The sequence below is a fragment of the Phyllostomus hastatus genome, unplaced genomic scaffold, assembly GCF_019186645.2.
Source record: "Phyllostomus hastatus isolate PE091 unplaced genomic scaffold, TTU_PhHast_1.1 phas_scaffold_60, whole genome shotgun sequence".
In the NCBI taxonomy this organism is placed as follows: domain Eukaryota; kingdom Metazoa; phylum Chordata; class Mammalia; order Chiroptera; family Phyllostomidae; genus Phyllostomus; species Phyllostomus hastatus.
The window spans coordinates 17,003,618-17,072,796 of NW_025334038.1; the positions used below are offsets into that span (position 1 = coordinate 17,003,618).

Sequence of the window (69,179 nt, forward strand, 5' to 3'; positions counted from 1 at the left end):
TCAATTTCTTTCAACAGTGCCTGACAGTTTTCAGTGCACAGTCCTTTACCACTCTTGGTAAGTTTTTTCCAGGTATTTTATTCTATTCGTTATGCTTGTAAATAGGCCTGTTTTCTTCATTTCTCTTTCTAATATTTTTTGTTAGTACATAGGAACAGAATGAATTTTTATATATTGATTTTGTATCCCACAACTTTACTGTATTTGTTTACTGTTTCTAATTTTTTCTGGAGTCTTTAGGGTCTATATGTATGGAATCATGTCATCTGCAAATAGTTACAGTTTAACTTCTTCATTCCCAATTTGAATGACTTTTATTTCTTTTTCTTGCCTAATTGCTCTGTCTAGGACTTCTAGTACTATGTTGAATAACAGTGGTGATAGTGAATATTCCTGTCCTGTTTCTCATCTTAGAGGAAAAGCTTCTAGTTTTTTACATTGGTATGATGTTGGTTGAGGGTTTGTCATATATGACCTTCATTATGTTGAAGTACTTACCTTCTATACCCATATTATTGAGAGTTTTATTCATAAATGAATGTATCTTGTCAAATTCTTTTTCTGTATTAATTGATATGATCACATAATGTTTATCTTTTATTTGTATAATGTGATATATCACATTGATTGATTTTTGTATATTGAATCATCTTTGTATCCCTGCAATGAACCCCACTTGATTGTGATGTATGAGCCTTTAAATGTATTCTTGTATTTGACTGGGTAGTAAAAGTTTGATTAGGATTTTTTCATCTATGTTCATTAGAGACATTGGCCTGTAATTTTCTTCTTTGTGTGTTGTTTTTGCCTGGTTTTGGTATCAAGGCAATGTTGGCCTCATAAAATAAGTTAAGAAATATTTCCTCTTCCTCAGTTTTTGGAAGAGTTTGGGAACAAATGTATTAAATCTTCTTTGAATGTTTGGGAGAATTCACCAGTGAAGTCATTGGGTGTGGGACTTTTGTGGTTTTTTTAGAAGTTTTTGATTATTCTTTCAATTTTCTTACTAATAATTGCTGTATTTAGGTTGTCCATTTCTTCTTGGTTCAGTCTAGGAAGGCTATATATGTCTACGAATTTGTTCATTTCTCTTATGTTATTGAGTTTTGTGACATATAGGCTTTCATAGTATTCTTGTATAGTCCTTTGTATTTCTGTGGTGTTCATTTTAACTTCTCTCCTTTCATCTGATTTTATTTATTTGAGTCTTCTCTCTTTTCTCCTTAGTGAGTCTAGCCAGAGATTTGTCAACTTTGTTTATCTTTTTAAGGACCAGCTCTGTTTTATTTTTTAATTGTCTTTTTGTTCTCTAATTCACTGACTTCTCATCTGGATTTTATTTCCCTCTTTCTACACACTTTGGGTTTCATTTGTTCTTCCTTTTCTATTTTTTTAAGGTGTAATGTTAGATTGCATATTTGGGATTTCATTAATTTTTTGTTTATTGAGGTAGGCCTTAAAGGTATAAACTTTCTTTTAGTACCACTTTTGCTGCATCCCAAATATTTTGTTAAGTCATGTTTTCATTTCATTTTTTTCTATGTATCTTCTGATCCTTTCTTTATTTCTTCTTTAGCTTCAATAGCTGCTCAGTAGCATGCTGTTGTTTAATCTCCTCATATTTGTATTTTTCCCCCAGCTTTCTTTTTGCAGCTAATTTTCAGCTTTATACCATTGTGGTCCAAAATATAGTTGTATGATTTCCATCTTTTAAAATTTATTATGGCAAGTTTTGTGCCCCAGCATATGGTCAAACCTTGAGAATGTTCTGTGTGCACTTTTGAAAAATGTGTATTCTGTCATTTTGAGATAGAGAGTTATAAAAATGTCAATTAAGTTCATTTGGTCTAGTGTGTCATTTGAGGTGATATTTCCTTGTTGACTTGCTGTCTGGATGATCTATCCATTGCTGTCAATGGAGTATTCAGGTCCCCTACTATAATTACTTCATTGTCAGTTTTCTCCTTTAGGTTTGCTAGTAATTACTTAATATATTTGGGTGCTCTCAGGTTAGGTGCATATATATTAATGCATATTATGTCTTCCTAATGAACTGTCTCTTTTTAAAAAATATATTTCTATTGATTATGCTATTACAGTTGTCCCAATTTTTACCTTTTTGCTCCCCTTTGTCTGGTACCCCCATTCCCTCCAGTAATCCCCACTTAGTTCGTGTCCATGGGTCATGCACATAAGTTCTTTGGCTTCTCCATTTCCTATACTGTTCTTAACATCCTCTTGTCTATTTTGTACCCAATTTATGCTTCTTAATCCCTGAGACTTTCCCTCTGTTCTCCCCCTTCACCCTCCCAGCTGATAAACTTCCAAATGATCTCCATATCTATGATTATGTTTCTGTTCTGCTTGTTTGCTTAGTTTGCTTTTTAGATCCAGTTGTTGATAGTTGTTAATTTGTCTCCATTTTAATGTCCATAGTTTTGATATTCTTCTTTTTCTTAGATAAATGCCTTTAACATTTCATATATTAAGGGTTTGGTGATGATGAACTTCTTTAGCTTTACCTTGTCTGGGAAGTACTTTACCTGCCCTTCCATTCTAAATAATAGCTTTGCTGGACAGAGTAATCTAGGTTGTAGGTCCTTGCTTTTCATCACTTTGAATACTTCTTGCCAGTTCTTTCTAGCCTGCAAAGTTTCTTTTGAGAAATCAGCTAAGAGTCTTATGGGAACTCCTTTGTAGGTAAACTATCTGCTTTTCTCTTGCTGATTTTAAGATTCTCTCTTTATCTTTAAACTTTGGTGTTTTAATTATGATGTGTCTTGGTGTGGTCCTCTTTGTGTCTAAGTTCTTTGGGACTCTCTGTGCTCCTGGACTTATATGTCTTTTCCTTCACCAAATTAGGGAAGTTTTCTTTCATTATTTTTAAAATAAGTTTTCAATTATTTGCTGTTCTTCTCCTTCTGGGATCCCTATGATTTGGGTGTTGGTATGTTTGGAGATGTCCAGAGGATCCCTAGACAATCCTCATTTTTTAAAAAATTCTTTGTTCTTCTTGCTGTACTGATTGGATGCTTTTTTCTTTATGTTCCAAATTGCTTATTTGATTCTCAGCTTCATCCTTTCCACCGTTGGTTCCATGTACATTTTTGTTTATTTCTTTTAATATTATCTTCATTTCTGCCTTGGTCTTTTTTAGGTTTTTGCTGTACTCAGTGAGTTGTTTGAGCATTCTGATAACCAGTGTTTTGAACTGTGGTTGGTTATCTCTATTTCAGTTAGTTCTTTTCCTGGGGTTTTGTTCTGTTCTTTCATTTGGGCCCTATTTCTTTGTCTCCTCTATTTGATCACCTCCCTGTGTTTGTTTCTGTGTATTAGGTGAAGCTGCTTGACTTCCTGTGTTAGGCAAGTGGCCTATTGTAGAACAGGCACCTGTAAATTGTGTGGGGCCGAGTGTTAGGTAATCACCAGGGTGAGGCAACTCACTTCAACACTTTTTAGATTTCTGTGTGGGAAGGACTTGAAGATGGGACAATGACACTGCCTGGCTTCTGGAGGTTTGCCCAGGAAGAAGCTATCTCCCGTCACTCACCCTGTTTCCAGGCGCTTCACTTGTTCCCCAAATGTGACTGTTACCCTTCCAGCTGTTTTCCTGGTGCTGAATCCCCGAGAGGGTGGGTCTGCATAAGTCCTAAGTCCATGCAGGTCCTTTAGGAGTAGTCTTCTGAAAATCTGGCAGTTTCTCCACCCCAACTGCCACTAGTCCTTTTCTTCCTTCCTTCCTTCCTTCCTTCCTTCCTTCCTTCCTTCCTTCCTTCCTTTTTCTTTCTTTCTCTCTCTCCCTTCCTTCCTTCCTTCCTTCCTTCCTTCCTTCCTTCCTTCCTTCCTTCCTTCCTTCCTTCCTTCCTTCCTTCCTTCCTTCTTTCTTTCTTTCTTTCTTTCTTTCTTTCTTTCTTTCTTTCTTTCTCTTTCCTGTGGCAGGAATCCTATATATTTTTATTATTTTTAAAGTACATTTTATTGATTATGCCATTACAATTGTCTCATATTTTTCTCCCCTACTCCCCTCCACACTACACCCCCCTTCCACCAGCATCCCCCCTTAGTTCATGTCCATGAGTCATACAAGTAAGTTCTTTGGTTTCTCCATTTCCTATATTATTCTTAATCTCTCCCTGTCTATTTTGTACTGACCATTTATGCTTCTTAATCCCTGTACCTTTTCACCTCTTCTACCCCCTCACCTCCCTGCTGATAACCCTCCATGTGATCTCCATTTCTCTATTCCTGTTCTAGTTTGCTTAGATTGTTTTTGTTTTCGTTTTTAGGTTCAGTTGTTGATAGTTGTGAATTTGTTGTCATTTTACTGTTCATAGTTTTGATATTTTTCTTTTTCTTAAATAAGTCCCTTTAACATTTCATACAATAAGAGCTTGGTGATGATGAACCCCTTTAACTTGACCTTATCTAGGAAGCATTTTATCTGCCCTTCCATTCTAAATGATAGCTTTGCTGGATAGAGCAATCTTGGATGTAGGTCCTTGCCTTTCGTGACTTGGAATACTTCTTTCCAGCCCCTTCTTGCTTGCAAGGTTTTCTTTTGAGAAATCAGCTGATAGTCTTACGGAAACTCTTTTGTAGGTAACTGTCTGCTTTTTCTTGATGCTTTTAAGATTCTCTCCTTTTATCTTGGGTAATGTAATTATGATGTGCCTTGGTGTGTGCTTCCTTGGGTCCAACTTCTTTAGGACTCTCAGAGCTTCCTGGACTTCCTGGTAGTCTATTTCCTTTGCCAGATTAGGGAAGTTCTCCTTCATTATTTTTTCAAATAAATTGTCCATTTCTTAGCCCTGGCTGGCGTAGCTCAGTTGATTGAGTGCAGGCTGCGAACCAAAGTGTCGCAGGTTCAATTCCCAGCCAGGGTACATGTCTGGGTAGCAGGCCATAACCCCCAACAACCGCACATTGATGTTTCTCTCTCTCTCTCTATCTCCCTCCCTTCCCTCTCTAAAAATAAATAAATAAAATCTTTTTAAAATTTTCCATTTCTTGCTCTTCCTCTTCTCCTTCTGGCACCCCTATGATTCAGATGTTGGAATGTTTAAAGTTGTCCTGGAGGTTCCTAATCCTCTCCTCATTTTTTGTTTTTTGAATTCTTGTTTCTTCATTCTGTTCTGGTCGATTGTTTATTTCTTCCTTCTGCTCCAAACCACTAATTTGAGTCCCAGTTTCCTTCCCTGTTGGTTCCCTGTATACTTTTCTTTATTTCACTTTGCACAGCCTTCACTTTATCCTCTATTTTGTGACAATACTCAACTATTTATGTGAGCATCCTGATTATCAATGTTTTGAACTCTGCATCTGATAGGTTGGCTATCTCTTCATCACTTAGTAGTATTTTTTTTTCTGGAGCTTCGATTTGCTCTATCATTTGGGCCATATCTCTTTGTCTTGGTGCTCCTGTTATGTTGTAAGGGGAGGAACCTTAGGTATTCACCAGGGCAAAGCAACCCACATTGTTGCATTGTGGCACTGTATATTGGGGAGGTTTCAGAGAGGGAGCAATGCTACTTGCTCGGCTCTTGCCTCACTTTCACTCACTTCCCCCCTCTACACACAAGCAAATTGGGCCCTTCTGGTGCTGATTCCCAGGCAGACAGGTTTGTGTACATTCTATGACCTAGTGGGTCTCTCCAACAAACTCTCCTCTCCTGTGAGGCTGGGAGTTTCTCCTGCCACTGCAACCCCCACAGGTTTTTAACGCCAGAGGTTTTGAGGGTTTCTTTTCCCACAATGGAACCTTGGGTTGCACACTCAGTCTCACTCCTCAGTTGATCCTCCTTGTTTATCTGCACACAAATGTGGGAACGCCCAGTCCACCAGCTGCTGCCTTACCTGTCCAGTGCGCCAGCCACCACCTTGCCTCGAATCCTCTCTGCCCCAGCTGCCTGTCTCCTCCCTCTTACTAATCTGGATGAATGTTTCTTCTTTAACTACTTGGTTGTCAGACTTCCATGCAGTTCAATTTTATACCAGTTCTGGGGTTTTTGTTTTTAAATTTGTTGTTGTCCTTCTTTCAGTTGTGCAAGGAGGCAAAGTGTATCTACCTATGCTTCCATCTTGGCTGGAATTCCCCCCACTTGTTCCTACAGACAGAAATTATGGGGATTTATCTTCCTAGGTCTGGAACTATGGATTGTGCTGTCTGGCCTGGGGCTGTGGTCACTTGCTCCCAAGGTATCCCTCCTGAGTTGTAGTGGATACAGCAATCACAAGTGGATACAACCACTTATGAATGTGGGACCACCTGTTCTGCCGCCTCACCATGCCACACTGCTTCTCTGTCCTTCTTACCCATCTGGGTGGATGTGGCTTCTTTACATCTTTGGTTGTTGAACTTGCATACAGCTTGATTTTCTGGTGGTTCTGGGTGATATTTGTTTTGTGGTCTAGTTGTAATTTTTCTGTATTTGTGCAAGGAGGTGAAGTTGTTTACCTGTACCTGCATCTTGATAGAAAGTCAGTTCTCTCTTTATCACTCAAAATCTTCTTGTCTCTTGAAACCATTTCTCTTGAAATTTATTTTGTCTGACATAAGTACTGCCACACCAGCTTTTCTTTAGATGCTATTTGCTTGAAGAATCATTATCTTTCTCTTCATTTTGAGCCTGTGTTTGACTTTGGAGCTGAGATGAGTCTTCTGCAGGTAACATATGGTTGGGTCTAATTTTTAAATTCATGAGCTGCTCTGTGCCTTTTGGTTGATGACAGTCCATTTACATTTAGGGTGTTTATTAATATATGAGGACTTACTACAGCCACTTTATTCTCTGTTTTCTGGTTGCTTTATATCTCCATTGTTACTTCCCCCTTGTGATTTTTTTCTATTTTAATTTGGTAGGTTTTCTTCTTTTTTTCTTTGTGTTTTTGTCAGCTCTAAATTATTCTTTTTTGGTTACCATTAGGTTTGTGTAAAATGTCTCATTCTTACAATAGCCTTTTTTCTTCTGATTTCCTCTTATCTTCATTCACCTATGCCTGTTCAATCCTTTTTCTCCTCCCCTTTTATTGTTTTGTTGTAACAAATTATCCCTTTTTATATTTTTATTCATTACCATATTGAAGTATTATAGTTAATTTCAATGACCTTTCCCCTTTAATATTTTTAATACATTTTATTTATGTATGTATTTATTTTTAGAGTGAGGGAAAGGGAGGGAGAAAGAGAGGGAGAGAAACATTAATGGTTGCATCTTGTGCACCCCCTACTGAGGAACTGGCCCAAAAACCAGGCATGTGCCCTGACTGGGAATCAAACTGGCGACCCTTTGGTTTGCTGGCTAGCACTTAATCCACTGAGACACACTAGCCAGGGCTATCATCAATTTTTGACACTGAGTAAAATGCGTCCTGGAGTACGCATTTTTTTGTCTTGATATAATTAGAAATTTTGTTAACCTCTATTTTAATGTGCAGCTCATTCCATTGGCTTGGGAAATTCTCATCAATAATTTCTTTGAGTAAGCTCTGTTTCCCTCTCCCTCTCTTCTCCTCTGGTATATTTATTATCCTTAGGTTGTGCTTTCTAATGGAATCCTTCCACCCTCCAACTTTTTAAAAATTAACTCTTAGTTCTCTCTCTTCTTACTCCTGGGTCATTCTAGGTTGCTATATTCAAGCTAATTCTCTTCCACTTGGTCTGCTCTGTTTCCCATGCTCTCTGATGCATTCCTCATCTCATTTGTTGGGTTTGCAGCTCCTGAATTTCCACTTGGTTCTTTTTTACAGTGTCAACACTTTGTTAAAGTACTCTTTTTGTTCATTAATATTCTTTCTGAGATCACTGACCCACCTTTCTGAGTTCTCTTGCATCTCAATGAGCTTCTTTATAACTGCTATCTTAAATTCTCTGCCATTTACATCACAGTCTTCATAGTTTTTAGTTTGGTTTCTGGAGACCTTTTGCTTTCTTTCTGTGCTCATTTATTACCTCGGTTGTTCATGGTATTTAATGGTTCATGGTATTTAATGGATCTGCTAGCACATTTGAGGCAGTGGGCTCTTTTCTCATTTAGGTACTCTTTCACCATCAACGATTAAGCAGATTGGTAGGTAGGGTACTTTCTTTTGGGTGGTGTTGTAGTGCAAGTTTTTTTTTTCTCTTAGCTGCACTATTTACACCTCCAGATTGGGGTGAAGTGGTGTCCCTTTGGTTACAGAAAATGCTGTGCACCCCTGGGGTGATGGTTGTTCTCTCTGTGACCAGCTCGCTTTGTTTATAGGGCTCTGCCGCTGTGGTGGGAGAATGTGGCAGGTGATGGAGAACAAGTTGCAAATCCCGACCACTACCTCATTTTTACTAATGGTTGTGGGCTCTGCTGTGTTTTGGAGGCATCTACACTGCCTCTACTTGACTCTACTAGGATGGGTGGGGTAAGAGAGACAATTCACTGTCCCACAGTTCTGCCCCCTCTCATAAAGGCTGTGGGCAGTGCTGTGTTGTGTTAAACATCCTAGCCATCTCTATGGGATCTCCATGATGGAAGTAGAGAAAGGAGAAGCCTTTGATCCAGGACCTCTGCTGCTGTTCCTCTTACAATCCAGGGTGTAGTGTGAGGACTGCAACCTGATTTCTCCATTGCTACCATGCTTGCAGGAGTTGTGGTGGGCACAGGAATTGCTACATCTGTAGTAACCCTGTTCTTCCCCTCTCCTACCTCCTTCCTCTTTCCAGTCTGCCCACCTTGAAAAGTTCCAATGCATGGATCTTTCAGTCATGTTTGTACATTGAGCAGGGGATTCTTTGTTGAGTTATAGTTGTCTAACTTATAAATTTAAGGGGAGAAACTATGGGGTATTCTCTGCCATGGTACCAGGACTTTTTTTCTATGTTTGCATTTCTAAACAGAAGTTTTGGTATACGCAGGGATCTTTACGAAAAAACTACAAATAGCTCTAGGAATGCTAGAACTCACACTAGGTGGACAACTGACCCATCCATCTGCCACCCACAGGTGAAGGAAGAGGCTAGGTTCTGACCTTGACCTGTTGTCTGCATCCCACTCAATGTGGACCATCTGTAAGTGGAAACAACCCTGGGGTCTGGCCCAACATGGCTCTCTCTCCAGTTGCAGAGTCTCTGTTGTTGGGCTTCCCAGGAGATAAAGCGTTCTTCAAGGCCAACATTTTTGGGAAATTTAGCCCCAGCATTTTTGGAAACTTTAGCCCCAGAATCTCAGGGACTCATATTCTCAACCTGTGAAAATGAAAGACTCCATCTTTCTCTCTGTGGTGGGATTGAAATTACATGACAACCCATAGTCTATACATTGATGGTACTCTTAGTGTTGCCTTTATTGCTCAGCTGAAGGGCCTCTGGGGCTGTGCTTGGCCACCTCCCGGAGTTCCACCAGGTGTTTTCTGTGTACCTGCATGTTTATACAGGACTGAGAAGTTGTAGTCACACATTATGAATTACTTTGAATCTTGCTTTTGAAAACTTTGTTATTATCAATAAGCCTTTCATATGATATTCAAACTCTTCTTAAACACTGCTTTTACCAGCTTTATACTACTTCCAAAAAGGATATAACTACTCTTATTCTGTCTCTTTATCAGTATAAATAATATTTCATTAATATCCTTATACCTAAATGTCTTTCTATATTTAGTTTGAAAATTATAGACTTCTTGAATAGAAATCACTAGGTTAAAGGGTATAAACTTTTTTAAAAATATATTTTATTGACAATGCTATTCTAATTGTCCCATTTCCCCCTTCATTCCCCTCCACCCTGCACATCCCACCCACCCACCTTCCCCTTCTTTAGTTCACATCCATGTGTCATAAGTTCTTTAGCTTCTATATTTCCCATACTATCCTTGCCCTCCCCCTGTCTATTTTCTACCTACCATCTATGCTACTTATTCTCTGTACTTTTTCCCCCTCTCTCCTCCTCCCACTCCACTGTTGCTAACCCTCCATGTGATCTCCATTTCTGTGGTTCTGTTCCTGTTCTAGTTGTTTGCTTAGTTTCTTTTGGTTTTACTTTAGGTGTGGTTGTTAATAGTTATGAGTTTGCTGTCTTTTTACTGTTCATATTTTTTATCTTCTTTTTCTTAGATAAGTCCCTTTAACACTTCATATAATGAGGGCTTAGTGATGATGAACTCCTTTAACTTGACCTTATCTGAGAAGCGCTTTATCTGCCCTTCCATTCTAAATGAAAGCTTTGCTGGATAGAGCAATCTTGGATGTAGGTCCTTGCCTCTCATGACTTCAAATACTTCTTTCCAGCCCCTTCTTGCCTGCAAGGTCTCTATTGAGATATCAGCTGACAGTCTGATGGGAACTCCTTTGTAGGTGACTGTCCACTTATCTCTTGCTGCTTCTAGAATTTTCTCCTTCATTTTAATCTTGGGTAATGTAATTATGATGTGCCTTGGTGTGTTCCTCCTCAGGTCCAACTTCTTTGGGACTCTCTGAGCTCCCTGGACTTCCTGGAAGTCTATTTCCTTTGCCAGATTGAGGAAGTTCTCGTTTACTATTTGTCCAAATAACTTTTCCACTTGTTGCTCTTCCTCTTCCCCTTCTGATACCCCTATAATTCAGATGTTGGAATGTTTAAAGTTGTCCTGGAGGTTCCTAAGCCTCTCCTCATTTTTTTGAATACTTGTTTCTTCATTCTTTTCTGGTTGGTTGTTTCTTTCTTCCTTCTGGTCCACTCCATTGATTTGTGTCCCAGTTTCCTTCCCATCACTACTGGTTCCCTGTGCATTTTCCTTCATTTCACTTAGCGTTGCCTTCATTTTTTCATCTAATTTGCGACCAAAATCAACCAATCTGTGAGCATCCTGATCACCAGTGCTTTGAACTGTGCATCTGATAGTCTGGCTATCTCTTGGTCACTTAGATGTATTGGCTCTGGAGCTCTGATCTGTTCATCCGTTTGAGGCTTTTGTTTTGGGGGTTGCGTGGGGGCGGTCTGGTCGCTCCTGGTACGTAGTGAGGGGCGGAGCCTTAGGTGTTCACCAGGGGGGCAACCCAGTTGCTGGGTTGTGACGCTGTATGTGGGGGTGGGGTCTGAGAGAGAACAATGGCACTTGCTCTGCTCTCGTATTTCAGTCCCTTCCACTGCTTCCCACAAGCAAATTGGGCCTTTCTGGTGCTGGTTCCCGGGTGCGTGGGTTTGTGTATGTTCTAGGACCCTGTGGATCTCTCCAACAAACTCTCTTGTGAGGCTTGGAATCTCTTTTGGCACCTCTACCACCACAAGTGTTTTCAGTTGGTGCTTTTAGGCTTTATTTCCTGGTGCTGGGGCCCTGGGTTGCATGGTCTGTCTTGCTCCCTGTTTTTGCCTGGTTTATCTGCACACGGATGTGTGTCTGTGGTCAGCCAGTGGCCTTGCACGTATCACTGGGTCTTCCTGTTGCCACCCCACTTCTGGGGTCTTCCAGGTGCTGCCTGCACGTCCTGGACCACCAACCACCGATTTTTCCTGCTACAACCCCTCTCCGAAGGCCACCAACTCTGCCCCTCTTACCAGTCTGGATGAATAGTTGTAGGACTTCAGTACAGTTCAATTTTCTGTCAGATCTGGTTGGTTTTTTTTGTTTCTAAATTTTTGCTGTCCTTAGTTTTGGTTGTGCGAGGAGGCACAGTGTGCCTACCTATGCCTCCATCTTGGCTGGAAGTCCAGTATGAACATTTTTAAGGCTTTTCTTATAGGTAATCAAATTTCTTCTCAAAAGCACTGTACTGAGATGTATCTTATTCATTCAGCCCATATTTATTGAGTCCCTACTCTGGGACTGTTTAGATGCTGGGAATACAAGTGGTGACAACTGGACAAGGTCCCTGCTTTAAAGAACATATATTTCAATGAGACAGACAACAAATAAAAACAATTATTCTGATGTCAGTGATAATTGCTGTGGAGAAAAATGTGCCTGGACTAGAAGACTGGTGGTGGTGGGGAATGGCAGAGCATGTTCTCAGCTTGTTGGACAGGACGTCTCTGGGGACTTGACCCTGAACACTTGAGCAAGGACCTGAGTGGTGTGAGGAGCAGCCATGTGGGTCCCTGGAGAGGAGGGGCCCACAGGGGTCACAGCAGGGCAGGCGCCTGAGTGAGGATGGGGACGTGTCCAGAGGCCGGGTGAGTAGAGACCAGTGAGCTGGGCTGAGAGTGGTGGGAAGAGGCCGGGACGGTCAGGGGCCCCTGTCCTGAGGGGCTGGTGGGCAGTGGTGAGGGCAGGGAGCTCACTCTGCCCAAGGAGGTAGACACTGGAGTGTTCTGTGGGAGGTGGCGGTGAGGACAGGCCCTGATTGAGAACAGGAAGGTCACTGTGTCTGTCATGTGGGTAACGGGCATGAAGGGCAGCAGGAGCCCAGCTGGAAGGCCACCTGTTTCCTGTTGTAGAGAGACAGTTCTGGATGGTGAGTGAGAAGTGACTGGACTCAGGGTTGGTACAACTGAAGGTGATGGTAGCAGTAATTCAAGGGAGAACCACACCTGTACTTAACTGACCTTAATTCCACAGTTGATTCCAGGTGGCTTACTCAAAAGCAAGATACATTTTAAAAGGTTATACTGGGGTAAAGCTAGGACATTGCTAGGCAAGCTGGAATATCTAAAACATGTGCAGAAATGGAGAATTTACTGTTTACCTGGCCATAAATTCCAATTACCTGGAATTTTCTTGGCTCAAAATCTCTTAGAATTATTGCCTGAACCATGAGGTAGGCAAAAGCTCAGGGTCAGTCCTTGTCTACTACTTCAGAAACACTTCCCAGTTCCACAGTTAGAATGAAAGCAAATTAATCCCAACATGTTCAAAAATGAACTCGACATCTGCAAAGTCATCAAGTAAGTATAAAACATCAGGAACCCAAGTCAATTCTATATTTCTCCCCAGAAATGTCCTCACTGTGCCCTGAAGAAGAGAAAGGGTCCTTCCTGGGGCCCTAAGGCAGAGGGGCTGGTGGGCTGCAGCCCTAAATAGAGTTGTCCTTTCTACCTGCAGGTCTCCCAGAGCCTCTCAGACAACTTCAGTGATCTCACCTGAGCTGGTATTTTGGTTTTCTGATGTTCTATTAGAGCATTTGTGGATTTACAAGTGTGACACAGAGGTTTTCAGGTAATGGCATTTCTTTGATTGAATTGGACACACATCCTTCATGGCTCTGACTTCCCTGCCTGGTCCCTGGAGGAAATGGACTGTCCTGCACCACTTTTCAGTATCTCTTTGTGTAGGAGTGATCAGTAGACCCGGAGTCCCTGGCTCCTCCAGTGTCAGCCTCCTCCCTAATACAGAGTCCTTTAAGTTCCAGGGGGCAGAGTCTTTGCAGTGGGCTGATCTGATGATTTCATGTCCCATCTCTTGAAACAAAGGCATAGGTACAGATAACACCAATATATGTAGTGTCAAGGTGGGAGGTTCCTAGATGTCAGGTTAGGACATCTAGGAACATTGACTTTCCATTTGCACACTGACATGCAAACTGTCCTTGGTCCAATGCTTCTTTGGCCTCCCCTCCCTTCTCACCAGTTGGTTCCTTGACCCAGTGGCCCAGTGGCCTCTTACTTCCTACACCAAGTATTCAAATCCTTGTTTATGCTACTTGATCAGCTCTGGCCTTTCCCTACAGCGGGCCTGCTCCCAGCACCACTCCTGTGCTGGTGTCCAATCCTAATCCTCTCTGGGGGTATGACCTGCCTCCACCCCACCCTGAACCACTCTCACCTATGTAGGTCTTTCCCCAGGCCATGCATCTTGCCCGCCTGCTGTGGGCATTTAAGTTCTATTTTTTCTTAACAACCCCTCTCCTTTCTAACTCTAAACTGCCCCTGGGTACACTGCACTGACTCCTTGAGACCCCTGTCACCTGCTTTTCCCCAGGGACACCGGCAGGTTCATCTACATCCTCAACTGGGGCCTCACCATGCCTCTTCCACTCTGGGCCCAGGTTCACACCTCCACCTTCCCAGGGGTACCTGCCTACCCTAAACTCCCTTGGGGCCACAACCCAGCCCCTCACAACCCTCACATCACTGCCACACCCTCCCTTTCCGCACCTCATCCATGATGAGCCTTTGCCACAGGCAGCAGCCCATCACATCCCTCTCCCCTTAACCCTCCTTTACCCCACAGCCACTCTGACCATGGATCCCTCCCATCTTGGACCCTTCACATCCCCTCCACCCTCTGGGGCAAGACTCCCTTCACTATGACCTTCTTGCCCCTGCTGGCCAGCCTCTCCCTTGACCTCCTACCTGTGCCCTCAGGGAGCCAGGGCTCCCTCTAATGGCACCTCTTCTGCACGTGACCATCTCCCCCATCTCCAGTTCCTCAGTCCCCACATCCCTTTCCCTCTTCTACTGTCCTGCATTGGAAATCCTCATCCTTGACCCTCATACATGTGCATTTTCTGCATCTGCAAGAGGACCAGGACAGCAGACCTTGCATGTTAAACTGTGGTGTGCGGTTATTTTCAGGAAGCAGTTTTATCTGTGCTTTCCTCCTTGGCCAGGATCCCATCTTCACTAAAACCTCAGGGGGTCCCAAGATGGATCTGTGCAATTGAGAGTTTGAGCTGAGAGACACGTGGATGGCTGTCCCTTCCTGCACTGTGGCTGTGAGAAAAGCTGGGCAGAGCCCTTGGGGTAGTGGGCAGACGCAGTCCTGGGAGCTGAGACCTGGGACACAGGAACCAAGGACTAGACAGAGAACAGGGGGACCTCAGGATGACTCAGGCAGGAATCAAGGCCCTGCAGCACCAGAAAGGATATGAGAATGGGGATGGGGCAAGAGTGATGTGAGGTGGTTCCAGGACAGTTTGGAGCAGAGAGCAGGGTCCGTCTCTTTCCATAGGATATGCCTGGAGTGGGGTGAGTGGTGGGAGTCTGTGGATTTCAGCACAGAGGTGACTCTCACACAGCCAGCACAGGAAGACAAGGAGAGAGCAGAGCGTGCCCTCTGGCTGCAGTTCTTCACTTGGCCAGGAATGGCAGGGGAGCATAGGGAGTGGAGAAGTCACTGCTGGGGCTGGGTCAGGCTTACATTCCGTCCAGGAGATTTGAGGCTGGGACATCAAGCAAGACAACAGTGCAGGGGTTGCAGGTATTTCTGCTGCAATGTCAGCCCTTCCTCTCCTGTCACCACGTGGATGGACAGTGCCTGGTCCTTGGCTCAGACCTTGGCTATGGAATCCAAGATGTCCTGGGACACAGATGGCTCTCACAGCAGGGGTGCCTGGGCCATGTGAAGGGAGGGCGTTATGGAAGAGTGCACAGATATCTGGAATCCAGGGTGGGCTTCACAGAGAACAGGTGTAACCCTGGGCAGGGGCCTTTCTCTTCTGCAGATCCCTGAGGTCCCCCCACTCTGCCCCAGCAAACCCTTCCTGTGTTGGGGGATGCATATGTGTTCTTTTGGCATGCTGTATTGTAATTGGCCTGTCCTGTTAATGCCACTGGATAGACAGGTGGGTGGGGAGGGAACTGAACTGTCCCAGTGACAATAATCCAGGGATACAGTGCGCCCTCTGACAGACAGAACACTGACCCAGGGAAGAAGGGTGTCAGGCAGCAGAGGAAGCCCTTCACCTGGGGACTAGCCCCCCGGGCTCCCAGCCTGTCACAGAAGGCCACCCCCAGATTCTACCTTTCACACCCCCTCCTCAGCATCAACAAGGATCCAGGAGAGTGTGGCCCTATCCCTGCCCACCCTCTTTCCAGTCTACAAGAACTGGGCTCCAGGGGACAGAACAGACTCAGGGAAGGTGGAGGCCAGTGAGGGGTCAGCCAGAGCTGGGACGATGGAAGGAGCACTCTGTTTTCCCATCTCCTTAGAAGGAGAAAGGTTTGGCCCCAAGCCTCACTGGCTCTGCCATGTCCTCCCCAGAACCCCCAGCTGTGAATGTGGCTTCAGTCAGGCCTTGGAAGGCACAGTTACCCTGACATGCTGGGCTTTCAGCTTCTCTCCCCAGAACATGTCACTGGCCTGAAGAACCCCAGAGCCAGGGCCCCAGCATTCTAGGAGGAATCCTGCCTGATGGGACTGGGACCTACCAGATCTGGGTGTCCATAGGTTTCTCTAAGGAGAGGAGCAGAGGGTCCCGTGCTACATGGACCACAGTGTGAATCACAATGCACACCCTGTGCCCCCGGGTGAACCCGGATGAGCCTGGAGGGGTTTTGGACCCTGGTAGGGCAAAGGGCCAGGGCAGGGGAGGGGAGAGCAGGCCTGTGGCTCTGGGGTGCCCCGGTCATTCTCAGGAAAGGCCCCTGTGCATTCAGTGGATGCCAACCATTCTGGGTGTTGCTGCTGTTGTATTATTATTGTTTGTGCCCATTGTTGTGCAAGAAGAGCCCAGGTGAGATTCTTTGGCAGTGGGAAGTGTTGGGAGGGGCTGTGCTGAGGTGTGGAGATGCCTCTCTCCTCCTTCTGCACAGGTATAAGCTTCCCCCTGCTCCCTTAGTGTAACAGGACATGCAATTTGGAGCACATATGAGAGGAACTGGCGGCAATAGCTCTACAAATGTCACTCAACTGTGCACATGGCCAAAGCCTGAGCCAAGGATCCTGGATTTCCATTCTGAGCCTCCATGCTACGGGGACAAAGAGTGCTCAGTTGACAGTGGGGAGGGCTAGTGGCTCCCAACTGTGCTCTAATCTCAATGCTTTCTTCCCAGGCTCAACAGGGCTTATCTTGATGGACTGTGTTGCAGAGGATGCATTTATTGGCAAAGCCTGAAGTGAACTTGGGGTCCAGGGAATCAAATGATGGGAGTCTGGGATCTCCTGGGAGTAATTAAGACATAGGAGATAGGAATGTGGAGTGTGATGAAATGTACCTGGGCTACTCCTGTCTGCCTCCCTTTCTCCTTGTTTCCCCTCATTTCTCCTGCCACCGTATGTACACATGACAGTGCCCCATGATGTCCAAGTACAGTGTCACACCCAGTGAATAGCCTCCTGTCCATGAAGTACACATGGGGGCAGAGATACTGGATTTCTCTCCATTACGTGGACTCCAGATTCTCCCTGGGAGAACCAGATTCTGGGACCTGCTGAGTTACTCCTTTTAGGTTGCCCATAGTGGATTCTCATGCTTCCCTTCAGAGAACCTGGGACAGCAGATATGCCCTGACCATTTTAGGGACCCTATCCATTCTCTGTGGACCTTCAATCCTGCTGTCGTCCCTCACCTCATGGGGCAATGTCCCAGGAGCATTCACAGAGGCACCTGGTCAGCATTCTGTGCCCTTGTACAGCCTTTCCTGTTAATTCCCATTTTCAACAGTGGTTAGTGTGGGGGACTTTGCAGTGAGAGGCGACAAAAAAATTATTTTTGCCCCCACAACTTGATTGCTTGAAAGAAGAGGAAAAAGGGAGATAGAAGATTTATTCTTCAGTAACTAATAGAGCAATGCTGTACCTCATGGGGTTAGGGGGAGGGTGAACCTGGCACAGGGACCAAGTGAGGAATCAGGACATCCAGGCCTTTCTGTGTCTGTACCACCTGAGTGTGACCTTAGAGAGGTAAGTCCCCTTTCACCACCTGTTAACCAGGACAAATGCACCTCCCCTGTGTGTTTTACAGGGGAGTGGACATCATAAAAGTCACAGTGCTCAGTGAAGCTGAAGCCCACTTGGCACTGGTTGACTTGTTCTCAAGGGCCCAGGGTCACTCTCCTATTGTCCTTTTTATTTAAAAAAAATATTTTATTTATTTATTTTTAGAGAAGGAAGGGAGGAAGAGAAATATCAATGTATGGTTGCCTCTCATGTGCCCCCAACCGGGGACCTGGCCTACAGCCCAGGCATGTGCTCTGACTGGGAAACGAACAGGCAATCTTTTGATTCACAGACTGGCATTCAATTCGCTGAGCCACACCAGCCAGGGCTCCTTTTGTTCTTAATTTATTTGTTCTGTTGTCTGTCTTCCTGAGACCTTCCTTTGGCCATCACTTCTCCCCTGCATCTTCTCTTTCCTTTTGTTAGCAGCTTTGTGGAGGTATGACTTACGCACCACAAAATTCTCCCAGTGTAATTTTTAGTGCCTCACAGATCATCTCCACAATCCAGTTTGAGAACCTTCCAGCACCTCACAGAGTTCCTCAGCCTCTGCCCACTCCAGCCCCACACAAACACTAATTTGCTATGTGTCTCCCTAGATTTGCCTTTTGTGAACACTTCATGTGAATGGAACTATGCAATAGGTACTCTTATTTTGCTTCTGGTTTAATGTTTCCGAGGTTCCTTCACATTGTAAAGTGCATACATAGTTCCTCTCCATTCATTGGCAAATGATGTCTCTATGCACAGAGATGCCATGTTCGGTTTGCTCCCCGCCTTAGTTCATGTACTTTTGGATTTTTTCCTGTATTTTTGCCTATAAACAATAATGCCACTATGAAGCTCCATGCACAGGATTTTGCGTGGACGTATGCTTTCATTTCTCTTGGGTAGATAACAAGGTGGAGTTGCTGTGTTCTCTGATATGCTTATGTTAAATCTTTAGGAGTCTGACAGAGCTTTCCCAAAATGACTGTTTTATTTTATGTGTTCACCAGCAAGGTGTGAGGGTCCCAACTTCTCCATGTACTCAGCAACACTTGTTTCTGTCTCTTTCTTGTTTCAGCCATTCTGGTGGGTGTAAATGGGATTTCATGGTTTTAATTCACATTTCCCTAATGACTGTGATGTGATCATCTTTTTGGATGCTTATTATGTGTATATCTCCTTGAGTAAAGTGTCTATTCAAATCTTATGGCCACTTTAAATTTTGAGATAAAGAATTTTTTGAAACAATTATAGATTCACAGGTACTTTTTAGAAATAACACAGAAATTCTGTACATACTTTACCTCATTTACCCTAATAGTAACAATTTGCCTAACTTTAGTACAGCATCACAGACCCAGGTATAATTCATCCTACTCGCTGGCTTTATTGGCACATGTGTGTGTTTTGTTCTGTGCAATCTTATTTCATGTGTTGATGATGGGACCACCAACACAGTCAAGACACAGAACAGCTTCATGATGAGGATGCACATGCTGCCCATTTATAGGCATAGCCACCCCCAACCCTGGCAAACTATAATTTGTCCTTCAGCTTTATAATTTTGTCATTCAGAAAATGTTAAATAAATGGAATCATGCAATATGTATGGAACCTTTGAAGACTGGCTTTTTCACACAGCGTAAGTTCCTTAAGATCCATCCTTGAGTGTAATTTCCTAACTGGGAAGCCCATCAGGAAGCTCTGATAACCAGCAGGTGTAGGAAAACCTGGCCGCCACAGGGTCTTCAGGAGGAGGTCAGGGCCTATAGCTGAGCAGGGTCTGTAAAGCAGACAGTGGTTCTGGTGAGTGGTGCTTGTGCAGGTGAGCAGGGCTGAGAACTGAGGAGAGAAGGAAATGTGTGTGAGATCACTCCCAGGCCTGGGGGAGCAAGGGGGCAAGGGGCCCTTACCCCTCAGGGAGGCCTCCCACCCTATCAGGAGAGGGGTCAGGGCCCAGTGAGAAGGACATTGGGTGTCCACTCCTGGATCTTGTCCTTCAGTTCTGGGATATTTTCACTCCCTTGCATGATGGGGGTTGGAAGCAGGGGCAGGTGATGATGGTGGAGTTGTGTGGGGAGACCAGCAAGGGTTGGAAAAGTGGGGTAAGAGTGAGAACCTAGGTGGGACATTATTTTTCCTGAGCTTAAGTCAAGGCCTGAAATCTGGGAGTCTGACAAGGGAGTATGTCTGATTAATTCATATCTGTTGATTTCTTTCTTCCTTTTTCTTTTGTGAAAGGCTGCTAATCTTTACTAGCCATTAGACAAATGTACATGAAAACCACATGGGTGGCTAGTAAGTTATATGTCTTCAGTTTTACTAGATAATGCTGTATTACTTCATAAAGTGGTTGTGCTAATTTATACTTCTCCCACCAACAGCAGATGGCTTCCCATCACTCCTTGTCTTCACCAGTACTTGGTATTGTAAGCCTTTCTAATTTTTGTTGGTCATTTTTTTTTTAACCTTCTTCCCCAGAACTTGCAAAGCTACAAGCCCAGTGCCAGCACCAGGTGGTACCACGAGCTGAGCTCCAGGCTTCTTGGTGGGCTTCCCAGTCCACTGATTTGGGGGGAAAGGGCACCAAATCCGCAGCCAGGAGGCCTGGACTGAACTCACCCCTCTGGTCTTACTAGAACTTTACCTCCTGCTGCCTCAGTTGCTTCATCTGTGAAACGCAAGAACATTGCAGCACTTACCGATAGACAGGGGTCTCAACATCAGCACCATCAGCATTCTGGGCCAGCAGTCCTTGCTGTGGGAGCTGCTCCCTGTGGGGTGTCAAACGGTGTTCCTGGCCTCTGCCGGCTAGATGCCAGGAGCTCCCTGCTTACCTCCCTCCCCAAGTATGACATCCAAAATGACCTGGACATCTCAAATATCTCCTAGGGCCAACAATCTCCCTGGGTTGAGACCCACGGAGGTGTGGCCAGGCCAGGATCTCAGCTCACTTGGGGCGAGTCTGGAGCTCAGGTAGAATGAGGTCTGGCATTCTCACACCTGGACTTGTGAGCTCACCTTTTATTTTGTTCCAAATAAGGTCTCTTTCCCTCAATTCTTTTGTCCTTAAAACTTGTATCATCTTTAAAACAAATCAGTTTTCCCACATCTCTGTATTCACTTACTCCTTCCTCACCTTTCATGTGGTGTATTCTGGAACGTGTCAGATTCACTTCTGGTAATTAGCATATCTGACGTGTATCATGAGTGGTATTATCTGAGTAGAGTTCTGATCCTCTTAGGGCAGGGCATGTGTTCCTGAGTCTGAAGTCCAGGTGCCTAACTGAACATATGTTCCCTTACTTGTCCAAGATGCTGCTCCTTATCTTTAAAATAGGAATGTGAACAATACTTCAATTACTGGGCAGTTTATTCCTTCATTCAACACATACTTACTGCTCACCACTATGTCAAATATGTGGGATTATGTTGTCTCAAGGATCACATCAGAGCAAACTAACTATATTAAAGATGTTATAACCTGTCTAAATCTGTTCTATGTCTAAGAAGATTCTTCAGTTTCCATACAGGGTTCTCCATGTGGTTTTTCATCAATGTTTATATAGTATTTTTTCTTTAACTTTCATCCTTTCTGCAACCTACTCCTGAAAGATTTTTGTTAAGTGTTTTATTTCTTGATATGGTCATATCAAGATTTTTATTCTTCATTTTGTTTATGGGGTATATCATGTTAATTAATTTGTGTATGTTGAACCAAACTTGCATCTCAGGAATAAATCACACTTGATCATGGTGTATGATCTTTTTAATGTATTATTGAATTTGGCTTCCTAGTATTTTTTTTATAATTGTTTTTATTTTTTGTTTATTTATTTTTTAGAGAGGGAAGGGAGGAAGAAAGAGAGAGAAAGAGAAACATCAATGTGTGGTTGCTGGGGGCCATGGCCTGCAACCCAGGCATGTGCCCTGACTGGGAATCGAACCTGCAATGCTTTGGTTCTCAGCCCGCACTCAATCCACTGGGCTACTCCAGCCAGGGTGGCCTCCTAATATTTTATTGAGGACTTTTACATTAATGTTGACCAGGAATATTGGCTCAAAATTTTCTTTCTTTTTAGTATCTTTATCTGATTTTGGAATCAGGATAATTGTGGTCCCACAAAATCTTGGGAGTCTACCCTCCTCTTGATATTTTTGGAGTAGTTGAGAAGGATAAGTGTAAATTCTTTGAATGTTAGGTAAAATTCACTTGAGAAGCCAGATGGTCCAGGACTTCTGTTTGTTGGGTTTTTTTGATTACTGTGTCAATTTTATTGGCAGTAATCAATCTGGTTAGATTTTCTGTTTCATAATGATTTAGTCTTGGATGATTGTATCTTTCTAGGAATCTATCAACTTTTCAGATTATCTAAATTGTTGACATATAATTGTTTGTAGTATTTTCTTATGATTCTTTGTATTTCTGTGGTGTTGTCACTTATGCTCTTTCATTTCTGATTTTATTTATTTGGGTTGTCGCTCTTTCTTTCTTGATGAGTCTGGTAAAGGTTTAGCAATGTTGTGTATCTTTTCAGAGGATGAGCTCTTGGTTTTATTGATCATTTATAGTGTTTTTTAGACTTTATTTAGGCTTTTTTCCACTCTGATGTTTATTAGTTTCTTCTATCTACTCATTTTGGGTTTTGTTTATTGTTGTTTTAGTTCCTTTAGATGTAAAGTTAGATTGTTTATTTAAGATTTTTCTCATTTTTTTGAGATAGGCCTGTACAGCTATAAATTTCTCTTTTAGGATTGCTTTTGCTGTGTCCCATAGATTTTGAGTCATTGTGTTTTCATTATCAGTTGTTTCAAGGTATCTTCTGATTTCTTCTTTGATCTCACTGTTAACTCATTCATTGTTTAGTAGCATGTATTTAGCCTCCATGTGTTTGTGGTCAGAAAATATAGTTAATATGATTTCAATCTTCTTATATACATGGAGACTTGTTTCTTGCCCTAACATATGGTCTATCCTAGAAAATGTTCCACATGCACTTGAAAGGAATGTATATTCTTCTGCTTTGGGGTAAAATGCTCTGAAAATATCAATTAAATTAATGTGGGTGAAGGTGTCATTTAAGGTCGGTGTTTCATTGTTGATATTTTTTATGGAAGATCTATCCGTTGATGACAGTGACATGTTAAAATACCTTACTAACACTGTATTACTGTCAATGTCTCTCTTTTTGTCTGTCAATATTTGCTTTATATGTTTAGGTGCTCCTGTGTTGGGTGCATAAATGTTTACAATGGTTATAGCCTCTTGTTGGGTTGATCCCTTTGTCATTAGGAAATGTCCTTTTGTTTCTTATTATAGCCTTTGTTTTAAAGTCTATTTTGTCTGATAGAAGTATTGCTACCTCAGCTTTTTGTTTATTTGTTTCCATTTGCACAAAATATCTTTTTCCATACCTTTACTTTCAGTTTGTGTGTGTCTTTCAATCTGAAGTGTTCTTTTGTAGGCATCATATGCATGGGTCTTGTTTTCTTATCCATTTAGCTATATTATGTCTTTTCCTTAAGACTTTGTTTATTTATTTATCTATTTAGAGAGAAAGATAAACAGAAAGAGAGGAAGAAAAACATCAATCAGTTGCCTCCTACACCAGGCTTGCTACCCAGGCCTGTGCCCTGGTCGGCAATCAAACCAGTGACCTTTTGCTTCATGGGGTGACACCCAGTTGAGCCATGCCAGCTACCCTATGTCTTTTGATTAGAGTATTTTATCCACTTGTCTTTTTCTTCTGGCTAATATTTAAACTGTAATCTTTATTATATTTTTTCCATTACCAATCCATTTATATTTAAATTATTATCTATAGATATGTAGTCATTGCCATTTTATTATTCATATTTATGTCCCCCCTTTCTTCTTAAAGAAGACCATTTAACATTTCTTGTAATACTGGTTTGGTGATGAACTCCTTTAGCTTTTTCTTGTCTGGGAAGCTCTTTATCTGTCCTTTATTTTTATTTTTTAAAGATTTTATTTATTTATTTTTAGAAAGAGGGGAAAGGAGGGAGAAAGAGAGAGAGAAACATCAATGTGTGGTTGTCTCTCGCACACCGCCTACTGGGGACCTGGCCTGCAACCCAGACATGTGCACCAACCAGGGATTAAACCAGCAACCCTTTGGTTTGCAGGTTGGCACTCAATCCATTGATTCACACCAGCCAGAGCTATCTGTCCTTTATTTTCAAATAATTGCCTTATTTTTTGTAGAGTAGTCTTGGTTGTAGGTCCTTGTTTTTCATCACTGAATATTTTGTGACAATCCCTTCTAGTCTGTAAAGTTTTTATTGAGGAATCAGTTGACAGTCTTGTGGAAACTCCCTGTAGGAAACTAACTGCCTTTTTCTTACTGCTTTTAAGATTCTCTCTTTGTCTTTAATCTTTTCCATTTTAAGTATAATGTGTCATGGTGTGGGCCTCTTTGGGTTCACCTTGTTTGGGCCTCTCTGTGCTTTTTGTGCTTATATGTCTATTTTATTTTCCATAGTAAAATTTTTCAGTCATTATTTCTTCTCATAGATTCACAGCCCCTTGCTCTCTCTCTTCTTCTTCTGGTATCCCTGTGGTACAAATGTTGTTACACTTGATGCTGTTCCAGAGGTCCCTTAAACAATCCTCATTTTTAAGATTCTTTTCTTCTTCTTCTTTCTTTCTTTCTGTTTCAATCAAGTGTCTTTTGCTACCTTGTCTTACAAATTACTGATTCAGTATTTTGCTTTATCTAATCAAGTTCTTCCAGTGTATTCTTCATTTCAGTTTTTATATTCTTTAATCTGACTGATTCTTTTCTATGGTTTTTATGTCCTATTTCAAACTTACTTTCTCTTTGTTGATATTCTCACTAAGTGCTTTGGGCATCCTTATAACCAGTGAGGCAGGAGATGGAACAGGAATAAGGAAGTCCTGAGACACCACAGCTGTCATCAGTCAGCATCCTAATTTCTGAGAATTGCCTTGTGACACCTGACAAGGAACCATGCTTGCACACCAGAGCTTCAGTTGCACCTTTGCCTCATTAATAAATTAGCAGTGCAGTTTCCTCCCTGAATGAACAATCAAGGAGGATGGTAGGAAGTAGCATGAGCAGAAGCTTAAGTATAAACTCTATATAAAGCCTCTAACTTTTCAATAGAAGGGATCCATTCTCTGGTCAGAAATAGCCCGCTCCCATATCTTGGGCTTAATAAATCTCTCTTGCTTCATTTCTTCACTTATCTTTGCTTGTGTAGTCCATTCAACTCTTTCTTCATGACCACAAAGAGCCTGGATCCTGTCTCCATCTGCCACACCAGTATTTTGAACTCTGTATCTGGTAAATTGTTTGCTTCCATTTTGTTTAGTTCTTTTTCTGGAGATTTCTTTTGTTCTTTAACTTGGGACGTTTGTTTTGTTTTGTTTTTTCCCATTTTGGCTGACTCTGTGTATCTGTTTCTGTATGTTAGGTGGGTCTGCTACATCTCCCTGTCTTGGTAGGATCTCCTTATGTTGTAGGTGTTTGGTGGGGCCCAGTGACTCAGTCTTTTTGATTACCTGAGCTGGCTGCTCTAGAAGTATCCCTTGTATGAGTTGTGTGTACCCTCCTGCTGTAGTTGAGCCTTGATTGCTATTGGCACATCAGTGGGTGGAGCTGAACCCTGGTTTGACTGCTGAGTGAAAATTGGCCACAACCATAGCACACAAGCTACTTTGTGAGAGTTGACCCCATGGAGTTGGATTTTCCCCGTGAGTTCTAGTGGTTGCCAAGACCACCCTTTTGGTGTGCCACTTGTGGAACTAGTCAGGTGGTTCTCTAATGTGGTCTGAAGCTGGGCCACTTGGTAGAAGCTGCATAGAAATCCATGGTTGGTAGCTGTCTGTGCTGGCCCACATGTGGGAGAGGCCACACTGTAATTGAGGCTGGCTATCACCAGTACCGGGCCTAGAGCAGCTCAAAAAAGGCACTGGGCACTCCAAAGCCTACTGCCACCTGCCAGCTGCCTATAAGGCACAGGCAGCATGTGTGAGTTGTGTGAGGTTCTGTACCTAGGAACCACCAAGGTGGGATGAGTGGTATTCACCTGGTTAATGCAGATGCAGATTTGGTACCAGTGCTGAGTTTGGGGCCATTCAGCAAAAGGCATGGGGCACAGTGAGGCCAGCCACTACCTGCCTGGGGCCTGCAGACCTTGAGAGCTTTTTTAAAAAGGCTGTAGCATGGGCCAAGACCAACTGCCTGTCACCAAAAGAGCCCCTAGCAGTGTGCTTGTTGGTGTGGGAGGGCCTCAGGGAGTCATCAGGGTGCAGCCAGTGGAGTTGACCACACAAACGCAGATTCAGATGTAGCTGTATGAGGGTGGAGTTCTACACAGGCAAGATGGCCCCACCTGCTGGCTTTGTGGTGGGAAAAGCTCAACACCGGGACAATGTTGGCCATTCTTTCAGCCCTAGCCCTGAAGCCACATAACTCAGTTTCTCCCTGTATGTCTCTGATGCCTCCTGAGCTGCTGTCCCTCCATTGGAGTACAGGTGAGTTCCTATGAGTGAAACTGTGTAACCTCTTTAAGAGGATGCCTGGGTTTCTAGCAGCCTTTTGTCTCATCTAGATAGATAAAATCCTTACTGATTTTTACAGCCAGATGTTGTGGGGTGTCCTCTTCCTGGTACTGGTGCTCTGGGCCGGGGAGTCTGGTGCAGGGCTCAGATCCCTTGCTCTTCTTGGGTAACCTCTACTGCTAAGATATCCTTCTCAATAATCAACCACCACACCTGGGTGTGGGGCCAGCCCATTTCACATCTTTGCTTCTGGTACTAGCTTCAATGTGGCTTCTTTATATCTTTAATTATAGAGATTTTGTTCAGCTAGTCTTCAGGTAGATTTTCAGGTTGATTGTTCTCTAATTTAGTTGTAATTTCTGAAGAGAAATCAGTTGTAATTTTGATGTGGTCATGGGAGGAGGAAAGCACAGTGTCTACCTGTTGGGAACCACCCTGCCTGGTTTCAGAAGCTGTAACCCCCGCCAAGGCTAAGGCTGAGGGAGCGACCTTGGACATAAGCCACTAAGGAGACAAAAGTTTATCTCCCTGGCAGGAGCATCGCTTCTGCTCCTTTTACTTCATCCATAACTGGTCCCCAGTGCTTGGTCAGTTAGCCAATGACGGGTAAGATTCCCCAAGGAGAGAACAACCTAAGACAGGCACGATCATGTGGGAGACCCCCAAGGAAGAACTTTGGGAGCTACAGCAAAAGAGGGTGATGGACCCTCACCCCTCACCTTTAACAGAACCTGAGTCCTCATTGTCTGCAAGAAATCTCCTAATCTCATGGCTGCCTTACTTCCCTTGCTCCACCTAAGCCTGAAACAATGACAGAGGGTGGCACAGCCCTGTGCTGGAAAGGGTGGGTTCCCTGGGTGATCAGGCCTAAGAAAGAATATGTAAAATGCTGTGAAACCTGCTTTGTTTAGAATGCTCTCAATTAAATGATAAGGGTCCAAACAAGAAGTAAGTTTGTTCCTCAAAGTTTTACAGCTCTTTAGCTATCTGACCCTGACTCAAAATAGGCCCTCAGAGTTCTTTGTTATCTATTGTTTGATCCTTACTGCCTGGCAATGATTAATGAGCTATTCTTGTGCAAACGAACTCAGTAAAAGCCCATTGAGGAAAAGGCTCTTGGTCCTTCTCCTTTGAGAGATTGGCCACCTTTCCTCCCCAAGCAGATCATGTCTTGATAGACTTATTCTCATCCATGGCAGACAGGGGGCTCTGCAGACAAAGCTCCCCCACATCTACCTACTCTGCCATCTTGGCTGTTAACCTTAACAATTTATATCTTTTAAATTGCATGTCATTCTCTTTCTAGAACTAGTTTTATTTTGCAAATCTGGAGCTATATGTGTTTTTCCTTTTTGATGGATAATTTTTTCCAGAAATAGAAGTTTTGGTTGACAGTTTTATTCTTTTGGCAATTTAAAGACACTATCTCAGATACCACCCAAGATAGAGACAAAGGTAGATACACTTTATTTCCTCACACAACCAAAAGAAAGATAACAACCAATGTTAAAACAAACAAACAAACAAACAAACAAACAAAAACAGAACTGCCAGGAAATCAAACTGTATGGAAGTCCAACAACCAAGGAGTTAAAGAAGAAACATTCATCCAGACTGGTTGGAGGGGCAGAGACTAGCAGCTGGGACAGAGAAGACACATGACAAGGCAGTGACTGGCAGACTGGGCAGTGCCACATTCATGTGAGGATAAGCTGGGAGGAACAATTGGGGAGTGAAACAAACCATGAAACCCAGGGTTCCAGCATGGTGAAATAAAGTCTCAAAACCTCTGGCTATAAAATCTTTGGGGATTGTGGTGGCAGAAGAAACTCCCAGTCTCACAGGAGAGTCCATTGGAGAAGCTCACGGGATCCTACAATGTACACAAGCCCACCTACCTGGGAATCAGCACATGAAAGGGCACAATCCACTTGTAGGAGGTGAGAGAAAGTGGTGCAAGGCCTGCTCTGACCATTCCCCCACATACAGAACCACAAAGCAGCAAAATAGGTTGCCCGGCCCAAGTGAATACCCATGTCTCTGCCCCTTAAAATGTAACAGATGTACCAAGACAAAGAAATATGGCCCAAATAAAAGAACAGATCAACTCTAGAAAAAGAATTAAGTGATGAGGAGACAGACAACCTATCAGATACAGAGTTCAAAACACTGGTAATCAGGATGCTCACAGAAATAATTCAGCATGGTCACAAAATAAAGAAAGAAATGAGGGCTATACAAAGGGAAATATAAAGGGAACAAACAGTGAAGGGAAGGAAACCTGGACTCAAATCAACAATTTGGAACAGAAAGAAGAAATAAATATTCAACTGGAACAGAATGAAGAAGCAAAACTTCAAAAATATGAGGAAAGGCTGAGGGACCTCTGGGACAACTTTAAATGTTCCAACAACTGAATCATAGGGGTGCCAGAAGGAGAAGAGGAAGAGCAAGAAATGGAAAATTTATTTGAACAAATAATGAAAGAGAACTTCCCCGATCTGGCAAAGGAACTAGATATGCAAGTCCAGGACACTCAGAGTTCTGAAGAAGTTGGACTCAAGGAAGCACACACCAAGGCACATCATAATTACATTACCCAAGATTAAAGATAAAGAGAGAATCTTAAAAGCAGCAACAGAAAAGATGACAGTTTCCTACAAAAGAGTTCCCATAAGACTATCAGCTGATTTCTCAAAAGAAATTTTACAGGTAAGAAGGGGCTGGAAAGAAGTATTTGAATTCATTAAAGGCAAGGACCTATATCCAAGATTACTCTATCCAGCAAAGCTATCATGTAGAATGGAAGGACAGATAAAGTGCTTCTCAGATAAGGTCAAGTTAAAGGAATTCATCATCACCAAGCCCTTATTATATGAAATGTTCAATGGACTTATCTAAGAAAAAGAGGATGATCAAAACTATGAACAGCAAAATGACAACAAACTCACAACTATCAAAACTAAACCTAAAAAACAAAAATAAAAACAAATTAAGCAAACAACTAGAACAGGAACAGAATCACAGAAATGGAGATCACATGGAGGGTTATCAGTGGGGAGGGAGAGGAGGAGAATGGAAGAAAAGGTACAGAGAATAAGAAGCATAAATGGTAGGTACAAAATAGACAGGGGGAGGTTAAGAATAGTATAGGAAATGGAGAAGCCAAATAACTTATATGTGTGACCCATGGACATGAACTAGTGGGGGTGATCCTGGAGGGAGGGAGAGTGCAGTGTGGAGGGGCATAAAGGGGAGAAAATAATGAGACAACTGTAATAGCATAATCAATAAAATATACTTTAAAAATGGTACTATCTCCTTTCTTGTCAGTTGTTCCTTTTTTGAGACATAATTTGCATATAACATCATCAGTTTAAGATGTACAACACAATGATTTGATATTTGTACATACAGCAAAATGATCACCACAATAAGGCTAATTATCATTATCACATAGTTACAATTTTTTTCTTGTGATGAGAACTTTTAAGATCTACTCTCTTAGTAATTTTCAAATATATATAGTACAGTATTATTAACTATAGTCACTGTGCTGTACATTATATCCCCAGGATTTATTTATTTTATAACTGGAAGTTTGTGCCCATTGACCACTTTACCAATTTTGTTCACCACCCCAGTGGTTTCTGAAAAGAAATCAGCTGCTAATATTAAGAAAAATCTCATGTAGATGATGAGTTATTTCTTACTTGTTGCTATCAAAATTGTTTCTTTGAACAGTGTGATTATTATGTATCTTAGTATGGATTTCTTTAGGTGTATCCTTCTTAAAGTTTATTGAGCTTCTTCAATGTGTAGATTCATGTCTTTTATCAAATTTTGGAAGTTTGCACTCTTATTTCTTCAAATATTATTACTTTTTCTATTTCTTCTCTACTTTTGGGACTCCTATTATGCATATATTATATCTGATGGTATCCCAAGGTTTTATAGGATTTGTTTATTTGTCCCTATTTTTTTATTTTGTATTCTCATTCAACCATTTTAATTGACCTATCTTTGATTTACTGATTCTTCTCCCTGATGAATCCTGCCTAGATTGGCCTGTTTGATCATGTTCTATAAGTGCCTGTGATTCTGTTTACATCTTAAAAAATTTTTCTTCTTTTCTCCTCAGACTTGAAAACGTAAATGACCTATCTTCTGGTTCAACTGATTCTTTCTTCTGACTTTGAATATGATGTTAAACACTTCTAGTAAATTATAAACTTTATTTATTGTGCTTTTCAGATCTAAAGTTTCTAACAGGTTACTTATTGTAATTTCTATCCATTTATTGATAGTCTATTTGGTAAGAAATTTTTCTCTTGGTTTTCTTTAGGTTTTTGAAATATTTAATTTATCAGTGTAAAGTCTTTGTCTAATGCAGGTAATGACTTTGTCAGGAACAGTGTCTATTTATTTATTTATTTTCCTTTGAATGGGATGCTTTCTTGTTTCTTTGTAAACCTCATAATTTTTCACTGTAAACTGGACATTTGGAATATTATAAGGGGTAACTTTGGGAATCATATTCCTTCCTCTCCTAGAGTCTCTTCTTGCTGCTCATTGTGAGTCAGTGTTTCTTTGCTGAGTGACTTTCCTTAGCTATTTTTTTGTTTGTTTTCTATATTTTGTCTATTTATTTTTAGAGAGAGGGGAAGGGAAGGAGAGAGGGAGAGAAACATAAATGTGTGGTTGCTTCTTGCATGCCCCCTACTGGGGGCACGACTTGTCTCACAACCCAAGCATGTGCCCTGACTGGGAATCAAACTGGCAACCCTTTGGTTTGTGCAGGCTGGTGTTCAATCCATTGAGCCACAACAGCCAGGGGTCCTTAGCTATTTCTTTTAAAGACTGTACTTTTTCATCCTTAGTAACTAAAATCTCTATTCCATTAACTCAGTGGTCATTTAGAAATTTTACAGAGGTTTCCTTTAACATAAAGAGTTAAAAAAATAAATACAAAATTCTTCCAGATGTGGCAGATTGGCTTTGAATTAGGGAACTCCTTCGGTGCTTAATTGGGTTGTTTTTTACTCCACCTTAGCTTTCCTTTCCTGCTTACACAGGACCTAAACATCAGCCAGAGTGGAAAGCTAGCCATCTCAGGTCTGTTTTCAGCATGTTTAGCCTTGGGCATTCCTGTGATCATTTAAATTCCTGTTTATGTGGGAGATTGGAGCCTTTATTCCTTCTCCAGCCTCTACCTTCCTAAACTTTGACAAGTCTGACTGCTGCTTGCCAAATTTGTTATCCTTTGCCCCAGGCAGTCATGCCTAGTACATGACTTCAAAAAACAAAGCACTGCAATGGAACCACTCCAGCCCTGGTGAAGTTCCCAGGGGTGGGATGCGAAACAAAGGCAAAGCTCTGAGCTGATCCCTGAGGAGCCATCTGACATGACAAAGCACACAACCACAATTCTAAAAGAATATGGTCATGTTGTCTTCTCTTGTATCAGGAAGCGGGACCAGAAATGTGGGCCACCATCCCCTTTGTTGCCTCAGAGCTGATGGAAGGCGGTGGTGTTCATAGGTGGGTGACCAAAACTGCCAAAGTGCTTTCTTACAAAACTGATATTTTTTTCTTTGTTAAGAACTCCTCTTGTTTTTATTTTATTAGATTCTAGAATTCACAAAAAATTGATCCTGACAGTTTTGTTCAAGTTAATAGTTACTTTGCTGGAGGGGTAGGTTTTGGCAGTTCTCAACTCCACCATTTCTGGTGAAGTCCATACAATTGTCCTGTAAAGAGATTTGAATACTAAGAAAAACATCTTTCATATCTGTCCATGTAGTTACCATTGCTGTTACTTGATGATATATTTTCATACATTATCATTTTCTTTTCACATGAAGGACTTAAACATTCATTCATTAAACATTCAAACTTATAATGCAGCTCTAAATTCTTTCATCCTTTGAATGTCAGAAATGCTTTAATTAGAAAAATATTTTGGGGGGGAAGACAATTCTACTTTGACAGCATTTTCCTTTCAGTGTATTAAAGACACTGTTCATTGGTCATCTAATTTGCATTGTTTCCAGTGTAAAAACTGATCTCATTCTTATTATTTCTATAAGGTGTCTTCTTTTTCCTCTTGCTGCTTTCTATATTATTTTCTTCTCTTTTTAATCCTTAACAAAATATTAGCAAACCAAATTTAACAATATGATTGAGTGGGATGCAGGGATGATCTAACATCTGCAAACCAATCACATGATACAAAATGAAGGATAAAAATCATAATCACAATAGAAGCAGAAAAATCATCAGGTAATTTTCGTTTTTTTAAGTTTGCATTCAGAGGACCAAATCAGTCTTCTCCTGCCTCAGACCAGAGATACACAGGGCTTTCACCAGGATATGCCATTTACTCTTTAGCTTTGTGGAGTTGCAGCTGTGGACAAAAAAAGGGAGGTGTGGGATTCTATGGAATTTAACCTCACAAGGTGATCTCATAAATTCCTAACTGGGCAGGTCATGGTAGGCAGTCACACCACAGGCATACAAATACTTCAGTAAAAGGATTATATTTGCCTTAAGCAAGCCCTGTCCATTGTTTCTGTGCACCTAGATTAACACACCTTTGAAATAAGAGTACCACCCTCAAGAAAGCACATAATATTAACTATCTTGTAATCCAGTCCCCTCCTTGCTCTCTCCCACCTCCATGCAATGTTCCATACATCCCCTAATTTCAAACGCATAAAAGAAACTGCAAATCTATTATTCTCCAGACCTTTAGAGGTCTTGCTTCCCTGCAATTGTCATTAGCTTGGGTTAAATAAATTCTTAAATAAAAATTCTTAAATAGAAATTCTTAATGGGTGTTTTGTCAACACAACTATTAGTTCAAGTCATTGTGGGATTGTTACCAAACACCGATTGGGATCTACGACAGCAATCGGGGTCCTGCTGCCCACCGCTATCCTCTAGGCAAAATTCCAGAGGCAGAAGTTTCGTAATAAAGGAAAGGAGTCTTTATTTAAAAGCTTCACAATTTTGGAATAATAGCTTTCCACATGCATTTGTCACTTAGGCCTATCAATTAAGGCTAAACTCTTTAACACCTGAATTCTCCTATCATTCCTTGTTAGTTTTCAGTTATCTTATTTTTACAGGGTTAGTTTACAAACTAAAACAAAATGAGATACAAAAGGCACATGGTGTTGGAAGAATGGCAGGCTTCTGTCTCAGAGCTCATCCCCTCTAGAACACCCAAAGAATAACCCTGCCACCCTCTGCCAGGCCAGTCCTGTCCTACGCTGTGCTGGGAGTTCCTTCCCATCCAAAATACAGTCTATTGGGAAATGCAGGCAGCTGCAGCACAATCACCCAGGCTTCCTTGAGGGAGGGAGCCTGAGAGCCACAGAGAGCCAGCACCCACCCCCTCACCAAAAGCCCAAGAGCTCTTCTTTTATTTCAAACCTTCTCACCCATAATTGTATGCACTCTGGAGGCATTCAGCTTCTCAGCCAATCCTGTTCTAGACTGTTTAGCATTGCCTCAACAAACTCCTCCTATGGCCCCTTCTTAGTTCTTCCTAGTGATCTGATCAGATCTCTCTGTATCAGGGTGGTAGGCAATGTTCTGTTCTTTTTGGAAACACCAGCATCAAGTGAATCTGCATCATGACTCCCTTGTCCCCTCTTCTTCTGATAGCAAAACCCATCAAACCCACAATAATTTTCTGTTTGCCATAATGATTTTCTAAGATGGCTCAGTGTATGTGCCTTCTCACAAAACCAATGACTTCTATCCTATCACTGTCACCTCTGGCCATTTCTGTGGTTTAAACCAGTCTGATTAGCTGAAGCTCATTTTTGTTTTCTACCTTTCTTTGTTAGTTTTGGTTGGTTTTGGGGGGTTTTGTTTGTTTGTTTGTTTGTTTGTTTTTGTCTATGTCTTCTTCTTCCTCTTGGTAATTGCAGGTCCCATTTTAAACCAGCTTGGAAACCACCAGATCTTCTGATCACCGTTGTCACCAACTTCTGGGTTTTTTGAGTGATCTATTCACAAGAAGGAGCCTTCTGGGCTGTTGATATATTCCCAAAATACAACAATTACAGTTGAGACATTCAGCATTGAGAGAATCATTTTTCTTTTGATATTCTTTATTTTATTCTCATTTCCACTGATGTCTGCTTCTCTCCCCCCATAGTAGAAGGCAAAACAACAAAGTTCTACTGAGCTCGATTCTGCAGAAGGAGGTGGGGCTGCTGGAAAAAGGGACGGTGCTGTGCAACTCCTGATTTGCAGTCGCAGGGTGTGCTGCCTGCACTCCTGGCTGTAGGTGCTCCTCTGGTAGTGGGCCAAGTGCAGGGGCACCAAGTAACATATTTCCAAGGAAGTAATACAGATTATCAATAGATACATAAAAAGATGCTCAACATCACTAATCATCAAGGAAATGCAAAGCAAAACTACAAGATTTCACTTCATACCTGTTAGAATGGTTACCATTTTTTAAAAAAAGAGCAACAAAGTTGGCAAGGATGTAGAGAAAAAGGAACCCTGGTGCACTGTTGGGTGGAATGTAAATTCGTGCAGCCATAGTGGGAAACAGTATGGTGGTTCCTGAACGAATTAAAAATAGAACTGCCGTATGATCCAGCAATTCCACGTTTGGGTATTTATCTGAAGGAAACAAAAACACTAACTCAAAAAAATATATGAACCTTCAGCCTTGGGCAGTGTTGCTCAGTTGGTTGGTGTGCAGTCCTGTAACAAAGGTTGCAGGTCTGATCTCCACTTCAGGGCACATGCCTGAGTTGCAAGTTCAGTCCCTGATTGAGGCACACAGGTTGGGGCATGTACAGGAAGCAACCGATCCACGTTTCTCTCTCATGTGGCAGACTCTGGCCAGCAGAGTCTGCCTGTTATGACTGAAGATGAGAATAAATGCACAGGCTACAGCAATCCTGTGGAGAAAAAGGGGACGGCACAGCTACTCTCTCAAGGGGAGAGTGCCTATGAATGCCTTGGCCACTCCCTCAAGAGGAGAACGCCCTGACCCTTGCCTAGACAGGCTTTTATTGTTTTTCTTGGGTCTTATATCAAAGAAAGATTTATAATCTATTACATAGAATACCATTGTCTACATTTTAGGCACAGTCAAGGAAATTAAAATAACATGCAGAGGGGAATGGCAGCGAGCTGATTAACTCTGTCCTTGGGAGAATTCACACAGGCTTTGGAAATTACCTTGAAGATAGACAATACTCATTTGTTGTTTGAGACCAGGGTGATGGAGTTTTAGCAAGAGCAAGCCATAACAGTCTGTACATATTTTCTAGGTCTGATTCCCATGGGAAAACTCGGTTTGAAGCTCTGGCTCCTGCCCACCACTTCGCTTCTGTAGGTTTTCCATACAGAGCTGAGTCACATTTGCCAGACTAAAACAAACCAGTCCCCCAAACTCTCACATCAATGTTGCTCTCCTTTCTTAATCCCTCCCTTCCCCTCTTTCTAAAATCAATGAGCATGTGCTTGGGTAAGGATTAAAAAAAAAGATATATGCACCTTCGAGTTTATTGCAGCATTATTTATAATAGCTATCAAAACAACCTAATTGTCCATTAGTGGATAAATTGACATAGATATGCTGCACACACACACACACACACACACACACACACACACACACTGGAATGTTATTCAGCCATAAAAAAGGAATCCTGCCATTTGCATCAACATCGATGAACCTTGAGGGCATTATGCTAAGTGAAATAAGTTACACAGTCCAACCAAGATGGAGGCTAGGTAGAAATCCTTCACTTCCTCGCACAACCAAAAGGAGGATAACAACTAATCTAAAATCAAGAAACAACCAGGAGTGCCAGAAAATCAAACTGCATGGAACTCTGACAATCAAGGAATAAAAGAAATAGTCAAACAGAAGAACCAGACTGGTCAGGTGGAAGACAGAGAGAACCTGTGGCGAGGTGGCAGACCATGTGTGGGGCTGACTGAACAGGAAACTGAGACTCGGAGCTGACTGTGGACTATGGCAGTTGCTGCAGTGGGAGAAACTCCCAGTCTCACATGAGAGTACATTGGAAAGTGGGGCTAGAGACAAGCAGGAGAGCTGCTTTGTTCCCTCTCTGGCCCCTCCCCCAAAGCCAACACGAGAGGGAATCAAGGAGGGCTGCAGTACAAGGGCGAATACCTGAGGCCCTGCCCCTTATAACTTAACAGGTATGCCAAGACAAAGAAATAGGGTCCAAATGAAAGAACAGAGCAAAACTTCAGAAAGAGAGCTAAGTGATGAGGAGATAGCCAACTTATCCGATGGAGAATTTAAAGCCTTGGTAATCAAAATGCTCACATAACTGACTGAGCTTGGTCGAAAAATGAAAGAACAAATAAAAGATACCCAAAATAAAATAAAGCAAAATATTCAGGGAACCAACAGTGACAGGAAGGAAACCAGGAGTCAAAGCAATGATTTGGAACAAAAGGAAGAAATAAACATCCAACTGGAACATAATGAAGAAACAAGATTTCAAAAAAATGAAGAGAGATTTAGGAACCTCTGGGACAACTTTAAATGTTCCAATATCCAAATTATAGGGGTGCCAGAAGGAGAAGAAAACAGCAAGAAATTGAAAACTTATTTAAACAAGTAATGAAGGAAAACTTCCCCAAGCTGGTGAAGTACATATACTTCCAGGAAGTCTAGAAAGCTCAGAGAGTCCCAAAGATGTTGGACCCAAGGAGGAACACACCAAGGCACATCATCATTAAGTTACCCAAGATTAAAGACAAAGAGAGAATCTTAAAAGCAGCAAGAAAAAAGGAGACAGTTACCTACAAAGGAGTTCCCATAAGACTATCAGTTGATTTCTCAAAAGAAACCTTGCAGGCAAGAAGGGGCTGGAAAGAAGTACTTGAAGTCATGAAAGGCAAGGACCTACATCCAAGATTTCTCTATACACCAAAGCTAGCATTTAGAATGGAAGGGCAGATAAAGCGCTTCTCAGATAAGGTCAAGTTAAAGGAGTTCATCAACACCAAGCCCTTATTATATGAAATGTTAAAGGCACTTATCTGAGAAAAAGAAGATAAAAAATATGAACAGTAAAATGACAACAAACTCATAATAACTATCAACAACTGAACCTAAAAAAAAGAAAAACAATGAAAACAAGAACTAAGCAAACAACTGGAACAGGAACTGAATCAGAGAAATGGAGATCACATGGAGGGTTTTCAGTGGGGAGGGGGAAGGGAGAAATAGGAGGGAAAGGTACAGGGAGGAAGAAGCATAATTGGTAGGCATAAAATAGATGGGGAGAGGTCAAAAATTGTACAGGAAACAGAGAACTCAAACAACTTATATGTACAACCCATGGACATGAACTAAGTGGGGCAGGGGGAAATGCTGGAGGGTTGGGGGGTCAGGGCAGAAAGGGGATAAAGGGGGAAAAATGGGAAAACTGTAATAGCATAATCAATAAAATATATTTATAAAAGAAGAAAGAAAGAAGTCAGGCAGTGAAAGGCAACATTGTATAATCTCATTTGTATGTAGAATCTTTAAAAAAAACACAGATACAGAGAAGAGGCTGGTGGTTGCCACAGGTGGGGTGTCAGTGTCAGGGGAATGAATGGAGATAGTCAAAAAGTACAAACTTCTAGTAACAAGATAAGTCCTAGAGATGTGATGTACAGCAGGGTGACTATAATTAATAATACTGTATTGCATATTTGAAAATTACTAAGAAAATAGATATTAAAAGTTCTCATCACATGAAAAAAATTCCGGCTATGTGTGGTGGTAGACATTAACTAAACTTACTCTGGTTATTTGATATAATGATATATCAGATCATTATGTCTTACATGTAAAATGAATACAATGTTACATGTCCATTGTAAATAAATTTTAAAAAGGCAAAAAGCCCATATCTCCCAGAACCAAATACTCCTAGAAGGGTTAGGGATACAGCGTACAGCAGATTAGAAGCTTCTGAAAACTTGCAATTCCTGCTTTCCACTCAACATAAAAGTAAATTAGAATCTCTGGGTGGCACTGATGTCAGTCTCTTTAAAAAGCTTTCTGGATTCTTCTAATGTGAGGAGACTTGAGACCACTGGTGGAGAATATCAAACCTTGGTTTGCTGTCTGTTCCCTATGTGAGCCCACATTGCTCTTTGACCATCAAAACAAATGGAGCAGAACAAGATGTCCAGCCCAAATCCTTGGACCCTGTGAAGAGGATGCCTTACATGGCAAAAGGGTCTTTGGTGATGAATTAGGGTTTAGGGTCTTAAAATAGGGAGGTCATCCTGGATTATCTGAGTGATCCCAAACAAATCACAGGAAGTTGTTTTTGTTGTTTCCTTTCAAGAAAACATATAATTGACCCTGACTGGTGTAGCTCAGTTGGTTGGGCATCATCCTACAAAGCCAAAGGTCACAGGTTCAATTCTTGGTCAGGGCAGGCCTGGTCCCCAGTCAGCGTTCATGTGAGAGGCAACCAATCGACACTTTTCTCCTTTCCTTCCCCTCTATCTAAGAATAAATAAGTAAAATCTTTTAAAAAATTATACTGAAAAGATACTAGCTTTTTATCCACCCTGTTTGCACTGCTGTGGAAGATTTAACATACTTAAACATAGTCCAATTATGTCGTGCTTATAAAATGCACATCCTTTTGTCCCCAGTGTCCAGCAATCTTTTATTTTTTAATTTTAAAGTTTTTAAAAAATCATTCTTATTTTAGGGTGTAAGACAAACCATTAAACTTCCTTGGAATTCCTGGTAAAACATATTGCAAATCAGAAACAGCCAACAATTCCTGAGACAAGACAGTAAGAAGCTGGGGAAACTCCTTGGCAAGTGGAATAGGGAAACTGAGATAGACGGCTGAGCACAATGGCCATGCACCTGACAGTCACACAGGTCACCTCCCCAGAGACAACATCTATGCCTCAAGCGTTTCAGTTCCAGTCCCAGAAAAGCAGCAAAACCAGGTGGGCGACACCAGAACCAACTGCTATGACTAAAGTCCCTCTGCCCTGGCGCTGACCAATTAGAAGAGACCACGACCCTGAAAGGGCACAGCTGGAGAACTGATGAATATACTGCTGAAACCCTCCCCTGAGACTTCTCCTAAGATTTCCACCTGCAAGAAAGAGATAAAAGTCTCAAAACTTGCCATGGCTGGGGTGACTCAGTGGATTGAGTGCCAGCCTGCAAACAGACAGGTCACCAGTTCGATTTCCAGTCAGGGCACATGCCTGGGTTGCAGGCCAGGTCCCCAGTTACAAGCATGCATGAGGTAACCAATCAATGTTACCTCTTGCGCATTGATGTTTCTCCCTCTCTTCCCCTCTCTAAAAATAAATAAATAAAATCTTGTTTTATTTATTTTTTTAATAAATTTATTTATTTATTTTTAGAGAGGGAAGGGAGAGAGAGAGAGAGAGAGAGAGAGAGAAACATCAATGTGCAGTTGCTGGGGGTTATGGCCTGCAACCCAGGCATGTACCCTGACTGGGAATCGAACCTGTGACACTTTGGTTTGCAGCCCGTGCTCAATCCACTGAGCTATACCAACCAGGGCTAAATTTTTTTTTTTTTTTAGAGATAGGGGAAGGGAGGGAGAAAGAGAGGGAGAGAAACATCAAAGTGTGGTTACCTCTCATGTGGCCCCCACTGGGGAACCTGGCCTGGAACCCAGGCATGTGCCCTGACTGGGAATCAAACTGGCAACCCTTTGGTTCGTAGCCCACACTCGATCCACTGTAGCCCTACACTAGTCAGGGCTAAATAAAATCTTTTTTTAAAAGCCTCAAGATAAAGGACCCAGCACTCTAGCTCTCCCTCCAGGGAGCAGCCGGCACCATCTCTCTTTTCCTTTTCCTCCCTCCCCCACTTCTTTCTTCATAGGCACATGTCTCCTAAACTTTAGGGCAATAGGCAGTTGGCAGCTCATCCCAGGCGAATACCCTGAACCTGTCCCTGAGGCCCCTTTTCTCTGACTTCCCAGTGAGGTAAGGCAGCCCAGCCTAGGCTCTGCTGTGGCTTCTTCTAGGCTAAGCCTTTCTTGACGGGCCCATTTGAGAACATATTAATAAAACTCTTACTTATCCACTTTCATCCTGCTGATCTGTAATTCTTTATGCATCAGCAAGAAGAACTGAGCTTCCAGTAACACTACTTCCAAAGCTGATGGACCCAGGGAAAACCCACCACTGCTCCACATTGTTGGCAGTTCAGCCCAGCCCCAGAGGAGTCCTCACAAAACCAGAAAAGTTGGCATTTGTGCTGCCTGTCACCACCAGAACCAATAAGCAGAGACAGGGATTGAATCTTTATCAGTGCTTTATTCAGATGGCCGGCGATCTGAGAGGATGGAGGGTTTGTACCCTCACAGACCATCTTACATTCCATTTCAAACTGATCATTTTTATAAGAGAAGAAAAGTGTAAGTAAGGGGTCTGTAATTCAGGGAAAAGGTTAGATAAAAAGCTGCACCATTCTTTCATCTGTTGACTGGTGATTCTTTACCTGTGTCCTGGGTGATAGACATCTCACCTTGGAGGAAGATGGCTCAGATAGCATCTTGATTGTTTGCAGTCCTGGGGCACAAAGGTGGAACTGCTTGTGGTCTGGAGTCAGAGTGGGGAACACTTTCAGTTCCTGGAACAATAGTTTTTACATGCATTGATTACTAAGCTTATTAGTTATTATCTAAAACCAAAATTTTCCTACTCTTGAGTCCCCCCATCAAAACCAGGCATGTTGGTTACCACTGAGTACACCAAAGAATAAGCTTAACACAAAACACTACAGCACTCTCAAGAGTCCATGTGGAGTGTCAGCATAAGAAACATACAAACCTGTAAGTAATTTTATGAGTTGATTTGAGCCAAACTGACAATTGCCAGGAAAAAAAGTGAAAGGGACAGTCCAGTTTCCCAACCTGCCAGGCTGCTCATGACTCAGTGAGGCCAGTTTTCCAACCCCCTGGACTGCTCATGACTCAGCTATCCCGACTCTCTCGATACCTGTGGCTTAAGCAAAACTCTCTCCCACCTCCCAGAATAGACATCTGAGCCAGCCATAATGGCTGTTGGTCAGACTGACCTTCCTGTACCTGGGAACAACCCAGCCCTCTACCTAACTCATTGTCCCAACACACATCCTGAAACCCTGAGGCAACCGCCTAAAACAACAGGACTAACCCCTCCTTCATGACCCCACAATTCCCGACTTTTTCATTTAAAAAACTCATTCTTGCCCTGACTGGTGTGACTCAGTGGACTGAGCACTGGCCTGTGAACCAAGGGGTCACCAGCTCAATTCCCAGTCAGAGCACATGCCTGGGTTGCAAGCCAGGTCCCCAATAAGGGGCATGCAAGAGGCAACCACACATTAATGTTTCCCTCTCTTTCTCCCTCCCTTTTCCTCTCTCTAAAAATAAATAAAATCTTAAAAAAATAAAAAACATTGTGGCCTCCCCCTAGGGCTGCAGTCTGTGCAGACTTAGCCTGCCTATAAGCACAGCATCAAATAAATGCACTTGGATCAGATCATCCAGCTCCTCCTGTCTCTATCTCTCATGCATTTCTAACAAAAATTTCAACATGTTGAGAAAATTCTCCAGAAAATGGCAGTTTTGTGCCTTATTTTATACATTACAATCAAAATGTTAAAGGAGAAACTCCCAGAAACTCGATTTTTCTCACTGATAAAGAATTACAAAGTAGCAAGTCTATTATCATGCAAACAGGGTTTATTGGTGATATGTTCTCACGGAAGAGAACAGGCAAGGGCCTTGCTGAGGTAGGGAAGAAAGGCAAGGACAGGGGTGGCAAGAGCAAGAGCCTTTGTTCTAAGGACTTACATAGTTGGTGGGATGGGGGAGGGTGAAGAAGTTACATATTGATTGACTGGTAAAGGTGGTGCTAGCTTTCCAGGATGGGGGTGTGTTTACCCAAAGGTATTTGGGCCTTTTGGGCCTTGGGATGAAAGCACAGTTTCAAAGACTTTCTTTCCCAGGTAATAGAAAAGATACATAGAATTCCAAGGATTGCTGAGTCAGTGTGTGGAACGTGTATCCCTCCCCGTCCCCACCTTTTTTTCCTATCTATTCTACCTAACAAAAAGAGGAGGCATAAGGGAGTTACATGAAATTCATTGGTGATAGACTAGGGAAGCAGGAGAAAGCAAGGTGGGGGTGGGGGCAGGGAAGGGAAACCTTTGGGAATGGATAAAAAGTAAAATGATAGGCACATATTTCTTTTACATTGGTAAGTACAGGATAGTTAACAGTCAACAATTAACACAATACCAATAACAATGAGGGAACTTGTGGTCTCTGCTCTGGTATAGTGGTTGTGTGAGGGGTTTGGAAAAAGGGAAGTTACCTTGACATTCCAAAGTGTGTTATTATAGATGCAAAAAGATAATAGACAGGCTCAATTAAGGTAAAGATTGACTTTTGTTAGGAAGATTCTAGCATAGGACATGGCTACCTGCCATGAACTGCTTTTAGTTAGAAAGTTTTAATTTCAGGCCATTGTATTGAAACTGGAAAAGCCAGCATTCGTGCTGCCTATCATGTACCGGACCCAATAAGCAGAGACAGGGATTGAATCTTTATGGGTGCTTTATTCAGATGGCCAGTGATCTAAGAAGACAGTGCATTTGTACCCTAACAGACCATCTTACATTTCCTTCCAAGCCAGCCTTTTAATAACAGAGAGCAAAATGTGGTGAGGGGTTTTGAATTTGGGGAAAATTAGATTAAGAAACTGCAGCATTCAGTTAGCTGTCCCCAGGCAGGCAGTTGTCTGTCTGCCCCTGGAACACAATGGCTCGGATGTATCCAGCTGTGCCCCAGGAGGTCGGCTGTCTCTTGTAGTGGTAAGCCATACCTGCAGTTCCTGAAACAGCAGCTTTAACATATGTATTACCTACTACACTTATTAACTATTTACCTAAAATTTTCCAACTCTTGAGTCCTCTATCAGTATGTGGCTTCTTTAGGTCTCTGAGTTTGTAAGGCCATCACAAAGGCCTCTCCTGAGCTTGTCAGGTTTAGTATGTGACTCCTGTTTGTCCACAGGGGACATTCCCAGTGTCCCAATGTATTCTCAAGGCCTAGCCTAGAGAAATAAAGATAACAATCTGAATCACTCCTGATTTGCCTTGGGTGTGTAGGTCAGGTTAGCCTTAATCATCCGTAAAATATGCACTTTCTGCAGCAAGAAAGGCTGAGGCATCACTATTTCTTTCCGGAAGGTTACTGTTTGTATTCTTAATGCAAGAGCTTTTTGTTTGTTTGAAAAAAAAAACAACACAGAATAAAATAAACATTAAATAAAAATAAATTAAAGCAAAGTTCTTATACATAGCACCAGTGAAGGTTGGGGGGAGTAAAGGGACCCCCAAAATTAAAGGGCCCCAAAGAAGATGGGTATATTTAGCCCAGTTTGAAAGAATTTAAAAAGCAGAAAGGCAAAGATCTCAGTAGGAAATCTGAGCTGCAATCACTTGGGGAAATCAATAGTTTGACAGATTAATCAAGGTAAAGATTGACTAACAGCCAGAGTTGACTCAATCTCCAGCTGGGGACCCAGTGCCTTGTATACACAAGAGTGGGTGAGTGGTCTAGGGCTGGAGAGGAGTGGGCACATGGCCTAGACTGGCTCCTTTGCACAGGAACCCAGTGCCTGTGCTACCAAAACCTGTTGGTGAAGCTCGAATGTGGGCTGCAGTTAGATTGAGAGAATATTCAAAAGATTTGAAAGGATGAAGGTGAAAATCAGAATGAAAGTTGGAATGTTTAATTTAATTAGCTTTAAGAGGTTGTGTCTCCCTTCCTTGAATGTTACTGAGGGAGGACATCCTGTCTGACAGAGGAGCACTTCCCTCCCTAGTGATGTAGGAGAGAGGCGCAAACCTGCCTTGAAGCCGTGTGAACTGGATGTGCTAAATGGGATGCAGCCGGTATATGGCGAAGCTGCAGGGGCAGTGCAGACACCATCTCTGCACCATGGCCCATGTGCAGCAGCTGCCAAGTGCAAGGCAAAGTCTCTGAGCACCTCTCAGGATGACTAGTGGGACTTTATCTGGAGAATTCCATTTGAGGGGCAGTGGTTAGCTTGCTATTGGACATTAATTGAAATTATTCCTATGACCAAAGGATGCAAAACAATCTTGAAACCTGAGAAACACAGGATGTCTTGGATAATGTTGGACAAACACTTGAATGTGGAGGACAATTCCCAGAAGAGTTCCATAAAAAAGTGGAAATGGTTTATACAGGATCATGAACCCAGGGAAGTGAATGTAAGGAGGATACACTCAGGAGCAAGAAGCCTCTTTTCCCCTGGGACTGACTTTGGAACAGCATGAGAAGATGCTGGATCCTATTGTCAATTGGACAGTGTCCTATAAACATTCTCAACTGACCTACAAAGAGCTGCTTGGTTTATAAATGGCAGTTGCAAGGTAAATGGACAATATAGTGTTTAGAAAGCTGCTGCTCTGACCAAGGAAGGTAAAAACAGCCCAGGCCAGTGAGCTTAAGTGCATACCGTTTTCCTAGCAGCAATGGAAGAATTGAACAAAGATGAAAGTCCTTGTGGTTTGGTTTTTGCCAATTCACAGGTAGTGGCCACATGTTTGGGCAGAAGAGCAATGGAAACCTGGCCTTTTAAAACAACACCCACATGTGCACTGTCCTCTTGAAATCACTGTTGGAACATGAGGGTATGTTAAAGGCAGTACGTGTCAATGCCCATCACTATAATACACTCCAGGTTTGGAAGGCGATTGGAACTAATGAGTGGACATCCTGCTGTCTTCACTTGAGTTGGCCACCTGGCTTCACAAGATGGGCCAAGTCTAGACATATTAACCTTGCAACCTCCAAGACACAAAATATGAAAAATAATTGTTCTGTCTACCAACGAGACAGAGACTGCAGATGTCTGGGGGACAGATGCCCTGGTGGAAAGACATTGAACATGGCTGGCAAGTCAAACTGATGCTGGTAAATGCAGGGTGGCAGCTAGAAATGGGTCTTGACAGGAAAAGACACTGACTGTGGCCTAGCCTTGGCTTATCCAGTGTCCATACAAATGCTCAGAAGCTGTATAAGAACCCAAACAGCAGACACTGCACCAAGTTGGACTGCTGAGTTACATTGCTTCAAACCAGAAAACATCTTTGCAGCCCATAATAATTTGATGTGGACAGAGAGGTGTCCTTCTCAAAGTAATAGTTTGGTGGAAAACTGGCTTGGGCCGTGGAAATTTTGGTTGTCTAAACAGTGTCGAAGGGCTGGAGAGGCAGTGGGCTGCTGATACTCCTTAATGAGTGTGTGCTCACGGTCATCTGAGAGGGGCTCCAAGGGTGTCCTCACTGGGCAGTTTCCTCTCTCTTCCCTGGTGGGTCTGGGGTAGGAGGATGCGGGTATGACTACACAATTCATCCCAGGTGGGGAGGACATTGGAATGACTACATTTCACCTTCCCTTCCTCCCTTTCTTTCTTCCTTCCTTCCTTCCCCTGACTCTATAGCCTCAGTAGGGGCTACCATGCCCAAGGCCAGGAACAGGGATGGTTCCTGAGCAAGAATGTAATTGTGTTGTTCACCTTGTGGCTGATTCCCAAGGGGCTGAAAGTAATCACAGCTATATCCATGGTGGCCAGATGCCTACTTGTCCTGCTCTGGGGACCTTCCCCTCTGCACAGGAGTGGACTGAGGGGGAGGCACATGCTAAACGGGTCCTGCTGCTGGTGGTCTAGACCAGGTCAGCAGCCAAAGCTCATGTCCCTTCCGAGGGTAGAAAGTGTAGTACACATGGGGAGGAGGAAAAATAGCTGTAGGTAAGGGAATGAATGAATCAGGAAATCCAACATTATGTCATCACCTCAAAGGGGTGTGAGCAAGACATGATGTTGTCTCTTTGTTCAATTATAGCAGATGCTGGAAAGGATTAAGTCATATGTAGCTGAGATCTTTCCTGCTTTTGGACCCTGACAAGATCAAATGGAGCCTGCAGACCTGAGGGGCCAGGCTCTGGGAGGTATTTTCATGCAAGAGGAGGAGGGACTGTACTACTTATTAATGACTCAGTGGGACTCAAGTGATGTGCCAGCATCTGTAAACTGTTAGAATACTTTATTACAAAGAATCTGCAGCCAAAGACCTGCAGTGTAATGCAAAATATTTGGTCTTTGCCCCTGGTTCCTGGCAGAGAGCCCCTGAAACCCTTGGAACCTCCTAAGTGACAAGGATGCTAATGAGATGGCACTTGGCCAAAGGTCCTGGACAGCTTCAGGATGGGGGCTAGTTGGCTAGTTACCAGAGAGGCTAAGCTTGTCCATCAGGATGGAACTTTCAGCTTCACTTCCAACCTCTAGGGAGAGAAGCTGGAGTTCTATTTCAGTCGCCAATGGCCAATGATGTAATCAGTCTCGGCCACCTAGTGAAACTTCAAGAATTCTTAATGTGGTTCAAAGAGCTTCTTAAGTAGTGAACACATGCATATGCTGGAATGGAAGGGGGTGACACTTTCCAACTTTATGAGGACAGAGGCTCCTGCACTGAGACCCTTCCCTACCTCAGCCCATATACTTCTTCATCTGGCTGCTCACTTGTATCATTTATAATAAACTATAATAGTAAACAGCACTTGGGTATTCCCAGACTTGGGAAGAGGTATACTTCCCAGACTTGGGTATTCTAACCCACTAAGAGACAAAGGCAGGGAGAAGATGTTCTGAGTAATCATTTCACCATCCCAGGAATGCCACCCACTTATCTGAGTATAAACTGGAGTAGAGAAATGCTGGATCCTAGTAACAAAATCAAGGGAATGAGCAGAAACACAGCATTTATTAGTCACTGTTCATGTGAGCATTTATTAGTCACCCACTTATCTGAGAGTATAAACTGGAGTAGAGAAATGCTGAATCCTAGTAACAAAATCAAGGGAATGAGCAGAAACACAGCATTTATTAGTCACTGTTCATCCAGCAAAACCTAAGTGCCTGCAAAGTATCAGAAATTTCAGTCTCAGATCTTTGCTCCAACAATTAAGATTAGTCTTTTTTTTTCCATCCTTCACCCCAGCACCTGAACTCCCTCCTACATGGAAAGAATTCCACATATGAAGAGTCTTGGTCAGAGGCAGAGACCACATCCCTCCATAAAAGAGGGAAACCCACGTTCTCCAACATTTGTGCTTCTAGACACAACATGAGGCCCCACCAGTCAGGTGACCACATGCCAGACTCTGACTCAGGATGTGGTGACACAGAGGGGCTGGGACTATACAGAATACATTTGGCAAGAGTGGCAGGAGTGGCATAAGTGTCCAGGTGCTAGAGCAGTAGAGACAGCAGTCCTAGCAGCAGGGACCAGGTCCCACCTCAGGGGTCAGTGCGGTTAGCGATGACATCTGTGCCCGGCAGCAAGGCAGTGGTTCCTGTGTGGGACCCGACCCAGGCTGGCCTCTCGATTGTTCCTGGCTGTGTCCTAGAGCCTCTTCTGTGGCTTCCCCCAAAATAACATTAGACCCCAATATCATACATATACTTTATATGTAAATAAAAAATTGGGATTCCAGTGTTTGCTGTTCCCCAGATATATTCCAAGAAATACATCTGGGGAACAGTTTCAGAGAGCAAGCACTCAGAGATTTTATTATGCTGACACAGGGCCCACTTCCTAAATCTTCCACCTGACTCTATCCCATGGTAACTCCCAACATTATATCTCAATATATTTTTCTCCCTAAGAAAAATGCAAAACACTTTTAAGTGTGGATTTAAAACCATTCCTCTGTCACTGACCATAGTGATTCCCAGTCTGTCTGAGCTCCATCAGCCCTTAATGGCAGAAAGTGAAAAAACAAATTCATAACCAGAGTCTTATTTCATAAGGGAGTGAGGAGCTACAGCTTAGGGCACTAGGAAGCACAGACAGGGATGGGGAGGGCCCCGCCCCACCTCTGCTGGAGCAGGGGAGTGTGGGGAGGGGGGCTGGTGAGTGGGGTGGGCCCACCTCCCACCTTCTCACATGATGCTGATGGGAGCACAGACATTCAAATGCTCTTTGCAGAAAGAGAAGTGAGATGTCCCTGAAGTCACAAACAGGGGCTGGCGGGTATATGCTTGTGAGAAACCTTCCATCACTCATTCCCCGACAGGGCAGCTGTCTCACGCTGTAGAAAAAAATAACCACGAACAAATTTAAGTCAGTTGCTTTAAGTGGTAACATTTTCAAATGTCTACCTGATGCTCAAAATGTCCCAGAGAATCTCCATTACCCAGTTCCACCCCTCTACCCCAACCCCCCTCTCCATCAGGGACTCACCTTTACAAGCTTTGAGACACACATCTGAACCCTGGTCACTGTCACTGCCTGGGGTGGCACAAAACAGGATGTGGTCAGAGCCCCAGGAGAGGAGACTAAAGGAGGAACTATTGGGGGAGGGGGAGGTCCCCCATGGGCTCCAATCTACGCTTACACAGGGTCTCAGGGGTCCCCCCTTCATACTCACTGGCAGCCTGAGCATAGCTCCTTCCTTTTCCACCTGTGGAAAGAAAACATCCTGTGAGACACCAGGGAGGAGGCAGGGCCATCAGGTCCTAAAGGAAGCCCTAGTGCTGGACCCCGGGTAAGTTTCCAGAACTCTGACTACAGACCCAGGGCAGAATCGGGAAACCTGAGGGAAGTTCATGTGCAGGGACTGGGACCAACCACTATCCTGGAGGCCTGTCCTCAGCAGGGACCTCCCTTCTGACCTGTGACTGTTGGGAAGCAGGTCCCCATCACCAGATTCATTAAGATGATAAATTTGTCTTTCATTTTCACACATGCCTGACTAAACAGTATGTGTTAGCAATAGGGCCCCAGACTGGGCAAGTACACGTATGTGGATGGTGCTTCTCATTAATGAAGTGGGACACACTTCTACCTGGGCTTAATACCCACAGTGGGATTAGAAACTCAGACCCCACCCGCTCCTACCTGAGCGCCTCCTCTCCCACATCACAGCTGCAGTCGCCACAGCTCCAAGCAGGACCAGGCCACTAGTGATACCCAAGATGATGATGATGGTGTTGGTCTGAGGAGGGGGCTCTGCAAAGGGACAGGAAGGTGAGGGCCCTGCCCCCTGGGTCCGCCCTGACCCCGCTGAAGTCCCTGGAGGACCCTCCTCACCCCATCCAAGCATCAGTGGCTCCCACAGTCCCTCGTGCTGCACGTGGCACGTGTATCTCTGCTCCTCCCCACGCGGCACAACCACTGCCGCCCACGTCTGGAAGGTCCCGTCCCCCGTGGGCCTGGTCTCCACCAGCTCCGTGTCCTGGGTCAGGTCCTCCCCGTCCCGCCGCCAGGTCAGGGCGATGTCCGCAGGGTAGAAGCCCCGCGCCCAGCACCTCAGGGTGGCCTCCCGCTCAGAGGTGGGGTGGCGGGTCACTCGTGCCTCTGGAGGGTCTGAGGAGAAGGGTCAGAAAATTCAGGAATTTTTCATCCATCATGGGCTACTCCAGCAGCACTCATGTGACCATCCTGAGAATGGACATGACCACTGGAGTGAGGGAAGGGAACACAAAACCCAGACACCAGCCTGGACATAAGGCATCTGGGATGATCCCCTAGTGTTTGGAAAGTTCTAGAATCAGAATGACACAGCCCAGGGTAAGAGGCAGGCCTCTGAGGGGAGGTAATTGATTTCTGGTTCAGACCTCCGTGGAGACCAAAGGACTCAGAAAATCCAGGGTCACACCTCAGACAGAGTGGGCGTGGGGCAGCAAACAAGGTCTGAGAGAAAGTTAGTTCTCCATGGGCCCCGCACCCACTGCCAGGGTTTAAGGCACAGGTGGCAAACACAAGGCTCCCAGGCAGAATCCGGCCTCCATCTTGTTTTATCCTGTCCGGCACCTTGTTTCTACCCTGCGGCAGCGCCAGGCTCCCTGCCCCTAATTAAGGAGCAGTTTCATTTATACAGTCCTAAAATTACATTCAGCCCTTTGAAGGCAACTTGGAGGCTGATGTGGTACCCGCCCCCCACCCACCCCGCCGAAAATGAGTTTGACACCCCTGGTCTAAGGTATTTGCTGATCGGTTATTGCATGGTTGGTCTCCCCCTCCATCCCCAGAGACTGTACTGTACCCCTAACTGTCCCTGAGAAAGGGGTGGGAGTCACTCTCTGGTACTGGATCGTCAGTCTCCCCACCCACAGGAGGGTCTTATTCTAGTATGATCCCATTTTCTCTCTCCTCTTAGTAGACGCCCAGCCCCAGGGGAGAGGAGAGAGGCCCTCTGCCTCTAGTACCTGAACGCCGCAGAGTCTCATTCCCTTTTTCTAAGTATCTGCATAGCCACTTTACGCACTCCCTCTCCAGGTAGTTCCTCTGGACCTCCGCCTCATGCACTTTCTCATATAGGTTCCGGGACATCTGAGCGGCCGTGTCCGCTGCGGTCCAAGAGCTCAGGTCCTCGTTCAAAGCGATATAGTCAGCGCCATCGTACGCGAACTGGTCGTAACCGCGGTGGAAGCTGCCGTCTGACTTCACCTCGCAGCCGTAGGTCCACTGGAAGGTGTGAGGCTCTGGCCCCGCCCCCCGAGGTTAGTCTTACAGGCTTGGCCCCGCCCCGAGGTCAGCCCCGCCCCTGCCCTGTCCCGCGGGGATCAAACCTGAACTGAAAATGAAACCTGGTCCAAGTCCCAGAGGGCTCCTCCCGGGTGAGGGGCTGGGCAAGTCCCGCAGCCTCGGGGTAAAGGTCGGGGTGATCCAGGCCCGTCCGTGGGGATGGGGGTTGTCACCGGACTCGGACCCGCGTGCTCACCTTCCTCGCTCTGGTTGTAGTGAGAGCGCAGTTTGTTCAGGTTCAGTCGGAAATTCTGTGCGGTTTCCTTAACATTCCCCGTCTCTACGTCCCAGTACTGCGGGTCCACCTGCTCCACCCACGGCCCCTCCATCCACGGCGCCCGCGGCTCCATCCTCGGGTTCGCGGCGTCGCTGTCGAACCGCACGAACTGCGTGTCGTCCACGTAGCCGACAGCGGTGAAGCGGGGCGCCCCGCGGCCGGGCCGGGACTCGGCGGTGTAGAAATACCTCAGGGAGTGCAGACCTGCGGGCGGGGAGGGGCTGAGACCCGTGACCCTCCTCGCGGCGCCGGCCCCCCGCCCGGGAAACCCTCGGGTCTGAAGTAGAGGGGTCGGGGTCGCGATGGGCGTGAGTAGGGTGGGGTCTGGTATCGGGGCTGGGGATATCGGAAACGCCCCTGCCTCCGGGTCCCCTCGTTCCTCCCCCGCAGAGGCCCTTCCCTCCCGACTCCGCACGCACCAGCCCAGGTCCGGGTCAGCGCCAGGGCCTCGAAGAGCAGCAGGACGGTTGGGGGCCTCACGCCCGGCATCCTAGAGGTCCGGGGCTTCTCCAGTTCTGCTGGGTCCGCGGAAGCGTGGTACCGTGACGACGGTGACGCTGATTGGTTCTCCGGAAGCCAGACACCATTCTGAGCGACTCTTGGGGCCGCGTCAGGAGTATCCAGGACGGAGGACGCCGCACAGGTTGTGAGGCAGAAATGAAACCGCTGAGAGCTGGGTGCTGCCCAACACTGCGCTTCCCCGCCCAGACTCGTCCTGCAGGCTGAGACCCGGAGAGCCAGGCTCGGGGACCTGGGTCTTTGCCCTGACTCCTCCCGCTGCTCCGGGAGTCTTCATCGCACTGTATCCCGGAGTTGTGCCCTAGGGTCTGTCTGAGAAAGCCAGCCCGAGAAACCCTAGGCTGGGTTCAGCCCCTTTTCCTTCTCTTCCAGGTGGGCATTGGCGGCAATTGCAACGCCAACAGGAATCCCTTGTTTCGGGTGCTGGTGAAGGAAACTTGATTGAGTGCAAAAACAGCTCAGCTGTGACCAGTCTCCTCAAACCAGTCTACACTGGTTTGCTGGTTTCTGCTCTAGTGAAATTCAGCCCGGAAGACTCAGTCTTTTTAATCCTTACCCGAGGACAATTTTTCATTGTGCAAAGAGAGGAAGGGAGGAAGAGAGAGAGAGACGTCAACTAGTTTCCTTGTGCACCCCAAATGGGGATCCAACGCACAACCTGAGTATGTGCCCTGAACAGGGATGAAACAAGGCGACCTTTCAGAGGACTGTGAGGACACTCCAATCAACTGAGCTGCACCGGCCAGAACGAGACTCAAAGCCCAGGGGAAGTAGCTTATTTGGACAGAAGTCCCTCCTCCTGGTCCCTGATGACTGTTTCCTCAACATGCAAATGAAGGCACCCAACATGGCAAGTTGATTTGTCCAAAAGTCACTGTCCTGATTGGTCTGAATAGAGCCACAGCTGTAGGTTAGAGATCAGTGCAGAGACAGGCCACTCAAACAGGCCTCTCTCCCGGAAATGCAGTTTGCTTGAGAGGCCCCTGGGTAGAAATGGCTGCTAGGCTCTGTTCTGGGGTTTGTTTTGTTTTGTTTGTTTGAAATTTTAGCCCAGTTAGCCATCAGGAGGCCATCTTAGTAGGCGTCTTCTTTCTCAGGGTTCACAACACCAAATGCAAAGAACATCCTGCTAGGCTCTGTAGATATGTTTATTAAAGATCTATAAACCAACATACTTATTTTTTTTAATTTTATTTTAATCATTGTTCAAATACAGTTTTCTCCCTTTTACTCCCAATCTAGCCCCACCTCCCAACCCTCCCCACTTCCCTCCCTTACCACTCTCCCCCTAGTTTTTGTCCATGTGTCCTTTAAGTTTGTTCCTGTGAACCCTTCCCAATGTCCCCTGAAATTCCCTCTTCTCTCCCCTGTGGTCACTGTCAGCCTGTCCTCTATTTCAGTGTCTCTGTAAACCAACATATTTAAATCTGAGAGTTCCACTGCTTTTGAATCTCCACCTCCACTTCTTTTACTCACTTTCTGCTTCTCCAGCCATTCTGTCTCTCTCACCCCTCAGGCCTTTTCTCCCCTTTGTCTCCATCACCCTCTCTTGATTGTTGATTAGTATCACCCCCTCGCCTGCCATCTATGGAGATTCTCCCCACAGGGAATGGAGATCCTGGTAAGGAGTCAGGGTGTGTCATTTTTTATAAAACTCCAGTGTCTCCCATGTCACCCTTTTAAAGCCTCTAGAATGAAAGACACGTGAGCATAGGGGCTTTGGGCTGTCTAGGTCAAAGTCATATCCCAGCACATGAAGCTATTCCTGGTACATTCTAGGTACTAATTATTGTTGAATGAATGAAAGATGATTGCATTAAAATTTAATTACATTGCATAAAAACCATAAAATTAAAACACTAAAAATGTTAGGAAATATTTTATTACATGTAACTACTGTACATGTTGCTCCACAAATTTATTCCAGTGGAAAAAATGCTGTGTGTTTGCTACACAGTTGAGCCTATGTATTAGTTTCTATTTCTATATAAAAATCACCACAACTTAGTGGCTGAAAAACAACCCCCATTTATTTGCTCACAGTTCCTTAGTGAGAAACCCAGGCATGGTGTGGAGGGGTTCTCTGGTCAGGGTGTCACAAAGCTGTGTCTTCATCCTGAGTTCAGGATCCTTCTTTAAACTTATGTAGAGATTGTTAGCAGAATTTAGTTTTTCCACTTGTAGTTCTGAGGTCCCTGTTTGAGGGAGAGCTACTCCCAAGACCTAGTGCCCACCAGCAGTCTCTTTCCCATGAAGCCCCCTGTCTTTAAAGCCCTCAGTAGACAAAATAACACACTGAATTACTCTCAGCCTTGGAATCTCTTTGCTTAGGAGGAACCCCAATCATGACTCACCTGCTTAGGACAGTCCCACCCTGGGTAGTCCCTTGTCTTAAACAGGTCAACTGATTTGAGACCTTAGTTATAGCTGCAAAATCACTTGCAAGGAGCATGTACATTAGTGTTTGATTGAATAACTTGGGAAGGTGAATAACCAGAGTGATTATTATGGACCATCATAGAATCAACCTTGCACAACCTATTCTTCCTTTAGTGTTTATTTGGGTCACGGTTAAAAATTGAAGTTCAAAGAAATAGATTGTTATGAATGACAATAAAATGCATCCTGCCTATTAACCATGGAAATTCTTAAATCTTAAAATCAAATGACATGTTTAATGTCTTATAATTAATTTAAAGGAAATGAAAACTAAAGTACAATAATTCATCCTTTCTTTGGACACTATTATGTATTGTAGCGTAACAAATTACCAAAACTTAGCAGGTCACAACAACAAAATGTTTCTGATCTTCCAGGGTCAAAAATCCCAGAGATGTTTACCTAGGTGCTTCTAGATCAGGGCCTCTCTCAAGGTTGCAGTCAAGTTGTCAGTCAGGGCTACACCTTAGAAGGCTGACTGGGCTGGAGGACTTGCATGAAACATGGCCTACCCACGTAGCTATTGGAAGAGGCCTGATTTCCTTCCTGGATAGTCCCAAGAGACCTCAGTTCCTAACCATGTGGACATTTCCACAAGGCATTGAATGACTGGGTAACTTCTTCCCCCAGAGCAAGTGTTCAAAGAGAGAGCAACCAAGATAGAAGCTGCAATGAATCTTGTATCCTAGACTGAGTGTCACATACCATTACATCAGCCTTACTCATCAGTTAGAAGTGAGTAAGTCCAGCCTACTCTCAGGAGGAGAAAATTACTCCATCTCTGAAAGGGAAGAGTATCAAAGAATTTGCATATATATAAAAACCAAAATTAGTCCTGGCTGGTGTGGCTCAGTGGATTAAGTGTTGGCCTGCAAGCCAAAGGGTCGCCAGTTTGATTCCCAGTCAGGGCACATACCTGGGTTGTGGGCCAGGTCCCCAGTAGGGGATGCATGAGAGGCAACCAACCATTGATGTTTCTCTCCTTCTCTCTCTCTCTTTCTCCCTTCCCCTCTGTCTAAAAATACATAAATAAAATATTTTTTCTTAAATTACAATTATTGTTTCTGGATTTTGTAAATCAAATGCTTCTTTTATCTGATTATTTTTCTTTAGTGCATTAAATTTCAGTCTTGAAAGTAATGCTTAAAAGTTTGAAACAAAACAAAAGACCCATTTCAGAACTAAATATACACACAGGCTGAAAGTGAAGGGATGGAAAAAGATATTTTATGCATGCAGAAGCAAAAACAAAGCTGGGCAGGACCAGAAGGAAGAAAGAAACAATCAAAGAGAAAAGAATAAAGAAACAAGAATTCAAAAAAAAAAAAAGGAGATGATTAGGAACCTCCAGGACATCTTTAAATGTTCCAACATCCAAATCATAGGGGTACCAGAAAGAGAAGAGGAAGAACAACAAGTGGAAAAGTTATTTGAACAAATAATAAAGGAGAACTTCCCCATTCTGGCAAAGGAAATAGGCTTCCAGGAAGTCCAGGAAGCTCAGAGAGTCCCAAAGAAGTTGAACCCAAGGAGGAACACACCAAGGCACATTATAATTACATTAGCTAATATTAAAGATAAGGAGAGAATCCTAGAAGCAGCAAGAGATAAGGAGACACAGTTACCTACAAAGGAGTTCCCATCCGACTGTCAGCCTATTTCTCAAAAGAGACCTTGCAGGCAAGAAGAGGCTGGAAAGAAATATTTCAACTCATGAAAGGCAAGGACCTACATCCAAGACTGCTCTATCCAGCAGAGCTTTCATTTAGAATGGAAGGGCAGATAAAGTGCTTCTCAGATAAGGTCAAGTTAAAGGAGTTCATCATCACCAAGCCCTTATTTTATGAAATGTAAAAGGGACTTATCTAAGAAAAAGAAGATAAAAAACATGTATAGTAAAAGGACAGCAAACTCACAATTATTAACAACCACACCTAAAACAAAAACAAACACAAACTAAGCAAACAACTAGAACAGGAACAGAACCACAAAAATAGAGATCACATGGAGAGTTAGCAACAGGGGAGTGGGAAGAGGAGAGAGGGGAAAAAGGTACAAAGAATAAGTAGCACAGACGGTAGGTAGAAAATAGACAGGGAGAGGGCAAGAATACTTTGGGAAATGTAGAAGCTAAAGAACTTATAAGTATGGCACATGGATATGAACTAAAGGGAAGGAATGTGGGTGGGAGAGGGTGTGCAGGGTGGAGGGGACTGAAGGGGGGAAATGAGGCAACTGTAATAGCATAATCAATAAAATTTTAAAAAAGAAAATAATAAAGATCGCAGCAGAAATAAACAGAGTCTTAAAAATTTTTTTTAAAGCTCAATGAAACCAAGAGCTAGTTCTTTATAAATATAAACAAGATTGATAAACATTTAAACAGTCACATCAAGAAAAATAATAGAAAAAAAACAAATGAATGAAAACAGAAATAAAAGACAAGTAACAACTGAACCACAGAAACACAAAGCATTCTGAGAAAATATGGCCCTGGTCAGTGTGGCTCAGCTGATTTGAGCATCATCCTGTAACCAAAAGGTTGTGCGGATTCAATTCCCAGTCAGGGCACATACCTAAGTTGTGGGTTTGATTCCTGTTCCCAGTGTGTACAAGAGGCAACCAATCAATGCTTCTCTCACATTGACAGTTCTTTCCCTCTTTTCCTTTCTCTAAAAAAGCAATGAAAATTGTCTTTGGTGAGGATAAAATAATATATATACTATGAACAACTATATGCCAAAAATTGGAAGAAATTGATAAATTCCTAGAAACATGCAATTTTCCAAAACTGAACCAAGAAAACACAGAAAATCTGAACAGACTGATTACAATTAATGAAATGAAAGCAGTAATCAAAACACTTCTAACAAGTGGGCAGCAGTGTGGTACAGTGCAGCGTAGAGTCACCATGGTGGACCTGCAGCAGCTCTGGTGCAGAAGGCAGTTGACTCCATGGTGAAGGGTCTGGAGAGAGAAGAATCTGAAAGATGCAGGTCCTCGTGTTCCCATGCAGTGCCAATTATTGTGAGGATAAACATCAGTGCAGCAGGAGCACCAATGCTTTGAATGACGTCACATACCTCTGGCTGGAGACCAGTCTCTGGTAACCAGCAAGCTGGAGAAGTTCCAGGACCATCTGGCCCAATGCACCATGCATTACAATGACAAAGCCAAAGAATCAATAAATGTGGGAAGTAAATAGGTCCAGATGAGTGGCAGCTGGAGAGTTGTGTGACCAAGTGTGTGGATGACCACATGAACCTCATTCCAACTATGACCAAGAAAATGAAGGAGTCTCTCTTTCATTCAGAAATAGAAGTCTTTGTGATCAGCTATTGGGACTGAAAGCAGGAATCTACTTTTTTGGAAAAAAAATGTGAATTTTTGTCTTTTAAGCAAAGTTTATGAATGAAGAAATTGAGGATGGCAGCCAGTTTAAGGCATGTGTTACTTGCCTTTGAACACTGGTTCCTATCTGTTTTAATCCTGGAAAGTGAAATGGAAAAAGAATGGTGCTAAAATTTGGGTCAAAGACATTTAAAGAGCCTAAATCTTATGTGGCAAGTGCTTATCTTGACAATAGGCATCTCCCTCAATCCAAGCCAGAGCCCTCTGTGGTACCAACAGGCTAACAGGTTCCTCTAACCTGCCAATGACCTGATGGAATGTGAAGAAAGATTTTTCTGCTTGTTGCCAACTTCCTGCTTACCAGAAGCCTCGTCACACCACTTTCTATAACCTATGAAAAAAAGTCCATGAGGTCACTACCGTAGAAGAATAAAAATGTTTCTGGATGTTTGTTTTGCTTGGTTTTGTTTTATATACAAGGGCTTGAAGTTGATTTAAGGTGTAGAGTTGGGAAGAAGTAATTTGAGTACAAACTTTGAAAGGTTCTTTCGGATATTCATTCCTGGCCATGAAGATGTGGATGTGCATTTCTTAAAACTCTCACACATTATATCTTTCATCCTGAAGACCACCAAAAACATGACAGAAGATGTCACACTGGGAGGGGAAGCAGACCTTCCTTCTCACTGCTGTAATGGGACCTGAGGCTGTCTGCAGCAGAGTGACAAAACAACCTTGCTGTGGCACTCTCCCTTGAAGGGAAATGGGGTTTTGATTGTGTTATATATATCAATATCCAGGAATAAATAGTGAAAGAGGAACTGTTACTTGCATAATTGAGAGAGTTATGAAGTACCATATTTGGAAAAAACCTGCTTTTCAGGAATGAAACCTAAACCCGGTATTGCTTATTTAGCCCCCTGAAATAACAGAGCCCTACTGAGCCAATCCCTTGGCAACAGGAAGATCAAAAAAGAAAAAGTAAGTAATTTGGGTGAGCTGTGGCTCCTTTAGCCCAAAAGGGGGGCAGCTCCCCATTAGCAAACACCACGTTGCCAGGTGCCTTGGCAACATGCAGTGTTCCTGTCCCAGCCATGGCTTCTTACCATCTAGATAAGGACATTGTTGTCCTTTTACCAACGTATTACTTGAAATGATAATATAGGCTGTCTGTTTGCTGTTTCAGGACTCTGAAATATTTTCCTAGTGGTCAGGTTTTAAAAATAAAGAAAGTTTAATTTTTTCCTCAAAAACAAAACAAACAAAAAAACTCCCAACAAACAAAACTCCCAGAGCAGATGGCTTCACAGGTGAATTTTTCTGAACATTCAAAGAAATAACACCTATTCTTCTCAAACTATTCCAAAAAGTTCAAGAGGAGAAAAAAGTCCCAAGCTCAATTTCTGAGGCCAACATTATGTTAATTCCAAAACCAGATAAAGACACTACAAGGAAAGAAAATTGTAGGCCAATATCTCTTATGAACATAGATATAAAAATTCTCAACAAAATGTTAGCATAACAAATTCAGCAATACATTAAAATATCATACATCATGATAAAGTGGAATTTTTTTCCTGGGATGCAAGTTTGGTACAATATCTGCAAATTATCATCATATACCACATAAACAAAATGAAACATAAAAATTATGTGATTATATCAGTAGATGTAGAAAAAGCATTTGAAAAAATCCAGCTCCCATTTATGATAAAAACAAAAAAATGGGAATAGAAGGAAGATATCTCAGTGTAATGAAGGCCATATATGACAAACCTACGGCCAACATCATACTCAACGGGGAAAAACTAAAAACGTTTCCCTTAAGATCAGGAACAGGAGAGGATATCCATTCTTACCACTCTTATTCAAGATAGTACTGGAAGTCCAAACCACAACAATCAGACAAGAGGAAAAATAAAACATTCAAATTGAAAGCAAAGACATAAAACTATCATTATTTGCAGATTACATGACATTGTATTCAATGAACCTTAAAGATCCCACCAAAACATTATGAGAGCTGATAAATAAATTCAGTAAAGTAGCAAGATATAGAGTAAATATTCAGAAATTGGTTGCATTTTTATACACTAAAAAGGAAGTATCAGAAAGGAAAACTAAGACAACAATCTCATTTACAGTGTATCAAATAAAAAAACAAACAAACAAACAAATAAAATACCTAGGAATAAATGTAACTAAGAAGGTAAAAGACATATACTCAGAAATTACAAGATACTGAAGAAAGAGGTTAAAAAAGAAGATACAAATAAATGGAAGCATATACCATGGCCATAAACAAGAAGAATTAACATCATACTGCCCAAAGCAATCTATAGATTCAGTGCAATTCCTATCAAAATACCAATGGTGTGTTTCACAGAAATAGAACAAATAATTCAAAAAAAATTGTATGTAACCACAAAAGACCTCAAATAACCACAACAATCTTGAGGATAAAACAAGGTTGAATACATTGTACTACCTGATATCAAACTATACTGCAAGGCCATAATCAAAAAAGCATGATACTGTCAACAAAACAGACATAAAGATCAATGGAACAGAATAGAGAGCCCAGAAATAAACCCATGTGAATATGATAAATTAATACTTCACAAAGGAGGCAAGAATACAATGGGGTAAAGACTGTCTATTTAATAGTGTTGGGAAAATTGGACAGATATAGGAAAAAAAGGAAAAAACCAGACTACCTTCTTACAACATATACAAGACAAAACTCAAAATGGATTAATGATTTAAATGTATGACTAGAAACCATAAAACTCCTAGAAGAAAACACAGGCAGTAAAATCTTGGACATATCTCTTAGAAATATTTTTCTTTTCTGATATATCTCCTCATGCAAGGGAAAAAAAAAGAAAAAATAAACAAATGGATCTACATCAAAAAAAAAGTTTTGCACAGCAAAGGAAACCATAAAACAAAAAGACAGCCTACTGACTGGAAGAAGATATTTGCCAATGATGCATCTGATGAGTGGTTAATATCCAAAATTTATAAAGGGCACATACAGCTCAGGCTGGTGTGGCTCCATGGATTGAGCATCAGCCTGTGAACCAAAGTGTCACCGCTTCAATTCCCAGTCAGGGCATATGCCTGGGTTGCAGGCCAGGTGCCCAGTGCAGGGTGCACGAGAGACAACCACACATTGATCTTTCTCTCCCTCTCTTTCTTTTGCTTTTCTCCTCTGTCTAAAAATAAATAAAATCTTAAAACACATACACACACATACCACTCCTGGATCCAAGATGGTTGGAGGAGTGAATAGAAGTTATAACTTCCTCCCAGGACCAATCTGGTATTACAACTAAATTGTAGAGAAATCATCTGGAATAAACAACTGAATAATAGTGGGAGAGAAGCCTTATAACGATGGACAAACAGAAGAAACAGCTTCAACACAACGTGACTGATAGGGAGTGCAGAGGAGATGCAAGAGGGCTGGCGGAGTGCCCACAGGCAACACCTATAGTGCCAGAGGTATATTTCAGCAGCTTGGGGGGGAGGCAAATCCCCTTAAGAAGTGTGGGGTCTAAACCCCAAGCTGGGCTCCCCAGCCTACAGCACCAGAGCCTGAAAAGTACACAGATAACATCTAACTGTGAAAAGTGGCAGGGCTTCTCTCTGCCAGATACAGAAGGCTGGAGATGCAGAGAGGTGTGTAAAAAGCCAATGCATAAATTTCCATACATGGCCACTTACCCTGGGCTCTGGCAAAGTGGGAGGGCAGAGTGGACTAGAGACACTTGAGAAGAGACTGGGGACAGTGTCTTTGGTGAGAGAACTGAGAGAGCAACCACCAGGATCCTGGTGCTGAGTCATGCCCCATACTGCAGGAGTCGTCTTGCTCAGGCTGACCACCTCACTTCTAGTGGCATCAGCCTAAGGGGAAACAATAGCCCCGCCACCAGGAGTAACTCTGCCCTACTCAAGCCAACTGCTGAGTGCAGAGTGACTTGATTAACAACGGAAGGAATCAGCCACAGACAGTTGATCTCCAGTAGTCTCGAACAGGCTGTCTAAGGTCAGACATATGATATCTAAGGGTCACCATCTGACATCACCAAAGGTGGATCCAGAAAGAAAAAACAATGGCAAATACTAGATGCTACTGAGATGAAATCCACCATGGTCTTCTCCATGATTTGTGATGTTTTCTTTCCTGCATAGTTCTTTTTAACATTCATTTCCTGTCTTTCAAGTTTGTGCATATTAAGTCACTAGAGTTTATATTATAGTTTATTTCAATTCTCATACTTTGCTCCTCCCTTCTCTTACCCCATTGTACCTACTTTCCTCTTATAATCATTGTAAATTTTGTTTTCTTTCTTGCTACAACTTGTTTCCATTCCACACTCTTACTATTTCTCCCCTGTCCAGCCTCTCAAAATCAAGTTTCTTGTCAATGGCCATCTCACATTCCTTTTCCTGCTCTCTAAATACCCACATTCTCTCTTCACTTTTAGCAATCTTTGCTCATTAGTTGTGGATAGGGTAGTTTTTGTTGCTTTTTTATTTCAATTTTATCTCTAGATCTACACTATTCTTCTATTTCAAATCTTAAATTTTACCCTTCCCCTCTCCTACTCCATTCTGTCTTCATGCTATCTGTCCTTTTTTTGTCTCAATTTTAAATTTTCCATCTTAGCCTGTTTTTTCCTCTTTTCTATTTTTTTCTTTCATCCTGCCCTTTCTTTTTTTCATCTCAGATTTTAATTTTTCCATGTCTTAGCCTGGTTTTTGTTCCTCACTCTTAATATTCCTTCTCCCTCTATCATCTCAAAATCATCATTTATTTACTTTTATTTTCCTTTTTATTTCTCTCTCTCACTTTATTTTTTTAATTTCTTTTTTAGCATAATCAATAAAATATATGTAAAATTAGTCTTCAGATGATATTCACCTAATTAAAGAAGGAATTCAAAACGTTTTCAAAATCAAATAGGATTTAGGGTACTGAAACAACATTATAAATATTTGGCTTTTTAAAATATATTAGAACAAAGTAATATTTTCTTAAATTTCTATTTGAACATAATACTATACACTTCTCATCTTTTACTTCATTCTGCCTTCTTCATTCCTTTTTTTATTTATGATGTAAATTTTACTTTCTCTCTTGCATTGCTCCAATTCCCTACTCTTACTAGTGCTCCTACCTCTACCTTCTCAAAATCATTTTTCCTTCAGTTAGTCATCTCATACTCATTTCTCCTTTCTTATAATAGTCTTAATCTCTTTATGCCCTTATTAACACTGGTTCATTTACTGTTGATAGTGAGATTGTGGGAGGAAGTTATTTTTGCAGGTGTGGGTTTGTTTCCTGGGCTGTGTGGTTTTGTTCTGGCAGCATCTGCACAACAGCATACAAGACAAGGTGGGTGGAGTGACCCTCAGTCAGCCAGCTGGAGGGAAGGACCAGCCAAAGAACAACCTAACAACAATCAAAACCCAATTGCATCCAGGGAGCCAAGATAAATGCCATAAAGCACATCACAAGAACATCAAGTTCAGGAGATCAAGGAGGATGCCCTACTGAATCTCACAGGTCTCCTACCATAGAAGTTTACACCACAAAGACAGAGAGTCAAAGCAGATCAATTTAAGAAGCAGAAAGAAACAAGAAGTCTCCTCTAAAATGGGGAGACAAAGAAACAACCCTGAATCAAAAGGAAAGGAGGAATCCACCAAAAGAGTGTTAATGAAATAGAGGCAAGTAAACTATCAGACACTGTGTTCAAAATGATTTTAAGGAAGCCCAATGAGCTCAGTGAGAATTACAAAGAACTACAGAGAAGGCACAAGGAACTTACTGTGAACTACATCAGCATGAAAAAAAGACATAGAAAATATCAATAAGAGCCAGGAGGAAATGAAGAACACAATTTCTGAATTGAAGAGCACAGTAGGAGGAATTAAAAGCAGGCTAGATGAAGCAGAGGATCGAATCAGCAAGCTGGAGAACAAGCTAGAAAAAAAATCCCAGAAGGAGCAAGAAAAGAAAACAAGAGTCAAAGAGAATGGAGATGGGTTAGAGGGCTGAAGGATAACATAAAACATGATAATATCCATATAATAAGGATACCAGAAGGAGAAGAAGAGAGGCAAGGGATGGGAAACCTGTTTGAAAAAGTAATGACAGAAAAATTATCTAATTTGATGAGAGAAAAAGTCACACAAAAACAGGAAGCACAGATGGTCCCAGTTAGAGTCCAAAGAGGCCCACTCCAAAACACATCATAATTAAAATGGTAAAATTCAAAGACAAAGAGAATCTTAAAGGCAGAAACAGAAATTAACATACAAGAGAGCTCTGATAAGGCTAGCAACTGATTTCTCAACAGAAACACTACATGCCAGGAAATGGCAAGACATATTCTAAGTGATGAAAAACAAAGGTCTGCAACCAAGACTACTCTACCCAGAAAGGCTCTCAATTAAAATGGAAGGTGAAATAAGGAGTTTCCCAGACCAGAAGCCTCAAAGAATACACCTCCACCAAACCAGCTCTGCAAGAGATGCCAAAGGGACTGCTTTAAGAACATGAAGAAACAGAGTAACAGAGAGAGGAACACAGGTACAAAGAGGAGAAGTGGCAATGAATAAGTACCTACTAATAATAACCTTAAGTATAAATGGATTAAATGTTCCAATCAAAAGACATAGGGTAGCTGAATGGATAAAAAAAAACATGACCTGCACATATGCTGTCTACAAGAAATCCACCTCAGAACAAAAGACCTACACAGCCTGAAAGTAAAGAATTGGAAAAAAAAATATTCCAGGGAAATGGACAGGAAAAAAAAAGCCAAGGTAGCAGTACATACCAGACAAAATAGATTTCAAAACAAATGCCATAAAAAGAGATAAAGATGGACACTTCATAATACTAAGGATATAATCCATCAAGAAGACATAACCATTGTAAACATATATGCACCCAACGTAGGAGCACTCAAATATATAAGGAAAATCCTGGGGGACTTCAAGAAAAATATAGACAACAATAAACTTATAGTAGGGGATTTTTAAACCCCACTGTCAATAACGGATAGGTCTTACAAACAAAGAATCAACAAGGATATCATGGCATTGAATGACACACTAGATCAAATGGACTTCATTAATAAATACAGAATGTTTCATGCCAAAGAAGCAAACTACACGAGCTTTTCAAATGCACATGGAACATTTTCAAAGATAAACCACATGATAGGACACAAAACAAGCCTCAAAAAGTTCAAGAAAATTGAAACCATATCAAGCATTTCTGGAGAGCTCTAAGATCAGAAACAAGACAATCATTTCTGCTTGATATGATTTCAAACTATTCCAAAAGTTCCAAGATGGAAGCCTCCCAACCTCTTTTTATGAGGCCACTATCATACTTATCCCCGAACCAGATAAAGACAAAACAAAGAAAGAGAAGGCCAATATCACTGATGAACATAGATGCTATAATCCTCAACAAAATACTGGCAAACTGCATCCAACAACACATTAAAATGATCATACACCATGATCAAGTGGGATTCATCCCAAGGATGCAAGGATGGTACCATATTTGCAAATCAATAAACATAAGACATCACATAAATAACAGGGAAGAAAAAGATCACATAATCATATCCACAGATGCAGAAAAAAGCATTTGATAAGGCACAGCACCCATTTATGACAAAAACACTCAGCAAAGTGAGAGTAGATGGAGCATACCTCAACATGATAAAGGCCACCTATGAGAAATTGACAGCCAACATCATACTCAACAGGCAAAAACTAAAATAGCCTTCCCACTAAGATCAGGAACAAGGCAAGTGTCTGCTTTCAACACTTCCATTCAACATAGTATTGAAAGTCCTAGCTACAGTGATCAGACAAGAAAAAGAAATAAAAGGCACCCAAATTGGAAAGGAGGAAGTAAAACTGTCATTGTTTGCAGATGACATGACAGTGTACATAGAAAACCCTATAGACTCCACCAAAAAACTACTTGAGCTAATAAGTGAATTTGGAAAAGCAGTGGGATACAAAGTGGGATTTTCAGAAATTGAAGACATGTTTCTATATCAAAAATGAAATATCAGAGACAGCAATTAGGAAAAATTCCCATTTGCTATGGCAACAACAACAACAAAAAAATAAAGTACCTAGTAATAAACCTAATCAAGGAGGTAAAAGACCTGTACTCAGAAAACTACATGTCACTAAAGAAAGAAACTAAGGAAGACACAAATAAATGGAAGCATATACTATGTTCATGGATTGTAAGAATTAACATCATCAAAACGTCCATACTACCCAAAGCAATTTATAGATTCAATATGATTCCTATCAAAATACCAATGACATAATTCACAGCTATAAAACAAACATTTCAAAAATGTATACAGAACCATAAACAACCCCGAATAGTTGCAGCAATTTTGAGAAAGAAAAACAAAGTAGGAGGGATCACAATACCTGATATCAAACTATATTACAAGGGCACTGTAATCAAAACAGTCTGGTACTGGCATAAGAACAGACACATACACCAATGGAACAGAATAGAGAGCCCAGAAATAAACACATGTCTTTATGGTCAACTAATATTTAACAAAGGGGGCAGAAACATAAAATAGAGTAAAAATAGCCTCTTCAAAAAATGGTGTTGGGAGATCTAGACAGCTACATGCAAAAAAGAATGAATTCGATCACCAACTTACGTCATACACAAAAATAAACTCAAGATGGATGAAAAAATCTTAAATATAAGTCATGACACAATAAAAGTCCTAGAGGAAAACATAGGCAGGAAAATTTCAGATATTTCACGCAGCAATATTTTCACCAATATGTCCCATAGAACAAGGGACATAAAGGAAAGAATAAACAAATGGGATCTCATCAAATTAAAAAGCTTCTGCATGGCTTAAAAAATCAGCAAAATAAAAACAGAACCAACCATATGGGAATACATATTTGCCAATGATACCTCAGAAAAGGTTTGATCTTCAAAATATATAAAGAACTCACACAACTCCACTCCAGGAAGACAAACAATCCAATTAAAAAATGGGCAAAGGACCTAAACAGACACTTCTCCAAGGAGGACATACAGAGGGCCCAGAGACATGAAATGATGCTCAACATCACTAGCTATCAGAGAGATGCAAATTAAAACCACAATGAAATACCCCTTCACATGGGTCAGAACAGCAATCATAAACTTATCAACAAGCAAGTGCTGGTAAGGATGTAGAGAAAACTGAACCATAGTACACTGTTGGTGGGAACACAGACTGGTGCAGCCACTGGGAAAACAGTGTGGAGTTTCCTGAAAAAACTAAAGTTGGAACTGCCATTTGACCTGGCAATTCCACTGCTGGGATTATATACCCTAAGAATCCTGAAACATCGATTCAAAAGAACCTATGCACCTCATTGTTTATGGCAACATTATTTATGACAGACAAGTGCTGGGAACAGCCTAAGTGCCCATCAGTAAATGAGTGTATCAAAAAACTGTAGTACATTTACACAAAGGAATACTACACAGCAGAAAGAAAAAAAGGAGCTACTACCTTTCATGACAGCATGGATGGAACTAGAGAGTATTAGCTAAGTGAAATAAGCCAGGCAGTGAAGGGCAAATACCATATGATTTCACCTATAAGTGGAACCTAATCAACAACACAAACAAGCAAACAAAATAGAACCAGAGACAGAGAAATGAAGAACAAACTGACAGTGACCAGAGGGGAATGGGAAGGAGATAACAGGGGAAAAAAGGGGAGGAAGGGTCAAGTCAATGAATATGTACAAAGAACCCATGGACAAGGACAACATGGGGGAGGATTGAATGTGCGTGGTGTGTGGACAGGGCAGGGGAGAGGAATGGGAGGAAAATGGAGACAACTGTAACTGAACAATAATAAAAAATTTTTAATAAAAAAAAAGCCCTGGCTGCTGTGGGTCAGTGGTTGAGTGCCCACCTGCAAATCAGTGGGTCACTGGTTCCAATTCCCAGTCAGGGCACACGCCTGGGTTGCAGGCCAGGCTCTCAGTAGAGGGCATGGAAGAGGCAACCATACAGTGATGGTTCTCTCCCTCTTTTTCTCCTCCCCTTCCCCTCTGTCTAAAAATAAATAAATAAAATCTTTAAAAAAAAAGGAGCACATATAACTCAACACCAAAAAAAAACAAAAAAAATCCAATTAAAAAATGGGCAGAGATCTAGATAGACACTTCTCCAAAGAGGACATACGGATGGCTGATAGACATATGAATAGGTGCTCAGTGTCACTAATCATCAGAGAAATACAAATTAAAACCACAATGAGATATGGCTAGCATCAATAAATCAACAAAAACAAGTGCTGACAAGGATGTAGAGAAAAGGGAACCCTATTGCACTGTTGTTGCACTGGGAATGCAAATTGGTGCAGCCACTATGGAAAACAGTATGGAATATCCTCAAAAAATTAAAAATGGAATTGCCTTATGACCCAACAATTCCAGCCCAGAAATAAAACTTTTTGTACATGGTCAAATGGTTTTTTCGACAAATGTGGTAAGACCATTCATTCAATGGAGAAAGAACTGTTTTTTCAACAAACTGTGCTGAGAAAACTGATATCCACATGGAAAAGAATGCAGCTGGACGCTTACCTAACACCATATACAAAAATATAAACTTAAAATGGGTAAAAGGAACTAAAACCATAAAGCTCTTAGGAGAAAACTTAGAGGGAAAGCTTCATGATGTTAAATTTAACAATGATTTCTTGGCTCATTGGACACCAAAAGCACAAGCAACAAAAGAAAAAAAATGGACAAATTGTATACCAAAAAGCACTGTCAAAATAGTGAAAAGGCAAGCCAGTGAATGGGAGAAAATATTTTCAAACCATGTATCTGATAAGAGATTAAAATCCAGAACACATAGTCCACTAAACTCAACAACAAAACACAAACAACCTGATTTTAAAATGGGCAGAGGACTTGAATAGATATTTCTCCAAAAAAGTTATACAGTGGCCAATAAGCATATGAAAAGATGCTCAACATCACTAATCATTAGGGAAATGCAAATCAAAGCCATAAGGAGATACTATTTCACACCCATTAGGATAACTATTACAAAATAAAAAACAAAGAGAAATTAAAAAGTGTTACCTCTGACAGGCAAGCTTGTACACTATTGGTGGACATGAAAAATGGTGCAGCAATTATGGAAAATAATATAGCACTTTCTCAAAAAGTTAAATGTAGAGTAACCATATGATCCAGCAATTTTATCTGTGGGAATATATCCAAAATAATTGAAAGCAGGGATAAGAATAGATGTGTATAAACCTATATTCATTGCAGCATTATTCACAATAGCCAATAAAAGGAAAAAAGCCACAATTGTCCATCACCAGATGAACAGATAAGTAAATATAGAATATACCTATAATGAAATACCATTCAGCCTTTAAAAAGGGTGGAAATTCTGACACATGCCATGACATGGATAAACCTGGAAGCCAATTATGCTAAGTGAAATAAGCCAGACACAAAAAGACAAATATTGTATGATTCTACTCATATCAGGTACTGACAGTATTCAAATACACAGGGACAGAAAGTGGAATAGTGATTGCCGAGAGCTGGGGGAGGGATGTACAAGGGAGTTATTGTTTGAAGGATACAGAGTTTCAGTTTTGCAAAATAAGTTCTAAGGATGGATGGCATTGATGGCTGCGCAAAAATGTACATAATGCCACTAACTAAGCACTTAAAATGGCTAAATTATAAGTTTTATGTTATGTATATTTTACAAAAGTAAAAATTTTAACAACAGAAAAAAGGGAAATGAAGAA

The 69,179-nt window shown here is 42.4% G+C and overlaps 2 protein-coding genes and 2 pseudogenes across 3 annotated transcripts; 2 read left to right on the forward strand and 2 right to left on the reverse strand.

Moving 5' to 3' along the window:
- The first annotated feature begins 12,789 nt into the window (after positions 1-12,789).
- On the forward strand, positions 12,790-16,144 carry LOC123810321 (annotated as a pseudogene).
- A 17,785-nt stretch (positions 16,145-33,929) lies between these two features.
- On the reverse strand, positions 33,930-40,626 carry GGTA1 (glycoprotein alpha-galactosyltransferase 1 (inactive)). Its single transcript, XM_045825913.1, is given in 3 exon segments — positions 33,930-34,027; positions 34,030-34,284; positions 40,605-40,626. Coding segments are annotated over 3 exon segments (375 nt in total).
- A 6,321-nt stretch (positions 40,627-46,947) lies between these two features.
- Positions 46,948-51,574, reverse strand: LOC123810292 (patr class I histocompatibility antigen, A-126 alpha chain-like). 2 transcript variants are annotated; one of them, XM_045825901.1, is made up of 8 exons: positions 51,414-51,574; positions 50,914-51,198; positions 50,399-50,674; positions 49,281-49,556; positions 49,089-49,199; positions 48,619-48,651; positions 48,432-48,479; positions 46,948-48,279 (listed from the first exon to the last, which is right to left on the reverse strand). In XM_045825901.1, the coding sequence occupies exons 1-8, from the start codon at positions 51,481-51,483 to the stop codon at positions 48,275-48,277; spliced, it is 1,104 nt and encodes a 367-aa protein (XP_045681857.1). In that variant the 5' UTR covers positions 51,484-51,574; the 3' UTR covers positions 46,948-48,274. The 2 variants fall into 2 exon arrangements, with proteins under 2 accessions (XP_045681857.1, XP_045681858.1); XM_045825902.1 differs by lacking the exon at positions 49,281-49,556.
- A 5,289-nt stretch (positions 51,575-56,863) lies between these two features.
- Positions 56,864-57,300, forward strand: LOC123810323 (annotated as a pseudogene).
- The last annotated feature ends 11,879 nt before the right edge of the window (positions 57,301-69,179 follow it).

Bases quoted from the DNA above. Each gene is read 5' to 3' on its own strand.
- LOC123810292 (XM_045825901.1), bottom strand. From the start codon at position 51,483: ATGCCGGGCGTGAGGCCCCCAACCGTCCTGCTGCTCTTCGAGGCCCTG. The intron at 51,199-51,413 runs GTGCGTGCGGAG...CCCCGCCCGCAG, and splicing joins GCTGACCCGGACCTGGGCTG to GTCTGCACTCCCTGAGGTAT. The intron at 48,652-49,088 runs GTAGGAGCGGGT...TTCTTTCCACAG, and splicing joins GTGGGAGAGGAGGCGCTCAG to GTGGAAAAGGAAGGAGCTAT.